The sequence below is a fragment of the Hakea prostrata genome, chromosome 3, assembly GCF_041222555.1.
Source record: "Hakea prostrata isolate BN-2017 chromosome 3, UWA_Hpros_2, whole genome shotgun sequence".
NCBI lineage: Eukaryota > Viridiplantae > Streptophyta > Magnoliopsida > Proteales > Proteaceae > Hakea > Hakea prostrata.
The window spans coordinates 25,870,217-25,942,305 of NC_142602.1; the positions used below are offsets into that span (position 1 = coordinate 25,870,217).

The window sequence follows — 72,089 nt, forward strand, 5'->3', positions numbered from 1 at the left end:
TTATGATGTGGTATCTCCCGAGTGATGCTGAAGTTGGGAAGAAAGGGGCATCAAATATCTCTCAAGGAGACCAATGGTTATGAAAGAACATTTACCCAGAAAAGTCCAACTCAAAAAACCCCAAAACCTCTTGTTTCTCTTTCTTATACAAGCAGCCACAGGAGTATGTTAATACTCCTAGAAGAGGTCATTTTGTATTGTACGCCTTGGTCTTTCCTCTGCACCTTTTTTAAGTCCAGGCCCTACTCTACCATCATAATCCTTGGGAAAAGTCCGATTCAGGTTGCAACAATAATGTCATAATGGGTCAAACTCATCAAACTCCAAATGGGTACAAGAGTTTGAGACACGGATACTCTTCAACTTGACATCAATTTCAAGGAATTTTCTAGAAAGATTTTTTTGAAAATGAAATTTAAATTTTTAACATGGTTTTCAATTCTGATTTCTAACCTATCAGTCTATTCCTTTGTTCACAATCTGATTTTCACATTGATTTCTTGAGTGTCCCATTAGTCTAATATTTGAAATCTATATATCTGGTCTTCCGTTTCAGTTTCAAGTGCCAGATTGGTATTATATTGTTATTACTTAGATCTGTTACTAATCTGTTTGTCTGTTGTGCTGGTTTGGATCCTTAAAAGTCTGATTTCTCTACCATTCTGGATACCTGAAAGCCAAAATCATAGTGGCAACTCTAGATTTGACTATCAGGTCTCAGTCAAAGTCTCAGTAGTTATTTTATCATATTACTGTATGGAATGTCTTATATCTCTTTCAAGAATTTGAGTCTATGTGACTGCTTTAATCCACTGACTGAAATCTCAAAACATTGGCTGATTTGTTTATTGTTAGTTGGAGGATCTATGTCCATACAGATAACTATTGCAACTTCAAGCAGACTGTCCCAGGTAAAGCATATAAAATGGTTGTTATTTCCCCTTAGGCTGAGAATGAAATCGTTGTTATATATGATAATCACCTTGTTAATTTCACCAGAATGTTCTAAGTAAATTTTGATTTTCAAATAATTATGTTTGATGTTCACACATAATGTTCTGAAATTGCTCAATGTTATTGCAATTCTATGTGCTTTATTAACTTGGTACTTTGACCCACTTCCAAATGAAAGAAGAAAAGATTGGTATATACTATAAAGGATGAATGTTATTCTTTTTGTTTCCCTTCCCCTTCCTAACCTTAGTTGATAAGTATCTTGTGAGGGTAAAATTGTATAACCACTCTAAATGAAAGGTTTTCTCTTTTTAATGGTGCTTAAAAATAAGCATAAAATCTTTGATTCTATCCTTTAACGTTGGTTGTAATGCTAGGTGATGGTTGTGAGTTGTGACTGTGCCTAAGAGCAAACACTTATAAAACATTTTTATTGCATTGCATCTTGGTCTATATGTAGATCTACTTCTTTTGTGCCTTAATTGATTACTTTGCTTTCACAGTGCAAGATTTCAGCCTTTTTAGCGTAAGAAGTATGATTATTTGATATATGATGCACGACATTTACATGGTATTGCACAATGAACATAACTGTTGACACCTAGCTGAAGATTGCACGGTTTTGACACCTTGATCGGTACTTCTCTTCACATTGCTTTACGTCATGTTTTTGTTGGATAGGAGGCCTAATTGTTTGATTTATGATACATGGTGGTTATAAATGTGCATAAAAACAAATGCATGTCAAAGGATTGAGGAGTGCATGTATGGAGACTAGTTGAGGTATTGAAGACATCAAACTTATATATGTTCCCCATTTTTAATTGATTTTGGAGTTGAATTACGTTTTCTTAGCAATATTGGGATGTTAAAGTTGGTGTTGAACCATTTACTGTTTTTCCCTTTCAATGGACTGGGTAATGATGATGATGCTTTGATTAAGATTTCCTGGGTGGTTATTGTACACATTTCTGTTCAGGATCTGTTGGGAAATGAATCATGATTTCTTTGCTTGGGTGCATTCTCTGATGCATTGATAAGGAATGATGATCATTAAACTAGTTTTGAGGTGTTTTCTTTCTTTCTTTTTTTCTTTTTGATAAGGTTTTGTGGTCTTTGAATCAGTGGGTATATGGAAGTTGCTTCTTATTCCTCTTCAGGATGGCTTCTGCATTGAATGAGATAATGATATGTACGGTTGTTCTTCTGACCTATCCTATGATTATGTTTTGTTGGTGCTTCTTATTCCTTTTTCTGATATTAGACTTTATGGTTTGGTATGTGATTTTTAGTCTACATTCCAGTGAGTGTAAAAATAAGAGTAAATTTGCCATTGTTGGTAAATTCTTTTTCAACTTTAGTCGGCTTTGGGATGATGGAACACATATACAATGATGCAATGTTTCGAAGTTGTTAAAAGAAATTGAAGAATGGTGGTTTCCTTGAAAGTGGGGTATATTTTGTTTGGACAGTTGTTACAGTTGTCTATTGTAGCATTTCCTTTTTGTTCCATTAGGAATTTGGATGGTTTTGATGCAGTTGTTGTTTGCTAATTCTGTTATAGGTACGTTTTATGGATGATTCCATTATAGATTGTTCTTTGAACTGCTCTTCTTTCATTGTTTGTGGTTTACTGGGTACCAAAATGATGGTACAAAGTTCACACAATTATCTCTTGCTGTGTAGTGGGATCCTTCGAGCAAAGGGTTGGGGTAAGATTCTCTCATTCATGAAGTGTTGAAGGTATTCACTTTTTTTTCTTTCTTTTTTTTTTTTTTTTTGGGGGGGGGGGGGAGTCAATTGTTATTGTTTTTGTTTGTTTGGGATGTGGCTTGTTTTCCTATTACCTCATTTATCTCTTATTTTTACAACAACTTTATTTATTCTCAATTTTTTACTTGGTTTAAAATTGATGTTACAAAGTTCACACAATTTCTCTTCTTGTAGATGAGATAAAGTTGAGAATTCATTTATTTATTCTCAGTTGTTTAGTGGCTAACTCTCTCCATTCTCTCTCTAATTTCTTTATTTTCTAACTTTGAGGGGAGGGAAGGGGAATTCTTTTGAAATATTTAAAATATTTTGAAGGGTTTGGATCCTTTGTGATCTTATGATATAAAGGGTAAAACTATTGGATTTTTTTCCTCTTTAGTTGGTTATTGGATTATTAGATGCTTATTGTTAGGTTTTACTACAAATTTGAGTTCATGATTGGTACCTGGCTGTCGTGCTTTAAACACTGTTCTCAATTTTGGAAAAAAGAGAATGTTCCCTTTTAATTTTTTGTTCGGTGTATTATGTTGAAGGAATTGTTTTGCAGGCTAATGTTTGTGATGTGGAATATTCTGATTTTCTTTTACTTATTATCCATTTTTTATTTTAGCAATTAGGTTTCTTTGGTTATTTCTTTTTCAACTTATAGACTTACACTTTCCTTTACCCATCGCCTCTCCTTGCTCCTCCTCTCCAAACTCAACCATTTTGCAACCACTTCGTAAACCCACCTCCCTGACTATCTCTTCTGAGCCTTTCACTGCTGGCTCCCCTTCCCTTGCCAGGCTTGCCAACACCCCTGTTGCCTCTCCCTCTGGCTCCGGATCCACCATTGACCCTGAAATGTTTGAATCCCCCTCCCCCATTAGCTCATCCCTGTGTGGGACTTGCCCATACTGTAGTTTGGATAGTCGGTTTGCTGCTGTTCGGCTGGACGGTTCCCCTCCCCCTATTACCTCACCTTCTCTTGATGCCTGATTCTGCTCCCCCCCACCCCCATTGTTGTTTAAATGACTGATGTTATCATTTGGATGTTAGAGGCCTGAACTCTATTGCTCGGGCTGAATTAAAGGTCCATTCGTGAGTCTAGGCCTCTTTTGTGGCTTTATTGGAACCCATGTTCCTGTGACAATGCCCGTCGGTTGCCATCTCCATTGCTCCCTCTTGGTCTTTCATTTCCAACTCATCTCACTCCCCTAATGGCCGAATTTGGGTTCTTTGGGATCCAGCAAAATTCCAGCCAACCTTGCTCTTCTCCTCTCCCCAACTCTTACATTTTCACTTATCCTCTACCTGTTTCCCCTCCTTCTATCTATCAATTGTCTATGGTTTCAATCGCCAGCTGGTTAGGACTCCTCTTTGGGATGACCTCCATTCTATCTCCGCTTCCTTACTTGGCCGCCTTGGGGTATTGGGGGCGACTTCTTTGTTCGATATGCTTGAGCGTATTGAGGTACTCCCCGACCCGCGGCTGTTGACAGCTTCTCTTCTTGGATTAATGATGCGGAAGTCTTTGATCTTCGTTGGTCTGGTCAGCACTTTACTTGGGATAATCGCAGGACTGGATCAGCCCGCATTGCCTCCAAAATTGACAGATTCCTTGTCAACATTCCTTGGTTCTCTCTCTTCCCCGTTAGCCATGTTCTTTATGATTCCCCTCTCCTCTCCGATCATTCCCCTTGCCATATCAAACTTCTTGATCTTCCTTCATTTGGCCCCAAACCATTCAAATTCTTCGACATGTGGACTTCTAACTCTTCTTTTCTCCCCACCGTCATGGATGCCTGGTCCCAACCCGTCCACTGTCATTCTCTTCCTCTAGTGGCTTTTGCTCGAAAACTCCGAAACACCAAAATTGCCCTTCGTGCTTGGAACTCTTCTACATTTGGTAACATTACTTCTAGTGTCTCTGAGTGTCGGGTAAACCTCTCCAGTGTCTAGTCCCTTCTTCAATCTAATCCCTTTTGTCGCTCCCTGGCGGAGGAGGAGAAAGCCCTTTCCCTTCGTCTTTCCTCCCTGGTCTCCCAGGAAGAAAGCTTTCTTCACCAAAAATCCCGGATCAAGTGGCTTGAGCTTGGAGATGCCAACACCGCTTTCTTCCACCGCTCTCTCAAAGCCCGCCACAATTTCAATTCCCTGCCTTGCCTCCTATCGAGCAGTGGTGTCTGGATCTCTGACCCTCCCAGTATTAAGGAGGAGATAGTCTCCTACTTCTCTAATCTCCTCTCCCCCCCTCTCTCCCCTCTCGCTTGCCCTTTCTTCCCTCCATCCTTAATAAATTCCTAGACCAATCCCTTCTTCCATCTCTGTGCTCAATCCCTTCCCCTGATGAGATCCGTTCTGCCATTTGTTCCCATAAAGCCAACAAGGCCCCCGGTCCTGACGGCTTCAGCATGGGGTTTTTCCTTGCTACTTGGGATTTTATTGAGACTGACCTTATTCATGCAATTCGTAGCTTCTTCTTTAACCCGTCTCAACTCTCCACCATCAACAACACCTTTCTCTCGCCTTATCCCCAGAAGCCCGTGCCTCTTCTCTCTCGACTTTCGTCCCATTCGCTCTGCAATCTCATCTACAAATTCATCTCCAAAATTCTCCATCGTCTTAAATTGGTTATTCCCTCTCTTGTCAGCCCCAATCGGTGCATTCATCGCCGGTCGACATCTCCGATAATATTCTCCTTTGTGCTGAAATTGTCCAGGTTTTGATAGAGCTAACCATTCCCCGGCTGCTCTTATGAAGGTTGATCTTCATAAAGCCTTTAATACTATTCATTGGGATTTTATCGTTGATGTTCTCTCCATGGGCTTTCCTCCCGCCTTTATCCATTGTCGAGACCCATCTCCTCTTCTCATTTCTCGTCATCACCAATGGTTCCCCGCTGCTTCTTCTCCTCACGTATTGGTATTCGTCAGGATGTCCTCTTTCCCCTTATCTATTCACTTTGCCCGGTGCTATCCCGGCTCATCCAATCCAACGGATCGATGCTCATTTCCCCCATTCCCAAATGTCATTCTCTCAAGCTCACCCACCTTGCCTTCGCGATGACCTAATGATCTTCTCTAGGGCTGACCACTCCTCCATTTCCTCTATCCTTGAAACCCTCTCCCATTTCAGCCCTTTCGCCTTGTCATTTTGGAAATCCACCATTTTCTCTCTCGTGTCTCGATTCCTCCGGCCCCCTCCCGGCTCTCTCGGTTTTCTCGTGGCTCCTTTCCCGTGACCTATCTTGGTCTTCCCCTCATCCCCGGTAGGCTCACTCCCACCATTGCTCCCCCATGCTTGTATTTCGAAAGAGCTCCACTCGGTGCTTCTCTCCTTTCGTGGTGCTTATCCAATCGTCCTTCAATCCTCCTATCTCTCCGTCGTATTTTCCCTTCCTAAATCTATCATCCATTCCTCGTCCCTTTTCTCGCTTTCCTTTGGAAAGGTCGATCCTCCCGCTTCCTTCATCCTATTAGCTGAAAGCCATTTGCCGTCCCATCGTGTCTCGGTTCCCCTATCCGGCTGTTGCTGCCTCATGAACTCTTGGGTTGCCTCCCTGTTCCATTTGGGTTTTCTTGGGTCTATGCCTATCTCCTCAAGTTCGACTCGATTTGGACTGTTCATCCCCTCCAATCCCTCTTGGATCGGAGGAATCTCCCGACTCTCCGTGATCGGGCCCTCCCGCCATCTCTCGTTAGTGTTTCCTCGGTCTTCCCCTCCTTTTGGCTAGATCCTTGGCTCCGTGGGTTCTTGTTCTCTATCCTTGCCCCGCCGTTTATCCCCGTATCCCAAACCGCCCCCTCTCCTCATTCATCTCCTTTGGTTCCTGGTCTCCTCCCCCCCCTAGTCTTCTCGGTTTGGGCTCCCTCCTCCCTTATCCCCCTCCCCGATGCCCTTGTTTGGCGCCCCCCCTCTCCCCGTTTCCTTCTCCTGGCCTTCCGCCCCTTCTCCCCCTCCCCTTGGTCCCCTCTTGTTTGGTTCGGTCCTCCTCCCTGCCCTTCCCTTTGGGAACTCTGCCTTGCCTTGCCTCCCAAACTTTTCTCATTGCCATCCTCCCCCCCCCCTGCTCTGTGTTCATGTTTCCATCTTTTTTGCTGCCCTCTTCCCGCTCCGTTTGGCTCGCCCCTCTCCTTTGGCCTGTCCCGTCTTCTTTGGTTTGCCGTGGCGATCTTGGATCTTGCCGCTCCTTGTCCTTGTGGGTAGCTTGTCTTTGCCGCCCTTCTTTGTGGGGCGTCTGCGCAGTGGTCCTCCAAATCCCGTTCATTGTTTGATTTGGATGCCTCTCCTTGTGTTTCTTCGGCGCCTCTCCCCCCCCCCTGTTGTTCTCCGAATGGCTTTGTTGTTCTTGGGTCTCTCCTCCCCCTCCTTGGGTTCTTTGTATTGCTTTCTCCCCCCCCTTTGTGTTTCTCCGTGGTTTTGTTGTTCTTGGGTCTCTCCCCTCCCTCTCTCTTGCCCCATTTCTTGTTTCTTTCGTCTTTCTTTGGCTTTTGGTAATTTAATTATTTATTCATCCAAAAAAAAAACTTATAGACTTACATTGTGCTTAAAACTAATTGGTTTTTGCACATGTCCCTAAATTAAGTGTAGATGTACCCAAAAATTTATCATGCATTTATCTAATCTCTCAGTAGTTCTACTCCTTGCTTTCCTAATTCTTAGGTGTCTTGTTCAGATAAAGCAGTTTTGAGAGCAGCGGCTATTATTGTACGTATCTGGTCTCTCATTAAATCTGTATTTCTTAGTGTCTTGTGTCTTACTTGATCTATTCAACAAAAAATCCCCATCTTTCTCTTCATCCCAAACTCAAAACCAGATCATTATTCATCAAGAGGTGAGATATGGCCGAAGAAGGCATTTTCAAGCCTCTGTCCAAGGATAAATGGGTTAGGATATAGCAAGGGAATGTGGGGTGCTCATGGGGTTGCATACTGCAAAGGTGATGAGTGCAACTATCAAAAGAGGATTGGACTTGGGGATAGTGAAAAGATTGCAAGAGATGGGGAGCAGCTGATGATGACATTGGTGATTTCTATATCTATCAGGAAGGGGATGCACTGGGTTGGGCAGTAGTACTAGTGGCTGCATTGGCATATGGTATTAGTAGGTATAGTTTGAACTATGAAACTAGGCTTCCAATATATAATTTCACAAATGGTAGGTAGTCAATAGAAAATTGTCAAAACATTGGGTGTCTCAAGTGTTATTTACACTCTTATGTTCTCTTTTTAAGTAGTTGACTTCTACTTTCCTTATAACTGAGGCTGTAATAAAATATTCGGTTTGCATTGTGGGTACGCTTTATAGATGACTGTGCTATTGATTGTTCTTCGCATTGCTCTTCTTTCATGTTTAGTAGTTTAGTAAATATCAAATTAATGGTACAAAGTTCACTCAATTATCTCTTGCTTTCGACGAGGATTCCTCGAACAAAGGTTGAGGTAAGCCTATCTCATGCATCTAGTGTAGTAGGCATTCACTGATTTTCTTTTGGTTTGTCTGAGAAGGCTTATTTTCCTATCTATTTTGTTTATCACTTATTTTGACAACTCAGTTATTCACTCTCAATTGTTCAGTGGTTATAAAATTGATGTTACAAACATCACACAGTATCCCTTTCTATAGAGGCGATAAAATTGACAGTTCATTTATTAATTTTCAGCTGTTTAGTGGGTAACCTCTCTCTCTGATTTTTTGCTTTCTAAGTAGATAATATTTTCATATTCTGTTGAATTGTATGAGTGTTATATTTCTGAATAGAATTTGATTGTGCCTTTTTTGTCAGTTGTTGCTTAGGGTTGGATGTATTCAAATTGTTTTGATTTGATCGGTGCTTATCACTCACTTTCTTGTTTTAGTCTTTTGGCATATTAGAACTTTTGATTCTTTCGAATCTTATAAGAGTTATATTTTTCAGTCTAACCTGATTATTCCTTTGTTTGTCTGTTGTCACCAGGGTCTCAATTTGTTCAAAAAGGTTTTCCGGTTAAAGGTGTTTGACCTATGGATTTTCTCTTTCTCTTTCTTTCTATGTTCTCTAAGAAAACAATATTTTCAGATCTGTTGAGTTATTAGTGTTATATTTCTGAATACAATCTAATGTTGCCCTTATATGTATGTTCTCGCTAAGGTTTCAATTTGTTCAAGATGAGTTTTTTGTTAAGTGACTCGGTCAAAGGATATCAATGTGTATCAGGTTTTGTGTTCTCTTAGTTAATTATATTTTATCTTCATTTGGATTTTATGTGTTATAATTTCTAAATGGAATTTGATGGTTTTCTTGTTTGTCTCCTATCAAAGATGTGTTTCCAAATCAAGTCATTGATGAATGGATCACTCTCTCTCTCTAAATTATTTGCTCTTTAATAGACTACATTTTATGACTCAGTTCAATTTTATCAGTGTTATTTTCTTGACTGAATTTTGATATTATTTTATTAGTGGTCATTATGGTTATGTTTTGTGCAAGAAAATATGGATTTTTTGTGGGATTTGAGACATAATTTTTCATATATGAATTATGGTATGCACATTGTGATTGAATGTAGAGATCCTCCTATGTCACCTGATTCATGGTTATGTATGGCTGCTGAGGTTGGCTTTTAGGGTTTTGGGAAGGGGAAGGGAGGGGAGGGGAATTATTTAGAAATATCTGTCATGAAGGGTTCGGATTCTTTGCGACTTTATGGTATTAAAGTTTTAGTAAAACTGTTGGATGTGTTTCCTATTCAGTTGGTCAGTGGATCCATTCATTCATAAATGATTATTGTTGGATTTTGCAGTAAATGTGAGTTACCGATTAGATACATAGCTGTTGTGCTTTAAAAACTATTCTAGATGTTGGAGAAAAGAGAATGTTTCCTTTTAAATTGTTATTACTCAGGTCTGAATCTTTAATATCCTGTTCACACTTAGAACAAGACGTTTCCAAAATGGACATTAATGGCATCTTTTTACTTGGTGTCACACTGAAGGGGAAATGACATTTCTCTAGCTATGCTTTATTTTTCGTTTTCCTTTCCTTTGGCTCCTTCATGTTTGTGGCTGTGGAATATTCTGATTTTTTTTTTACTTATCATCCATTTTTTATTTGACCAATTTAGTTGCTTTATTTATTGTATTTTCAACTTTTTGACTTACATTGTACTTACAACTATTTGGTTTTTGCATGTGTCCGTCAAAATCAATGTGCATGTACCCAAAAATTAATTATGCATTTATCTGATGTCTCATTATTTCTACTCATTGCTATCCTAGTTCTTAGGTTTCTTGTTCCTTTGCTTGTCAATTCAACTCCTAAATCCCCATCTTTCACTTCAAACTCAAAACCAGGACACGATTCAGAAAGAGGTGGGATGTTGGCAAAGAAGGCATTTCATACCAAAAAGTGTAATGCAGCCTTCAACAAATTAAATAAGAAAAGATCCATTTGCAGATGTTCAGGTAATACAATTTATTGTGATCAAATAGGAGTGGCAGTCTCAAAATTGGCCTGCTTCATTTTTACAGTTGTACCACAGCATCAACCACTAAAATCACCAAGACCTCCTGACTATATGACTTGTATTCCCACAACCCCACTGCCTTCATGATTGGAAACCCCATTGCTGACTATTGCAAGCCCATCCCCATCTCCACGCCATCACCAACTGGCCACCAAAACCAACACTAATGTAACCCAACCCTTGTAGCACACAACCTGACCTATTGTCACAACACACCATAGCTGCCAAATGTAACCCCATCTCATTGCACATCGCGTCTCTCTTCCTATCATTCCCTGGTTTTCGTACTTCCTCAAGCAAAGATTATTTCAATTCTAACACATCAGGAGGAAAATATTATCACATATAATAGTTGTAGATGGTGCATGAATTCTCTTAATTCATATCTAATATGAGAATGCAATTTCTTGTTAGGTAAGCTGGTAAGGCCAAGCCTCAAACCAAGGAAAGAGAAGCTGGCATAGTAAGTTGGGTGCGGTGGTCATGGTTGCAAACTGCACAACAGATGGGATCATGATCAAAAGATGATTGGACTTGGGGAGAGTGAGTATATCACAAGAGATGGTAAGTAGTTGTTGACATGGGTGGGTTCTAGATCTTGTGGGAAGGAGAGGGATTGGGCTAGGAGTAGTATTAGTGGTGGGATGGCTTTGGCAGAGATACCTATGGTACTTATAGACATTGTTGGAACTATGAAACTAGGTTTCTAAAATATAATTTCAAAAGTGGTAGGCATTCAACAGACATACTGTCAAAACATTGGGTATATCAAATATTATATATGCTTTTATTAATTCTTTTAAGTAGTTGATTTTTGTTTACGTTAGAGTTGAGGCTGTAATAAAATATTTCAGTTTGCATCGCAGGTAAATTTTATTGATGACTCCACTATTGATTGTTCTCTGCACTCCTCTTCCTTCATACTTAGTATTGCAGTGAGTTTCAAATTAATGGTACAAAATTCACACAATGGATGAGGATTCCTCAAGAAATTGGTCGAGGTGACCTCTCATGCATGAAGTCTCATAGGCTTTTTTTTTGGGTCTTGTTTTCCTATCAACTTTGAGAGTTCATTTACTTATTCTCAATTGTTTAGTGGGTTTAAAGTTGATGTTACAAAGTTTACATAATTATATCCTGCTATAGATGGGATAAATTGACAGTTCATTTATTTATTCTCAGTTGTTTAGTGGGTTACTCTATCTCTCCCTCATTTTGGCTTTCTAGGTAGACTATTCTCAGATTCTGTTGAATTATATGAGTGTTGTATTTGTGACTACAATTTGACAGTGTCTTTTTTTTTTTCTTTCCCTTTCCCAGTTGTTGCTTGTGTTCAAGATGGGTTTCTAACCAAAGGTCTTGGCTAATGGAAATCACTCGCTCTCTGGTTTTATGTTCTCATAGTATACATCATAATTCTAGATTCTTTTGATCTTATAAGAGATATTTTTTAAAATAATCTGATGGTGCCTTGACTTGTCGGGTTTCACCGGGGTCTCAATTCGTCAAAAGGGTCTTCCGATAAAGGTGTTTGTCTCTCTGGTTCTCTCTCTCTCTCTCTCTCTCTCTCTCTCTCTCTCTCTCTCTCTCTCTCTCTCTCTCTCTCTCTCTTTCTTTATATGGTCTCTAAGAAGACTATATTTCTAACACCATTGACTTATAATTGTTGTATCTATGATTATGATCTAATGGTGCCCTTTTATGTCTATAGTCACTAAGGTTTCAATTTGTTCAAGATGTGTTTCTGGTTAATTGACTTGTTCTAAGGATATCAGTTTCTTTCTAGTTTTTTGTCTCTTAGTGGCTATGTTTTAGATTCCTTTGAATTTAATCAGTGTTATAGATTCTGAATATAATTTGATGGCACCCTTATTTGTCTAATGTCTCCAGGGTTTAAATTTGTTTAAGATGGCTTGTTGGTTAAAGGTGTTGGTAAAAGTATAATGCTCTCTCTGATGTTAAGCTCTCTTAGACTATATTCTATGATTCAATTCAATTTTATCATTTTACTTTTTCTGACTGTGTTTTTATGTGGCCTTATCAGTTGTCATTAAAGTTATGTTTTGTGCAAGAAAATATGAATTCTTTATGGGATATGAAAGTTAATTTTTAATATCAATCATAGTGTGCACATTGTGATGAGCATAGAGATCCTCTTATGACACCTGATTGACAGTCATGTAAGGTTAGCTTTGGGGGGGGGGGGGGGGGAAATTCTTTTAAAATATTGAAATATGTTGAAGTGTTTGGATTCTTTGCGATCTTATGATATTAAAGTTGGGGTAAAATTATTGGATTTGTTTCCTCTTCTATTGGTTATTGGGTCCCTAAAGGCTTATTGTTGGGTTCTACTGCAACGTGTGCTCCTGATTCTTTGCGATCTTATGATATTAAAGTTGGGGTAAAATTATTGGATTTGTTTCCTCTTCTATTGGTTATTGGGTCCCTAAAGGCTTATTGTTGGGTTCTACTGCAACGTGTGCTCCTGATTGGTACATGGTTATCATGCTTTAAAAATTCTTCCAGATTTTGAAAGAAGAAGATGTTCCCTTTTGCTGGGTTTATTCTGTTTTGATCATTTTCATGCAGGTCTGAATCTTGAATTTCTGTTCACACTTAGAACGAGAGGTCTCCACTATGGACATTGACGCTATTTTTTAGCTTGTGTCACACAAAAAGGTGAATTGACCTTTCTCCTGCTATTCATTTTTTGGTTTCCTTGTCTTTGGCTTCATTCCTTTGATGAAGAATTTTTTTTTTTTTTGCAAACTAATGGTTGTGGCTGTTGAATATTTTGATTTTTTGTTACTTATCATCCATTTTTCACTATAGCAATTCAGTTTCTTTGTTTATTTCTTTTTCAACTTCTTGACTAACATATTTATGCATGGAAGTAGTGGGTTTTTGCATATGTCCCTAAATTTCAATGTGCATGTACCCATAAATTTATTATGCATTTATCTGATCTGTCATTAGTTCTACTCCTCGTTTTATGAGTTCTTAGGTGTTGTCTTCGAGTAAAACCATTTTGAGAGTGAGTGCCTATTTATTAATGCATTTGTCTGATCTCTCATTAGTTCTGCTCCTTGCTTTCCTAGTTCTTAGGTGTCTTGTTCCTTTGTTGATCTGTTCAACTCCCAAATCCCATCACTCACTTTACTCCAAACTCAATAATAGATGTTGTCGAAGGAACCCTCATCACATCCCCAAAGTTCCATGCAGCATTAAATTAATTAAATGAGAAAAGACCCAGTTGCACATATTTAGGTAATACAATTATCTGTTCAAATAAGAGGGGCTGCCTCAAAATTGGCATGTTTCACTTCAACCGCAACATCAACCATAAATTCCCCAACACCACCTAACTCTATGACTCGTTATCCGATAACCTGGCAGGCCTCACAGTTGGAGCAACCCCAATGTTGACTGATGCAAGCCCAACCCCATCTCAACGCCGTCACCCATGGGCCACTGCAACAAACACCGACGTATCTCAGCCCTTGTAGACACAACCTTACCGATTGTTGCAACACATCAAAACTGCAACACGTGGCTTCCATCTAATTGCTCATTTCTCGCTCGTCAATCTTAGGCCATTTTCATATATGTTTCCATTTGTTTCACATTTTCCAATCATCCATTTTTGGAACTCTAGTTGCTGGTGGATTATGTTACCCTGCATCCAATGTTCGGGTTGAGCGTGCGCCACAGAAAAACTTATGTGATGGTGGGGCACTAGCTGAGTCATATCCTTATATGAGAAGACAGCAGAATGTCCTACAGTGGACTACCATCAAAAACAAAATTCAGACGCTATGGAACAGGAAAAGCCTTTGCTAGGGATTGAGGTATGGTTATATTATGTTGCCTTCTTTGAGTGTAGATTCGCACATGCTACCAATTTTTAGTTTTCATATTTGGTTATCTAGGGCTTGTTTTGCTGTCTTACTCACTAGCTTGTTTAATGGAACTTCAATGATGTGTTATTTAAATAAATTTTGTGGCTTTTTTTTTTTTTTGGGGGGGGGGGGGGGGGGAATCATTGCAATGCCAGAGTTCACTGGCCAAGGATTGTCCTTAACCACTTCTCAACAAAAGCAATTTGGTTTAGAATGGATTCTGAGCCGTAGTGCTTCATTTTGGCCTTTCTCTACTAACATGGAAACGTCTCAATCGGGCAATGTCCTCTGACTGTAGAGGGAGTGCCGGAGATTTCTTTATGATGCAGTATGGAGTTTACTCTTTGTCAAGATTATTTTCTTCATGGTTCTTAAGTCATCTGTAGTGAGTTGAAACTGTTAAAAGGATCAAGCATGCCAAAATTAACCTATGGCTGCTAGCTCAGACAGCTAAATGCATGATAGTAATAATTTTATAACAGTTTTTTCCTACTATTAAATCCTACTCAAAATTATTCAGAACGGTGAATTTTGAATCCCTATTGGAATCAGTCTTATTATTTTGCCATGTTTTTCAGTTTTATTTTTTAGTTTTAAATTTTAAGAACAGGTCCTGTTACTTCAATTCCAAAAATGAGAGCATGAGAACTTCTTTTTCATCTTCTCTCTCTTCCTCTTTTTCCTTGGAGGGATTGTTGGTAGGGCTCAGCCATTCCTAAGTACTGTGGAACATATTCCTCTTCCCCAGTGTGAACAAGTGGGTACGGATATTCATAGATTCTTGCCAATTAGATTTCCTTGTTACATATTGTAGTTCGTCTAGAATTGAGGATGCTAACCTCTTTCAAGTTGCCCGAGGTAGCAACTATAGTTTGGTGGACGTGCATGGTAATCCTACTAACTTGGTTCTAGGCACTACCCAAAACTAGAAACTGTAGTTTGGTAGAGAGAACAAAGTAAGTTCAGTTGCTTGATAATAATTATATTCAATGGTGTTAGTGGATATGGGATTCTCATTCCATAAATTGTAGAACCTTGACAGATGGCATATTCTCATTGTAAAATCCCCAAAAATCCTAACCTGATAACCCATCGTTGTAGGTCCAAGAACCGAGAGTGCTAGTAGAAGGAAGCTTTGGACCATTTGAGTTAAGACCGGGAGTTTGGAAATTAAACCTATGGATATGGACGAGATAAGAGATGACCCGGCCACCATAGATGATTTGGAAGGAGAGAGAAAGCCAACCCATAAGTGAAGGTAAAGTATACCATTGAGTCAATCATGTTTAGAGGTATTTACCCTTCAAAGCCCGATGGAAACAACATCCGAATGAAGAGGTTATTGGGGCAGTCTCCCTGGGGCGATTGATTCAATTGACTGACCCTATATTGGGATTTGGGTTTTGGAACCTTATTTTATTGTTCTTTTGTCTCTGAAATTAATATTTTATATCCTTGGAGGCTGAGAGCTTGGGAGAGGAGAAAAGCTCTGTATTAGTGAGGTCTTTGCAAGATTGGTGGTCCCAAAGTGCGAATCATAAAAGGATAATCGCGTGTCGAGGTAAGGAAACCTTTAAAACCCTCTTTGCAATTATTCTTTTGAGATAAGATGATTATTTGCATTGATGGTGGTGGTTATGGTAGTTAGTTGGAATCAAATGCTTGTTTATGTTTTCTATTGTGTCTCCCAACCCCATTAAGTGTTGAATAGTGTTATTTCCTCCATTTAAGACCGATTGACCATCTCAGAGATGCCTGTAGACCATACTCTGTTAGCCAATTTGGGAGTTTTTGTGTTAACACTTTGTTTGGTGTTTTGAGGGTGTTTTAGGGCATAATCACTGCTCTATTGAAGCCCCAAAAGTCCCCAAAACTTGGAGTTTTGAATTGAGCAAGAAGTGGCCAACTTGGTTTCATAGCCCAGGGGGCGATCAACCTATCTTGGGGGGTCTAGATCAACTGCCCTTGCTCAATGTATATTTTTTGATCCTGTTGTTGCCTAGTCTTGTTTCCAACTTAAACCAATCCAACCTACATGTTTTATGGGGATTGCATAACTTGTTAGCACTTTGATTTGTGGATCTTCTTGGGTTATTGGAGACCAATATTATTGAAGGTGAGGGATACATCATTATGTCTTTTACGTGTTTGATTCATATTCCATTTCATGCTTTTATATTGGTTGTGTGTGTTCTTCTGATTGGTATAGTAGGACATGCATGCATAAGTGGTAATATGATTTTTAGTTGTTTATGCTATTCATTATTAATTTTATTTCAAATTATGATTGTGAATGTGATGTGTTGGGAAAATCACAAAATTTTCATCATTTTAACTCAAACAAGCATAATCTTGATCACCCACTTATTATGCATCAATCTAATCAAACACATCCAATTGGATCAGAGCCTAGGTTTACTTATGATAAGCCCCTAATATCCAAGGTATACAAGGGAAGCGATAGGAGGGAGTATGCAACATTACCTACTGCTGTTACAGGGGATCTAAATATAGAGAATACAAATGGCAGCCTCCCAATGGACAGCAACAAACACCCTGCTGTGAACAGAGGAGCAGAAGAGACAACCAGGTGGCAAGAGTTGATTGAGTGAATGTGTAGGAGTTTGTTATGCGGCAGAGTTGGTTAGAATGGAAGGGGCTATGTAAGGGAAAGGAGGAGGGGAGGAGAGGGGAGGAAAAAAGGAGAAACAAGCGGGAGAGGGAAGACCTCTCGGGGAAGCTCTGGGTGTGCAGAGGTTCTGGTTATCAGGGGAGTGGAGCTGTTCTTGTCATCTAGTCTTTTCTTTATTTCATAAGTTCTTATCAGTTAGTAGTATCAGTCGGTATTAGTATTAGTCTGGATTCAGCAAGCTATATCTTCACTATTATATTGCTGTTTTGCTGGTCTGAATTCATAGCTCTCTGATGCTGTTTGTTTCGGTCGTTGAACTTTAACAGAGTTATTAGAACTATGCAGTGAAATAAATATTATTCTGTTGCTGTTCTTCATATTTGAAATCTGTAGATATCGATAGAATGCTGTATTGATTGTTGAGTTGGGAAAGTTAAGACTGAGGTTCAGGGGGTCCTATCAACTTACAATTCTCTAATACTATATGGCGGAGCATCTTGAGTCACGGATCCACAAGTGACTCAACTAAATTAGAAGTGAATAATAGGTATAAGCTTTGGAGTAGAAACCAAGAATGTAATAATTGGAGCATAACAAAGCTAACCCGAATAATATACAATAACTATGTGAAACTTAAAATCATACAATGATAGTAACCAAGTAGAGCACAAAGCACAATAACATGAAACAAACATAACCAAATGCAGAAGTCACGCATAAGTCATGCAAACCAAACTAAAAAATGTAGGAGCATGATAAATCATACAAGCATTTGCACAATAACGATGTGAAACTTAAAATCATACAATGATAGTAACCAAGTAGAGCCTAAAGCACAATAACATGAAACAAACATAAGAAAATGCATAAGTTACACATAAGTCATATGTAGGAGCATGATAAATCAAGCACAATAAGTATAAGTATGTCCATAATCAAATAATGTGAAGAGAATTGTGGGGTGGTGCTGGTGTAGGCATATACTGACGAAGAAAGTTCTTAGTGGCCACTTGGCTTTGTACATCTAGCAGACACTGGTACATATCCCCCTGGCGAGCCTCAATGTCCACCATATGGCGCTGCATGTGGTACTGCCTATCCTCAATCCTCCCTAAGGCAGCAAGTAAAATAGGCTATGGGCGCTGCATGTGGTGCTGCCTATCCTCAATCCTCCCGAAGGCAGCAAGTAAAATAGGCTATGGGCGCTGCATGTGGTGCTGCCTATCCTCAATCCTCCCAAAGGCAGCAAGTAAAATAGGCTACTGCAAAGGATCTGCCTACGGTATAACTGGTGTCTCTAGAGCCTCCCAATCTCGAGAAGACTTACCCTCCTCTATGTGACACTCAGGCTGTACCTCCTTATGTGCCTGGCCCCCTCCCTCCTCTGGTAACTTAGGTGAGTGAGCTCCATTCTAAAGCCTCATCTGGTAGATAAGTCCCCTCCCGATGTGATCTTCCATACTGCCAGTAAGCTCCTCAGTGTTACTAAAGTCTCCCCGAAGTACCAGAAAATCCGACAAGTCAGAAGACTTCCATATGCCAGGTTTGCCACACCAGGGGTTCTTTACCTGATAGATCATAGCCTTTTGTATGATGTAAGATAGATCTATGGGATATCCCACATACAAGGCGAAGGTGACAAAGGCCTACTACATAAGTGAGGTTTCACCCTGGTGTCCTCCTTTGGGTATGATGTTATGACTCATTATGCGAGAAATGAACCTCAGAGAAGGAGCATGTGCCTACCTCGATGAATGGTGTAAGAGTATTCAACAGCGTTGCCTAACAATATAATAAAGAGTGTACAACAAAGAAATTAAAGCAACACTATCTCCATAAAATCTCTCCGGAGTCTTAATATGGTTGGACTTCATAGAAGTAGTCCAAGCAGGGACACGACTCTCTGTCCTCTCCCGTGGGGGATCCTCTCCCACTTGGTCCTCGGTCCAATTCCACCGCGATGGGGATCCTCACAACCCAATTCAAAATCTAAGAGAATATCTTTTGAAGAGTGAGTCCACCAACACACTCTCACTCTCTCGCTATGGGGATCCTCAGCAACTCTGATCAACAAAATCTAAGAAGAAATATATTTTGAAGAGTAAGTTCCACGCATTAAGTTACAGCACGAGCCTCCTTTGGGTAGTCTCATCACTCTCCCTCACGGACTGGTTACATCATACTGTGGTTAGGGATTAGGTCACCACTCTCTTACACACCATTTGGTTTAAGTACTGGCGTGTGTCAGGAATACCTAACCTAATGCAAGGTCATCTATATCTCATGCTACATGTGATCCAAATACCTTCCCTCATGCCTAGTGCCCTTTTGGTTTGCATATCCTTGTCGCCTAGGGATGTTCCCCATGAAAATCACACATCGTGCTGGACTAACATCTTGTAACCCATATGGTTGTCCACATATGCATAAGCGGACGCTCTCATGGCTTCCCCACAGAATGCACACATCATACTAAAAGAACCACGAGCCTAACATTCTGCATATGCAAACTTCCTACTTGTATGACGACAGTGGGCCTATGCCTCCCCATGGAAATCACACATTCTGCTGAATGGCAAGAGGACCCACCCAGCCACTGTCAATTACGTGTCACTCGGCTTCAATGCCAATGTTGAATGAGAAATAGCATTCATCAAGGTTTACTAGCCAATGTATTTAGACACGTACTGACCATGCACATCGTAAATCTAAGTGAATGCATAGGCACTAGGGGGTCATGGTGGGAGATCTCGCTCTCGAGCGAGATCTCGCCACTCAAAAAAAGTGAGATCTCGACCGAGATCGCGAGATCTCGGTCGAGATCTACCCAAAAAATGGCGGTAGTCTCGGTGACCCATCTTGGTGGGTTTTAGGGCTCTGGTTGGGCTGAAACTTGGTATTTAGCCTATTTAAGGCCTTTTGAACACATTGGTGGCCTTATATTTGTGTGAAAATAACCCTAACTATGTCTCCTAAGTTGACCCTATGTGTAAAACCGAAATTCTGTGAAATGCAAAGTTAGAGACTTAGAGTCTTAGAGACAACATGTAATATTGTAATGTAAAGATATCAAGTAATTTAAGTTAATGAGTTATCATTTATCAACTATCAAGTATCAAATACAATAACATTACACATCAAGTATTCAAGTCAACAAGTGATCAAATTTCAAACTATCAAAGATTCAAAGTAATAAATTGTTAAATACTTAAATGTCTTCAAAATTTTACAACCATAAGAATTAAGAAGATTACAACTTACAACTTACAAGACTAAGACTAAGAATGCCAAAATTACAACTTACAACTTACAAGACTAAGACTAAGAGTATCACTCAACATTCTCCATCAATTGATTCTGAACGGTGGCCACATATGACTCCCAAGTCAATCCATCACTGTAGTATGTCACATATTGGTTTATATGGAACTGATATGTCTCCATGTCAGAATATTGGAGGAATAGCACTCTGGGATAACCGTCAATTGTGGGTGGGTGAAAGAGCCATTGTTGTTGCTGTTCATATTGTTGTTGAGTATGTGGGTAGGGGTTTCTAAACCACTCAGTTAACAACCCACCTTCACTCCCATATGTGTACTCCCCAGGTGCAGGGTCTTGAGGAATAGTATGACCTCCATAAGAAGAATACCCACTGTAATCTGACCCGGTGCTGTGATCCGCGTATTGGTACCCCGATGACAGGCAAGTGTCCAAACTCTGCCATTGTGAATCACTTTGACCATGATCTAGGCTCATGCTTCCCATGTTGAATTCAAGATCATGCATGCTCGCATCATCATTCGGTTGCCCCTGCCCCTGGTTTGATCTGCTCTTCCTACTCCTAGCATAAGTCCGAGAGATAGGGGAACTGTGGGTCGCATGTGTCGGATGACTCGGACCTGGTGGAGGTGACTCCCTTTGTTGACGCTAACTTGCACCAAAAACACAACCAGCCTGAATGCCTCGAACTCGATGGCTGACTTGGGCCACTTGGCCCTCTGGTATCATCGGCATCATCTGAATCCCCACTACTAGTTATCACCTCAGTTGTTTCAAGTCGACCAGGTGGCTCCTCAAATGGTATAGTTGGTCATCCTTTTGATGCCACTACGAAGAGCCAGCCGCGGGCCGCAAGCAATGGTGGGATCCGGCTGCCCTCCTGGCCCATCCAGCACTGGGCCACCTCGATCCCTAACCCACTGATATATGACATCATCTTCCTCATCTTCTGCGGGGGGGGCTCGTGGGAATACATCAGTCAACTCAATTAGTTCACGATTGTCGTCATCTATATCATCTTGTATGTGCCCTACTCTCAATCTCATGTTGTAATGCACATACACTAAGTCCTTGAGCCTCTTACTCCCTAATCTATTCCATACATTACTATGGATGAGCGAGAAGGTGCTCTAGTTCCTCTCGCAACCAGAGGATGAGCAAGTTTGTGAGAGTACTTTAATTGCTATGTCCCTGAGATTTGGTGCACTAGTTCCATATAGCACCCACCAGTCAGCTGCATAACCAAAAATAAGAATGCATTAGGCAAGTAAATCTTTATATTTATATAACTTATCAGTTATCATTTATAGAGTTATAGACTTACAAACTTAATGACTTATAGAGTAGTGGACTATTTACCAAGATCAGTTTTTTGCCTAGTTGCAACTGCAGAAGGCTTTCCAAAACTCCCAGAGGCATCCCTGAACTCCCTAATCTGTACACCAATTCTTCAATTATTGTATTATGTAAATGCTTAATGCACTAATGCAAGAAGTTGAAGAAACAATTTAATAAGTTCTCACCTCTCCATTAATTGTCCCTTGCATGACGGGATTTGACACAAGCTTCTCCACCAAGTCTTGCACCGCAGTCATCAACTTTACATCAAGCCCCAGATCATTCTTGTAATGGTACTTTGGGTTGAGGTAGTAAGCTTGCATTGTGGAAATAAAAAATTTGGTTAGTGACTTAGTGATTTGGTTGTTTACTTGTTTATAAATTATAAGTTATAACTTATAACAAATAAAGAATGTAAATTAAAGTATACAACAAAAACTTTAAGACTTAAAAGTGACTCACCAGCCAAGTGCAAAGGATGCATCAAGTGCATCTCCCATCTATTATCGATGATCCTCTCGTAGGATTTGAAGGAGCTAGGGGCAGCAGCTCTAACCAACTCTTTCATTTGCTGGAGGGCAGCATATATGTGGGGCATTGTGGGCTTCTTCTCCGAATCCACCATCCTTCAAACAAACACAATAGGCTCTATAATGCCCAGTGTCCTATTCAGCTGCCTCCAAAAGGAATCATCAGCAATGGTTTGTTGGGCTAGTACTGCATCAGGATGGCTAGATCCACGCCAACCAAACCACTCCTCACTTGCAAACATGTGCCGAAGACCCACCACTTTCTTCTGGAAGCTTTTCAGAGCTACATAGTTGGTGGCGAATCTAGTCAATCCAGGTCTGACTAGATCACCCTTACAGTGGTTCCTCATTATCTTCAGCACATAACCATGGTTATAAATAAAATTACTTACCCTTCTAGCCCTCTCAACCACAATATTGATTGACTTTCTTTTCCCCAAGTCCTTCAACATAAGATCAATCGAATGAGCTACACATGGTGTCCAAAAGAGGTGGATCCTGCTACTCTTCTTCCTCATCAACATTTAACCAGCTTTTTTGAAGTTAGCACCATTATCTTTGACAATTTGGACAACATTCTTTGGCCCTACCTCGAGGACCACCTCCCTAAGAAGCTTGTAAAGGTAGTCAGCATCTTTGATCTTATCTGAGGCATCCACTGACTTAAGGAAGGTTGTCTTTCCATTGCAGCTTGCCGTAAAATTAATGATGGACTGTCTAGTATCAGCCATCACAGTAACACCAATGTATTCATCCACCTCCTGCTTTACCTTGGGTAAATATTTATTCATTACTTCCCAAGTTGTTGGGCCTTTAACCCCTACACCTGCCCTAGCAACTGCATTGATCATCCCCTGATAGTATGGTGTTTTGGCTACATTGGCTGCAATGTTTTTGTAGAGCATGAATTTGCCGATTGCCAACCTAGCTTCCTCCTCCCTACTGCCTTCTCTACCTCCAACAAACATATATGGAATGCTTTTTTTATAGATGTCTTGTTGGTTGAAGAGGGAGGGGTCTTGGTCAAATGTGGAATCATAACGTCTAGTCTTCCTCCTTCTTTCGATCCTCTCAGTCTCAGTTCCCTGAAAACTATGTCTAGGTGGCATGGATGCCCCTGACCCCGAACCACCTGCTCCCCTTGTCTGTTCATATTGCCTCACACTCTCAGCATGTAAGGACTGTCTGCTAGCTTCCATTGCAGCCTTCATTTGTCTCCATTCGGCTCGTGACTCAACACCCATAGCCCTCCTCCTCTCTTCATCGTCGCTTGACTTCTCATCAACATCAAGAATAGGTCTAGATAGCACTATATCCTCAAATTCCCTTTGCTTTTGTGCCATCTCGTCCTTTTTTTTGTTTCCCTCCCCTTAAAGTTGCTGCAATTGCTTTTTGCACTTCATAAGGAACCTTGGGACACTTGGAAACATCTTTGTAACCACCAGCCAAATGTTGCTTTAATCTGGTTGAACCACCAGAATTCAAAGTCTTGAGGCAATACTTGCATCAGGATTTCTTCTTGTCAGTAGTCAGTGGATCCCCATGTTGCCAAGCAATGTCCTGAGTCCCACTACCAGTGCCGCCACTCCCAGTAGTTTCCATTTAAGATTCAAATGTACAGCACTAAAAGTCTGAAATACATACATGAATGTTTCCAAATAATCATTAGAATAATTTTTAGATACATAAAAACATGTAAAAACAATTTATAAAACAACAAAACACACACTTTGTTCTAAGATAACATATATACAGTGCTCAAACAAACATGTTTGTATTTTTAAAATAAACTACATAATATGAGCATCATTTAAAAAAAAAAAGATAAATTTTTAATAACATATTATTTTTTATAATTATTTTATGTAAAAATAATTTATAAAACAACAAAACACACACTTTGTTCTAAGATGACATATATACAATGCTCAATAAGACATGTTTGTATTTTTAAAATAAACTACATAATATAAGCATCATTAAAAAAAAAAAAAAAAAAGAAGATAATTTTTAATAAAATATTATTTTTCAAAATTATTTTATTTAATTATTTAAATAAAAAATAAAAATAAATACAGAAAGCATGATAATCAAAATATTAATACATGGATTGTAGCCCTCTAAATTTAGTTTAACATAAATAATAATCACATTCATATCATAAGTATTTATTTATATTCTTTTATTTTAATTTTTTAGATAATATATTTTTTAAATACGAAAATTCAAAAAAAAATTAATAACAGAAAATTAAAAAAAAAATTTCCATGAAAGTGTAGATCAAAGCTTAATCATCAACATATATTTATACCACACTCATACAATCATTGTAGAACCTTGTATTTGAAAAAAATTCAAATTTGGGGGAAAATCACTTGAAATAGGCTTGAATCACTTGAAATATGCTTGAATTTGTTGTTGTAGATGAGTTGATGATGTTGCTATGTTGAATCCCCAACAAAATCCAGCGGAAATTTGAGTTTTCCGGCCAAAAATGGCCTTCCAGCAAGAGAGAGGCTTGAGAGAGGCGAATATGCCTCTCTCGAGCGAGACAGGGGCTTTTTAAAGCCCCTAAAGCTGTCATTTTCTTCCCGTTGGCGAGATCTGCCATCTCTTAGATCTCGCTTGAGATCTTGTCTCGCTATGCAGAAATAACGAGATTTCTCGCGAGATCTCGGCGAGAAGCGAGATATCTCGCGAGATCTCCCACCATGCTAGGGGTAATGGGTGAGCCCACAACCCCAGGTTGGTATATACATATACGTAATTCCTTATCACCCAAATTCCTAACATATCACATTCACAATCATCATTAAATAAATTGAATAATAACATAGGCATAAAATACCATATTACCTTTTATCCGTACAAAGTCTCACATAAAATTCATAAGAATATATACGACATTTGCAATAACAAGAAATAGAATTTAAACCAAAAACACAAATAAATGATAATGTATTTTTCACTTGTCAATGACAAGAATGATCTCTATGAGTCCAAGAAATCTAGAAATTAAGGATGTTAACAAGCTACAACAACCCTAGAAAACATATAGATTAATTTAGGCTTCAGTTGGGACAAGATTAAACACCAATCAGACCAAAATCACACACCCGAGCAAGGGCTGGTTGGTTAGAGCCGGTCGACCGTGGGCAGCTTGCCTCGATTGACTGCCCCGTAAGCTGCGAACCAAAAAGGCGTCTCCTTGCCCGATTTTGAAACCTAAACTTTTGGGACTTCAATAGAACAATAGTATTGTCCCAAAATCACCTTCCAAACATCCCAACAAGTCTCAAATAAAAAAGCTTCAATTTGGTTCTTAGAGTGTCGCCCATCTCTGAGATGATGAATCGGTCTCAAATGGAAAAGATAGCATGATCCATCACTCAAAGAGATTGGGAAACACAATGTGGTACCTAAACAACTAATCAATTCATACCAACTACCATTATTACATTCAGCCATCTTAAATACCATAAAAGACTAGTTGCAAATAGGGTTTTTGGAGTCTTCTTACCTCAACACGCAGTTATCCCTGTGATTAGCGTTTCTGCACCACTAAACATACAGAGATTCTTCCAAACTCCAAGTTCTTCTCCTCTCCCAAGCTCTCAACCTCGAAAAACATAAACAATTCTTTTATGAGGCTAGAGAACAATAAAATAGGGTTCTAAAGCGTAAAATCCGAAATCACCCTTTTTTTTGGGTAGAGGGTAGGTAGTCAAATTGACCCACTGCCCCTATAATCCTCATACAATTGTGGTTTTCAATGAGCTTTGAAGGGTAGAATCCTTTAAACATGCTTGACTTGATGGTATACTTTACCTTGGCATTAGGATCCTCTTGCATTGGTTTTTATGCATGCCAAAATCTCCTTTTTAAATCTTCTATACTGATTTTCTCTCTCCTCTTTAAATCATTTATGGCTGGGTCACCATCTACCTCATCTAAGTCCATATTCATTTCCCAAACTCCCGGGCTCAACTCGAATGGTCCAAAGTTGCCTTTTACTAGAACTCCAGGTTCACGGACTTGAAACAACGGGTTATCAAGTTAGAATTTTAGGGGATATTACTTCCTCCCCCCTAAAAGAAATTTCATCCTCGAAATTGGCATACCTGAGGCTCCAAAAAGATAGGGATACTTTGCTCTCATTTATCTTCTTTCTCCCACGATGCTTCTTCCTAGGTATGATTCGTCCAACAAATCTTCACTAATGGTATGGTTCAGTTCCGAAGTTACTTGTCCTTGCGATCAAAATTTCAGCCGGTTCTTGTTCATAAGAGAGGTCAGAACTCAAACCATCGAGCTCTTGTGGTAGGAGGTGTTCTGGGTTCTCTATGCATTGCGGAAGCATATAAATATGGAACACGTCATGCACACCAAATAAAAATGAAGGAAGTGCTAACCGATATGCCTTCTTTACAATTTCAAATGGCCCAATATATCTTGGAATAAGCTTTCCCTTGATGTTGAACCTCATCACACCTTTCATCGGCGTTACCTTTAAGAAAGCTTGCTCACCTACTTGAAATTCAAGATTGGTCCTTCTATTGTCCATATAAGATTTCTATCTAGACAGAGCACTCTTGATTCTCTCCCTGGTCAAATCAACCATATCCTTAGTGGCTTCTATGAACTAAGGGCCCAAAACTCTATGCTCTCTAGCTTCGTCTCAATACCGAGGAGTCCTACATGTCCTTTTATACAAAGCCTTAAACGGAGCCATACTGATTATGAATTGATAATTATTGTTGTAGGCGAACTCTACCAAAGCTAGGTGCTCATCCAAGTTTCCACCCATACACAAAGCATATCTTCCAAAATCTATATGGTCCTCTCAAATTATCCGTCAGTCTAAGGATGGTGAGCAGTGCTCAAATTCAGCTGAGTACCCAAGGCTTTCTGCTAGCTTTTCCAAAATCTTGAAGTGAATCTCGAATCTTGGTCCAGTACGATGCTAACTAGTATGCTATGTAGTCTCACTACATTTTCCACATATAACCTTGCCAATCTGTCCATGGTAAAGGTAATCTTCATCGATATCAAGTGTGTCAACTTCGTTAGTATATCCACAACTACCCACAAATCATTAGCTTGGTAAGTTCGAGGCAAACTTGTGACAAAATCCATCGTGGTATCTTCCCACTTCCAGCTAGGCAAAGGGAGTGGTTATAAAAGACTTGCGGATGGTTGTCTAATAGCTTTAACCCTTTGGCAAGTTTCACACATGGCCACAAAATCTTCAACATCGTTCTTCAATTCGATCCACAATAACGTTCCTTTAAGTCCTTGTACACCTTGGTGCTAGTGGGATGTACGGTGAATATGGAGTGATGTGCCTCATAAAAAATTTCCTTCTTAAGCTCTTCATTAGTTGGCACATATAACCTTCCCCTATGCATCAAAGCATTATCAAAAGACAAAGAAAAGTATAATACCTCTTGTGGATCTGAAGAAATCTTCTCCTTCAATACTAAAAGCTGGGATGAGCACCTAGTTTTGGTAGAGTTTGCCTATAACAATAGCTATCAGTCCACAATCAGCATGGCACCCTTCATGTATGGATAGACATGTAACACTCTTTTTTATTGGGATGAAGCTAAAGAGTTTTGGGTCCTAAGTTGATAAAAGCCACCAGAGCTATGGTTGATCTGATCAGGGAGAGAATTAAGACAGCTCAGTCTAGACAGAAATCTTATGCAGAAACAAGAAGGATCGATCTTGAATTTTAAGTAGATGAGCGAGCTTTCTTAAAGGTACTGCTAATGAAGGGTGTGATGAGATTCAAAGGGAAAGCTTTTAATCTAAGGTATATTGGGCCGTTTGAGATTTCGGAGAGGTGGGACCAGCTGCATATAGATTGACACTTCCTTCATCTTTATGTTTCACGTTTCTATGCTTTGACAATGCAAAGAGAACCCGGAATGCCTCCTACCACAAGAGCCCAAAATTTTGAGTGCAGACCTCACTTATGAAGAAGAACCTGATTGAATTTTGAATTGCAAAGACAAACAATTTTGGAACCAAACCATACCATTAGTAAAGATTCAATGGAAGAATCATACTTTTGAAGAAACATCGTGGGGGAAGGAGGAAGAAATGCGAGCAAAGTATCTCTATCTTTTTGGAGCCTCAGATACATCAAATTTTGAGGATGAAATTTCTTATAAAGGGAGAAGGATGTAAAATCCCTTAAAATCCTAACCCGACAACCCATCATTGCAACTCTAAGAACCTAGAGTGCTAGTAGAAGGCAGCTCTGGACCATTCAAGTCGAGATTGGGAGTTCAAAAATTGAACCTATGGATATAGATGAGATAAAGTTGACCCGGCCACTTTAGATGATTTTTGAAGGAGAGAGAAAGCAACTCAGATAGGTTAAAAAGGCGATTATGACATGCACACAAATTGAGGCTAGAAGATCCCAATGCCAAGGTAAAATATACCATTAAGTCAAGCATGTTTAGAGGTATCTACCCTCCAAAGCTCGATCTAAACCGCATCCGGATAAGTTATAGGGGTTATCTCCCAGGAGCAGTTGATTCAACTGGTTGATCACCCCTACCCATAAAAGGGTGATTTTGGGGTCAGGTTTTGGAACCCTTTTTTTTTCTTTCTCTCTCTCAAACAAATATTTATATTCTTGGAGGCTGAGAGCTTGGGTGAGGAGAAAAGCTTGGGAATTAGTGGGGTCTTTACAAGATTTGTTGGTGCCTAAGCACGAAAATCACTAGGATTATTGTGTGTCGGGGTAAGGAAACTTCTAAAACCCTCTTTGCAACTATTCTTTTGAGATAATATTTAAGATGATTCTTTGTGTTGATGCTTGTGGTTGTGGTAGTTAGTTAGAATTGAATGCTTGTTTGTGTTTTCCATTGTGTCTCCCAACCCCATTAAGTGGTGAATCGTGTTATTTCCTCTATTTGAGACCGATTGACCATCTTAGAGATGCCTGTGGGCAACACTTTGTTAGCCAATTTGGGGTTTTTGTGTCGACATTTTGTTGGGTGTTTTTAGGGCATAATCATTATTCCATTAAAGCCCCATAAGTCCCCCAAACTTTTTCAAATTGAGCATGAAGTGGAAAACTTGGTTCGCTGCCTGGGGGTGATCAACCAGGGGCGATCGACTGGTCTTGGAGGTTCTGGACTAACCGCCTTGCTTGGGTGTGTGCTTTTTTATCCTATTGATATATGTCTCCAACCCAAACCTAATTGAACCTACATATTTTCTAGGGATACATCATTACGTATTTTAAGTATTTGATTCATATTCCATTTCATGCAATTATAATTGTTGTGTGTGTTCTTTATGATTGGTATAGTAGGACATGCATGCATGGGTGGTAATATAATTTTTAATTGTTTATGTTATTCATTATTCATTTTATTTCAAATTATAATTGTGAATGTGATGTGTTGGGAATTTGATGCATTACATCTATATCAACCCGGGTTTGTGGGTCAGCCTATTATCCCTGGTGCCGTTGCATTCATTTAGTCATTTATATGCATTATATATAGGTGTCTAGATGTATGGCTAGATTACTCTTTTTGCATGCAACTACCCGCTTGGCCTAGGTAATGAAGCCAAGTGAACAGTGATAGCAATAGTTGGGTCCTATGGATGTCCAATAGAGGTAATTAGTCCGTGAGAATACACATACCCATAATTATCATGCACTGGTAAGGTTGCATATGTGGACGGTTTGGACTCGTGGTTGTCCAATAGAGAGGTATCCAATCCATGAGGAGACACAAGAACGTTTACCAAATCATATATTTACCAACATAGGGTTACGGAATGTTAATCCAACAGAGGTAGCCAGTTCGTAAGGAATAACATTCCTAGTTGGAGAAGGATATGGGGACCAAAAGGGCACTAGGCATGAGGGAAGGTATCCAGACCACATGTAGTTGACCTTGCACCGGGCTAGACTTATCCCTGACACGCGCCAATACTCATGCCAATGGTGTCATGAGAGACTGATGACCTAATACTAGCTATGATGTGATGTGACCAGACCCCTATACCATGGGATCCTAACAGAGGCAACTAGTCCGTGAGGGATCATATTGATGAGACTTCCCAGAGGAGGCTGGTGTTACTACTTGATGCATGTCATTGTCCGCCATAGAGACTAGCACTTGTTAGAGTATAGATACAGACTTGTGTATATACATTACTCCATTTCATTTACATTTATACATCATATATGGTACACATGTATTGGATGAGTGATATGTGATTTTGTTAACCTCACTGAGTCCCATGTAACTCATTCCTTAAAGATATATTTTCTTTATATTCAGTTGCAAGTTATGAGGACGCCATTTTCTTAGAGAGTTTGCCGCCTACGAGTCCCACGAGGGACCAGCTGGAGAGGACACCGAGGCACACAAAGAGTCGTGCCCCTACCTAGACTGCTCCTATGGAGTCAGCCATTCTGAGGCCATTTGGAAATGTAGTTGCCTTGATTGTCATCTGTTATATTCTTTATCTATTTGTTAGGCAAGGGGCATAACATACCTTTTAAACATTTCCTAATAAAACTTTGAGACTTCTGTTGTTTTAACTATAAGTCTGATTTAACTTTGATTATAACTTTGGAATCATTTTGGATAGCTGTAATAACTTATATTTGATACCTTTCATTGCTTTGCTCTTTTGTTGTGCTATTGTGTATTGTGTGGTTATGGATTGGCCGTGAACCTAGATCTTGGCGATGGATCACAAACACGGGTATTCGGGTAGGTCAAATACCGGCTGGTATAATGGTGACCCTCTACAGATGGCATGATATCCACTTTCCATTATTTCAGAAGATTTAAGCCACCTCACTTCACAATTGTGACAATCGATATTTCCATTGGTGGCACCTTCATTATGTATAGAAATCTATCTTTCCTTTCATACACAATGTATATTGTCTTTCCATGTAATATCTGATCATATCTCATAAAATTTATTATGAATTAGGGATGCACCTCTATGGTGCTGCAAGGGTCTTGAATTCCAAGCTAATATGGTATCAGATCCCATATCCACTCATAAATGACAGTGGCATTAACACCATAGGATGGAGGTCATCGTTTCATGCTGATTTGGTAGGAGTTAAGTTAGATTTGTATTCATATAGAATTCTATTCCTTGTAATATTCTACTTTCCACTTAATTATAAATAAAGGGCTTAGATCATGGATCAATAAGCCATTCTACTACAATCGTTTCTTTCAACATGGCATCGAGCCTAAGTTCGATTAGTATGTTCTTCTATTTTTTCTCGTGTCTTCAAACCTATAAACCCACCGATTTTTTTCCAAACCCTTCCAGTTTTTCTTGTTCTTCAACAACCTAATTCCAACCATCTTTCAATTTTTCCTTTTCAAACCCATCGCACCCACCCTGCACTATTTTTCGTTCCACCTAGAGACCGAAAAAGGGAAAAAAAACCACACCTCCTCTTCTTGCATTGATCCCCACACTCCCCTTCTTCTTAGTCATCCGCTACCAGGAAACCACCATCGCCATCCCTTCACCTTATCGCTGCTGCTCTCTCTTCCCAATCGTGCCAACATAAATCTTTGATTTTTCAGTGTGTGGAAGAAGATATCGATTGTTATTTGGTTGGTTTTTTGGGTTCAACTTCTGATTTGGTTCTTTAGTTCATTGTTTGGTTCAATTCTTGGTTCATTGTCCAAAATAGACTAGACCGGAACCATATTTTTCTTTTTTTTGTCTCTCGTTCTATTAGACCGACCGAATTTTTCTTTGGTTCAAGGGGGGGGGGGGGTTTGATCATATCATTGTTTGGCTATTGCATTGTGCGTCGTTTTAGTTTTTTTTCACAAGGTGATCAAGAACTCGGACAATTTTTTCAACATGGCAACTATCGATGGTACTATCTGCTCCCACCGCCCCAACATTACCCAAATTTTCATCCTCTTTCGGTAAGATTTGATGGGACAAATTATTTGATTTGGTCACGATCTCGCTTACTTAACTATTCTGGAAGAGGACTTGTTGGATACATTACGGCACCCCTATCAAACCTTCTACCCGGCGTTCCCAGGAAAATGGATCTCGAATGACTCTCTTATTATGTCATTTCTCTTGAATTCCATGATTCCAAATATTGCCCGTGGATATCTATTACTTGATACCGCTGCCCAAACGGAGGCTACTCCAAACATATGGCGTTGGGGAATGATGCCTTTATGAGCTACAAAAGCTTCATGAGACTACCCAAAGGACCGACGTGGCCCACTATTATCTGATTCGATCTCTTTGGCAAGAGTTGGATCATTATGGGGATTATCACCCCACTAATCCGATGATGTGGCACTTATAAGAAGCACATTGATAAGATTCGAGTATATGACTTCTTGGCAGTGTTTGAACGTGAGTACGATCGATCGTAGTACAAGTCTTAAGTCGTTCTCCCTTTCCTACACTAGAACAGTCTTATGCTCTTGTTCAGTGAGGAAAGTCGTCGATTAGCCATGCTTCATACTCCTATTTTGGAGAAATCAGCTTTACAATTGTCGCACCTAAATCTGATCCGGCTAAGGAGATTGTCAAGTGTGAGCACCTCACAAACCCTATCATACTAAGGAAAATTGTTGGAAACTCCATGGGAAGCCCGCTGATTTTGAGAAAAAAAGCACAAAAGGAAAATCAAAGCTCATATCTCCGAGACGCTTTCCACGACCCTCTCGCAGATTTGGTCTCTCACGGAGGAGTTAACTTCTTTGCGACGTATTCCCAATCTTCTCCGCCAGCCTCTACCACCGCTTCCTCTACTAATCAAACCAACTCCTACCTTGCTACTTCGTAAAACTTTTACAAGCTTCCAAGTTTCTTCAGTTTCTACTCCTTGGATTATTGATACCGGGCCACGGATCATATGCGTTTATCCTCTTTTTTCTACAATATTCTCCAACTTCGGAAGGATAAGTTCAATTGCCGATGGCTCCTATTCTTCCATTGCTGGAAAAGGGACCATTCAACATTCTCCATCCCTGTCTTTGTCTAAAGTTTTACATGTTCCCTCTTTCTCTACTAACTTGCTCTCTATCGCCAGCCTTACACATGACTTAAATTGTAAAGTGACATTTTTCCCATCTTATTGTGTTTTTCGGATCCGGTACGGGAAGGAATTGGACGTGGTAAACTAGACAATGGACTTTATTTGCTCGAGCCGATTGAAGGATCTACTTCTCCGACTACATCTTCTAATCAGGTCCATTCGGTAATATCGACCTTCATCGTCGGCACCGTAGGCTAGGTCACCCCCTCTAGGAACTCTTAAGAAAATATTTCCCGATTTAGTTTCTTCTTGTAATGAGGATGATTTTTTTGTGAGCCTCGCATTTTTGCGCTGCCTCTTCTACTTATTTACCTTCTCTTCATAATAGAAAAAATATTCCTTTTATGTTAATTCATACCGATGTGTGGGGTCCCCGCCGACGTGTGTCTATCATCGGCCATAGGTACTTTGTTACTTTTATTGATTGTCACTCTCGTTCTACATGGATTTATCTTTTAAAACAAAAAATGAAGTTTTCCGATGTTTTCGTGATTTTCATAATATGATTAAAACTCGCTCAATGCCACCGTGAAGATCCTTCGCAGTTGACAATGGCACAGTATATTGATGGTGAATTTCAAAGATATCTCTCTCGACTCGCATAATACATCGACTAGTTGCTTGATACGGCTGCCCAAAATGGGGTGGCCGAGGAAGAATCGGCATCTCTTGAGATAGCCCGTTCTATTATGATTGCTATGAATGTACCCACCGCTGAGTGATGCTATTCTCATCGCTTCTTACCTTATGAATAGGATGCCCGAGGATACTTGGTTTTAAATGTCCTAATGAGATTCTTCAGGAGCCTCTTCTTTTGTTATTTCCCCAAAGGTTTTTGGATGCGTGTGTTATGCCGAATCACACCCACCGAGTAGTTGCTCCCGCAGCCTACGCTGCATATTTTTGGGGTATTCCGCTACTCGAAAGGGTACAAATGTTATCATCCTCCCTCCAAGAAAACCATTGTATCCATGGATGTACTTTTCATGAGTTTTGCCCTTACTATACACCTCTCCGGGGGGAGAGTCCTAGAGGAGAGGTGTTCTTTCCGACTCTAGATCTTCCTTTCACACACCAACACAACTTAAGAGTCCCGAAGAGTTTCCCGACCGGGGGAGACTTCGCCAGATACCCGAGGACTCTAATCCTCCCCCTTCAATTTCCGAACCATGTGAAGAACCTAGCCAAGGGGAGACCACTCCTTGAGACACACCGTTGGGGTCTTTCAAAACCAGATTGACCAAAATAAAGAGGTGCAGACTTATCGAGGAAGAAATACAACCGGCTAAAGTAGGTGGAGAAAGGGGATCGTTACCACTTCGCTCCCCGCTCCGAATCGATTCTCCGAGGTATCTTCTTCGATCTTCCTATTGTCGTTAGAAAAGGGGTCGATCTTGTACTCAACATCCCATAGCTAAATATGTTTCTTATAACTCTTTGTCCGACTCCTACCGTGCTTTTATATCCTCTCTCATCATCAGACTCTGTTCCTAAAAGTTGGCAGGAAGCCTATGCCGATAAGAGATGGAAGGAAGCTATGGTAGAGGAAATGCGCAATGAAGAAAATGACACTTGGGAGCGGTTACACTTCCTCCGAAAAAAACCGGCTGCAAATGGGTATTTGTGGTTAAACAAATATGGATGGATCAGTCAACAAGTTGAAAGCTAGACTAGTTGCAAAGGGGTTTACCCGACCTATAGGATTGATTATCGGGAGACCTTTGCCCCGTTGCGAAACTAAATCCGTCGAGTTCCGTTGTCCGTAGTCGTGAACAAACACCGGAACTTGCACCAACTAGACGTAAAGATGCCTTCTTACATGGGGAGTTAGCAGAAGAGGTCTATATGGAAATCCCACATGGTTTTTCCGATGACAATCTGCAGGGAAAGTCCGTCGGTTGAAGAGGTCAATATATGGGTTAAAGCAGTCTCCTAGATGCTGGTTTGGCGCCTTCAAGGCAATGACTTCTATTGGGTACAAGCAAAGCAATGCGATCATACACTATTTGTCAAGAGTCAAGTACTAACATCACACTTCTCATTGTCTATGTAGCGATATTGTCATCACAGGGAATGATGGTGAAGAAATTCAAAGTTGAAGGACTATCTTGGCAAAGAGTTTGAAATTAAAGATCTAGGAAGTTCGATTTCTTAGGGATTGAGGTGGCTCGATCAAATAAAGGTATATTCCTATCCCAAAGAAAGTATGTCCTAGATCTATTATCGGTGGGAATGTTGGGGTGTAAAGTGTTGATACCCCTATTGAGCCGGAGCTAAACTTAAAGAAAAAGAGGGAGAACCGTGGACAAAGGAAGATACCAAAGGCTGGTAGGGAAGCTTATCTACTTGTCTCACACCGGGCCGACATTGCTTATGCTGTAGGTATAGTGAGTCAATTCATGCATGATCCATATTTAGCTCATATGAAGGTCGTTATCGAATACTACGGTTTTTGAGGGAACTCCGGAAAAGGAATACTTTTGTCCCCCCGATAATCTAGTAGAAGCATCCCGTGCGCGGCTGGATCTCCGGCGAAGTCAATTTCAGGTTCTGACCTTTATTGGAGGTAATCTAGTTACTTGGAGAAGTAAGAAACGAATGTGGTAGCTTTATCTAGTCCGGCTGAATATAGGGCTATGGTTCGTGGAGTTTGTGAGCTACTTGGTTGAAAGGCTTGCGCAAGATATTGGAGTCCAAGTTCCAAACCCCATGTGTTATATTGTGACAACAAGGCTGCTATTAGTATTGCTAATAATCCAGCACATGATCGAACTAAGCACATTGAAATTGCGTGTTTTTGTCAAAGGAAAGTTGGAACAAGGGCTTATCTCGCATGCCTTTGTAAGATCCAAGACCAATTAGCGATGTTTTCACTAAGGGATTGAAAGAAAGAGTTTCCTTCCTATTGTAGGCAGTTAGGCTGGTATTCTTGCCTCCTGAGGGGAGTGTTGGATTCTATTAGGAGTCTAATAAGAGTTTGTATAGGAGTTAAGTTAGAGTTTGTATTCATATAGAATTCTATTCCTTGTAATATTCTACTTTCCACTTAATTTAAATAAAGGGCTTGGTCTGGTCAATAAGCCATTCTACTTTTTTTTTTTTTTTTTTTTTTTTTTTTTTTTTTTTTTTGGGTGGGGTTTTTTTTTGTAATAGGGTTGTGTTGGTTTTTTTTGGTTGGTGGGAGGGGAGGGGGAGGGGGGAGAAGGGGGTTTTTTTTTTTTTTTTTTTTTTTTTTTTTTTGTGTGGGCGTGGGTTTTTTGGGGGGGGGGGGGGGGAATTTTATGGTTAAAAAAAAAAACCGCCCTTCTTCTCCTAGTGTTCTCACTAATCCAACACCATATGTAACCATTGCCACCAAAGATGAGCTTGATTACTTGGTGGAATGTTAATTGACATAGAAAGAATGGCACTTGTATGTTGATAATCAAAAAGCTTATGACGTATTGGTTAAAAGATTTATTTTGAAATTGATTTTAGAGGTACTACCATTTGAACTTCTAAATCTTTTCCCATATGCTGGTAATAACTTGTTGAACCCTACTTTGTGTCTACTGTACAAAGAATCACCTCAGTGGTCAGCTGTTCACCAAAATTGACTCGAAATTATAGTTAAAGAATCCTCTGAAATATGCTTCTGAACCTTAAGTGACCTGGAACATACTAGTTGGAGCTTGGTTCATTGAATAATCGGGTGATTAAACCTATGTACACCATTGTCTGCACTTCTTTCCCTGTGAATAAAACTTTTTTTTTTTGCTTTGCCTGTTTCTTCCATAATAATCATGAATCAGAGTTATTTATTTTTCTTGTTGCCTTCTAGTCCTCTCCATTTCGCATTACGTAGAAAAAAATTCCATAGAAAGAATGTATTGATTTCCTTGGGGCTCTGTTTTGTTTGATACTTTGATGTACTAATGCTGAAGTCAAAAAAGGATATGTTGTCCTTTCTAGAGATCTTTCGACTCAGATGTTCTCACCAGATATGAACTTCCATTGAAAGCAGAGGGTGACTGTGTGTATTTTCTTTTTTCTCTTGTCTTTGTGCTCCTTTGTTTGGTGAGTCTCTATGCCTTTTGTGCTCCTTGAATTTATAGGCTGTGAAGTTTGCCATTATGGAGTTTTGTTTCATAGGAAGCAAGGAAAAAGGATGTCAGGTTCCATCAGAATGCCTACTATTTTATTTTTAAAGATGTTAATGTAAAACATTACACCTACCACTTTTTGTGGGTATTTTTTGTCAATAAGATGGAGACTGATTGGAGATTTTACGTTGGTTTTAGGAAATAGGCTGGCTGCTAGAATTTCATCGCTGGTGGTTGATAATCCCTTTAAAATCAATCCACTCCCCACCAGAAAGAAAATGAAAGAAAGAGAGAGAAAAAATAAAAAGAATCAGTTGATGATTTTTCAAAGGTACTAGCATATGTTGAAAAGGAAATTGGGTCCAAACATCAGACCAGTTCAAAGACCCAAAGTGGGTGTCAGCTGATTGTGTGCCCATATATATTCAGAAGGGATTGAGTCAAAGTGGTGGACCAGTTGCAGAGGCTACATGGTTGATGTGTTATAGTGGTTTGACTACCCATTTTAATGTTCATGAATTCTCTTCATTTAGTTGAATTGTGTTTCTTTGTGACCCCCACCCCCAAGTCTGCTGTTAAATTAGTCAGTTAATGGTCCTTAGGATGTTGAAGAATAATTACTATGGGTCTGAGGCTGGCTATTTACAACAGTTAATGAATCACACTCTTAACATATCTTTCATCTTTCTTGCAGCCTTGCAGGTAACCATTCCTTTGTGGTATAGAAGCTCAATATGTGTGCGTCTAAAGTCCGAATGCTGTTTCTGAGATTGCAGATTCAATCAGACTGTGTGGACCTCTACAGAGTTTTGGTTTATGAGAAAGATTCATGTGTGACTACACGATGTAAAGTCATATCTTTGATTTCTTCAGTTTTAACAACTTTAGGAAGGTCACCTGATATTCAGCGTGGGATTACAAGAATTTTTCACGAGACTGCCACTCCATCTGAGGTACCAAAATGTCTTTCCCAGGACATATTGTAATATTAAATGCAAGGGAAAAGTATCAACTATCGCATATCATATCTGCCAGTGATTTTAAGAGGCATATGATATTGGAGATACATATCAAACACTGCAGATACATATGAAAATAGTCAACGTACGCGTGGAAATACACTTTTAAGGGGGGGGGGGGGGAAGGAACCACATGCATAAGCAATATATAATTATCTAACCATGAAGAGTAATGGATGCTGGAAACATGGAAAGGATGGTATTGTAGCACTTCATGATTCATTTTTTAACCCAAAAGTGTGAAAAGACCATGATTAAGTGCAAGATATGAGACTATTTTTGTGAATTTTCCTCTTATATCGAGTTTCTGAATCAAAAGGTTTTTTTTTTTTTTTTTTAATATATGGAATGTGTCAAATGTATCAATGGTATTGGTACGTGATGTATCAAGCAGTGGTGGTTGATATAACTTGATATGTAGAAATGCATACTGATAGGTATTAACGCATCCACGATTTATAGATTGAATCATTGGTGTCATTATCTATCAATTGTATTGTATTTTATTGGCCAATATAATTTGATGGTGCCTTTTGTAGAAGAAGATGAAGACGAAGACTAAGAGGCATTTCCTATCATACTGGCCTATACAAACTGCTGCTTATTTTCCTTATGTGTTATGTAGGAATCTAAATAGCTTACCTATTAAGATGCTTAATTTCAAATTTAATGAGTATTTTTTTTGTAAACTTGATACCATTGCATACTTCATCTTAGAAGAAAGAACTAAAACTTTGCCTTTTTATGGTTTTTCTTCACTCAGAAACAATAAGCCTGCTTATGTTTATTTTGTCCCCAAAAGATCTGTTTTATGATCAATACTAGGCAATTCAAATGCATTGATCTATTTTCTGGTCAATTGAGTACTGTCAAACACTGCTTTGGATGTACACCAAATGTACTACTTTGCCAGTTCATCTTGTTTTTCTGTGTTTAAAATTTTATATCATTTTTCTCTTCCTCTCTCTTCTTTAGGTCAATCATTTCATGAAGTCCTACACGTGTTTCCTAGATTTCTGAACCTTGCTTTTGTCTAATCTGCTGCTATAGTTCAATACTAGCAGTTTGTCATCTTGTCTCTGTGCACTACGTTTACTATGCAAAAATGCTACAGTTTGTTTCAGTGATGCATGCTACTTTAGATGCTGGGAAACAATTTCAGCAACTCAATATTGAAGTAGAGGACTGCAGTGGGAGGGTGGAGGAGCAGGTTGTGTATTCAGCTCTGCTGAGAAGGTTGATTTTGATAGTCTCATCATCCAACGTTATTGGTCATGCTCCTAAACTTCTTCTTGTTCTTAACAAAGGTGTAGCTGAACAAGGGGATTAGGAGAACTTAATATTTCTAATAGACAAAACCCAGAGGTGACTGCAAAATTGTCGAACTGTTTCTGCCCTTGATCTGCTTTACTCCTTAACTTTGTGACTTCTTAACTTGTTTTCTGACCTTACGCTATCCGAGATACCCAAAATTGCACAAAGTTCTTTGGAGCTCGGTGCACGCTAAAATCGTCAAAGGAAAATTGAATTTATTAGTTGGTCTAACCAAAACCGGCTTGGGTTGTACAATTTGGAATACATGTATGCATCACGATCCACGCATCTAATATTGGTACTTGGGTTGCACAATTTGGAATACATGTATGCATCATGATCCACACATCTAATATTGGTAATTTCTTTTTCTTTTTGGAAGAATTAATACAGGTAATTTCATTAACATTGAACTGGTGAAAAGAAAAATTATGGAGTCAGTTGTTATCGATCAGCACATAGACTTTATTTAATTTTACTGTCCTCCATAACTTTATTTTAACCACTCAATTCTAGTCTGCTTGCATTTGCTTTAGTTCAGTACATATTTTGTTGTTCCCTATATTTCAATCTAATATCTTTTATTGGATTTAAACGTGTTTGCTTATTTATGAATAATATCTTTAGTAAATGGAATAACATTTAATTGATATTTCCATATGTAAGATGTGTCGATTCTGGTTTGGTACCATTTCCAAGAATAATATATAGTATCAAACTTGTGTAAAATATGCAAGTACTATTCTGAGTCTTTGTTTGTAAACCAATGCATGGTTTGGGTTCAAAATGCCAAAAAATGGGAGCACAGAAAATTTTTGATTGACATATGGTTGAAAACTGGCCTATCTCGTTCTTGGGGCTGGGGTGAACCCGATGTTAGAACCTTACACTAACAGATAATTACAAGAAAATAAGGAAAGATACAAACCAAATTAACTCTATGACTCAACTCACTTCACAATGGGGAAACTGTGAATGGTCCTTGACAATATCTATAAGAACCTGAGATTGTTTTTTTTTCTTCTCTTATCTTTTGCAAAGTCTTACTTGTAAATTGTAATTGGGCATTTTCTTAGTATTATGGTAATCAGACTAATATGCTGGGGAGATCAGGCTCAAGTTTCAGATTGGACACAGGTTTTGGTTGGTCTTTGTTCTTTTTATGCCTGGTTTACATGAAACAGTTTGATGGGGTGAGGATTTGGACTCCTATTAAGGTAGTAATCTTGGACTAATTTTTTATTTATTAATTTTCCTTCCTAATGTTTTCATCAAAGTTAGTAGGTAATTTTGTTCAACAAAAGTTCTGTCTTTTCGTTTGTTAATTATATACACTCTACCTTTTTCATTTTTAACGTGTTTAGGATAATATTATCTTTTTATAGCCAAAATTACTACTAGTTGATGGCATTGTTGCAACCCTAGTCATTTCAAGCCATTCAACTGGTCATGCAGTAATTTCTGGATAATTTATTCATCATTTTGGGGTTTAGTTGGAGGTAAACTTGATTCAGCTTTGGCTCCAGTTGCCTTCGAATGTAAAGGTTCCATTAAAATGGATTGAGGTCAGTAGTACCAAAATGACAGTTCGTTGTCACCCTCCTGAAGTCTTGACAACTTTAGATCAGTTATGACTTTCCAAAGAGGAAGTTGTTGTTGCTTGGGGCTGCATTGGATATTTTCTTAACGAGCTTCTCTCAAATATTATACTGAATTTCTAGCTGTTCTACAAACTCTAGCTGCTTTGGATTGTCTGCATGCAGTTGCCATCCTTTCAAGAAATAAGGTTAATTCTGTCATAACTAATCTCTTCTTTAGTGGAATGCACTTATTTTTCACGTCAATTTGTTACTTGTTGGATGGTTCAGTTATATTTTAATTCTTTAAGCATATGTTGCAGAATTATGTTTGGCCAACTTTTGTGGATGATGATGAACCTGTCCAGATACATATTCGATCTGGGCGCCATACAGTATGTATTTCTAGTAGAATTTAACTGCATTTCAGATATATAAGCCATCCTCAATCAGTATTGCTTGTACTTCTTTCTTCTTCAACCTCAAGTTAAAATTGCAGGTTTACTTTTGTGGATACATTTAAGAAACGTTGCTTCTTTTACTTGATGATGCATTTGAAGGTAGCATTGACCTCAATGGTGGCTATATAGTGGTAGTTGTTGTTGTCATTTAAAGTGTGGTCTTAATTTAGTCTGTGTTAGAGTTCGAGTTCGGTAAACTTTCAGTTCCAGTAATGAATTATGATTTAAGTTTTTATATTTCAATGCATGTAACCGTCTAACTTCAGTGTCGAAACAGAATAAAAGGTTTTTCTGTGAATCTAGGGATATGCAAATGTCCTTCATTGGTAGGGGTGATGTTTTGAAGCATTTAAGGGAACCACTTCAGAGGATCCTTCAACCAGTTGGTCTCCCTGTTCGGAGTTTTCATTCTGGAGTTACATTAAAAATCTCCTGTTTTCGGGCTACAATCACAGATCTAAGTTTTCCATATTATCTCAATTATATCTCTAGGTTTGATTTATAAGTTGGGAATTGATTAGACCTCCTAAGAGCTCAAGAACTTGACTTTAATTTGAGTTCTTGATTTTGATTGATTACGTTCAATCTGACAGTTAACTCATTACAATCTTCTAATGGGTTTCCCCACAATTTGTGATTGATGAATAATCTGACATTCATATGAGGATGTTGATTCTCTGTTGACTTTTAAGATAATTTATTGGTTTGTTTTTACTTGGGGATGTTGTCCAGGAGGTGACAAGCCCAAACCTAGAGTTCAACCTACCCTACTGCCCACCACATCTCCGTATTCCTGGTTCTTATTCTACATTGGTTTTAGGCGGGTTTAGATTAGTATTTTGGAATATCATGGTTATTTGCATTCGATGTACTTCTGATTGAGTCTTCCATTCTGAAACTACAGCTTTAAGTTCTTTTTATAATCTTCGGGTTTGTTTTCAAATCACTATCTGGAATTGTGAACATAAACACCAAGGAAACACAAAGGAAAAATGAAACAGAGCAAAGATCACATGCCAATTTAATGTGGTTTATACACAATTAAAATATGCTGCCTCCTAAGGGATGCTGAAGTTTGGAAGAGAGGGACATCATAGATCTCTCAAGAAGACCAATAGTCATGGAAGAACATTTACCTAGAAAAGTCCCTACTCAAAAACTCCCCAAACGTCTTGTTTCACTTTCTTATACAACAAGCCACATAAGTATGTTAATACTCCTACACGATAGGTCATTTTCTATTGTATGCCTTGGTTTTGCCTTTGCACCTCCGAAATAGGCTTAATAGGTGCAAGCCCTACTCTAACAACACAGTCCTTGGGAAAAGTCCCATTCCGATTGCAACAAAAATGTCATAATTGATCAATCTCTGAATGGGTACAAGAATTTGAGACACAAATACCAGAAACTCTTCAACTTTACATCAATCTCAAGGAATCTTTTCTAGTAAGATTTTTTGAAATTTTAAAAATTTTAAAATGGTTTCCTATTCTGATTCCATACCTATCAACCTATTCCTTTGTTCACGATCTGCTTTTGACATTGATTCCTTGAGAGTCCCATTAGTCCAATATCTGAGATCTTCATTTCTGATCTTTTGTTTTAGTTCAGGTACCAAATTTGTATTATATTGCTATTACTTAGATCTGTTACTTATCTGTTCATCTATTGATTGCTGGTTTGGATACTTAAAATTCTGATTTTGTCTACCGTTCTGGAAACCTGAAAGCCAGAATCATAGTGGCAACTCTAGATCTGACTATCAGGTCTAAGTCAAACTCTCAGTAGTTATTTTATCATATTACTGTATGGAATGTCTTAAATCTCTTTCAAGAATTTGACTCTATGTGACTGCTTTAATATGCCTGTTGACTTCTCAAGATATTGGCTGTTTGTTTATTGTTAGTTGGAGGATTATATAGATACAGATAACTATTGCAACTTCAAGCTGAATGTCCCAGGTAAGCATGTAAAATGGTCGTCATTTCCCCTTCTGTTGAGAATGAACTGGTTGGTATAGATGATAATCACTTTGTTAATTTCACCAAAATGTCTAAACCTTTTCTAGCATACTAGACAAGTAGGTGTATTGGCTTTGCTAGGCCTTGAGTTAATAAAAGTTCGGACCTATCACACTTTTGTGAAGTTTCTTTCACTGATTAAGACACTTCAGGATTGGAAATATGGATCACTGCTCAAAATTTACTCTAATTTTTTTTATCAAATAAATATGTTTTGATGTCCGCACATAATGTTCTTAAATTGCTTATGTTGTATATCATTCTGTGTGTTTTAGTGATTTACTACCTCGGCCCCCTTCTAAATGAAAGAAGAAAAATGGGTATATACTAGAAAGAATGGGTGCAAATCTTTTTGTTTCTTCTGTTCCCCTCCCCCATCCTGACCTAGTTGATAGGTATCTTGTAAGGGTAAAATTATATTACCACTCTAAATGAAAGGTTATCTCGTATTCTCGTTTTAGTGGTGCTTATACAAGCATACAATCTTTGAATATATGTTTCTGTCCTTTAGGGTCGGTTCTAAGGCTAGGTGATGCTTGTGAGTTGTGACTGTACTTCAAAGCAAACATTGATAAAACATTTTTATTGCATTGCATCTTGATCTATATTTAGATCCCTCGGTTGGTTACTTTGCTTTCACAATGCAAGATGTCAGACTTTTTAGCTTAAGAAGCATGATTCTTATCTTGATCTATATTTAGATCTACTTCATTTGTGCCTCGGTTGGTTACTTTGCTTTCACAATGCAAGATGTCAGCCTTTTTAGCTTAAGAAGCATGATTCTTTGATATATGATGCACATATTTTACATGATATTGCACAAATGAACATAACTTTTGATACCAAGCTGAAGATTGCACAGTTTGATACCTTGATCTATATTTAGATCTACTTCTTTTGTGCCTTGGTCGGATAGTTTGCTTTCACAATGCAAGATGTCAGCCTTTTTATCTTAAGAAGCGCCATTCATTGATATATGATGCACATCGTTTACATGGTATTGCACAAAATGAACACAACTTTTGACACCAAGCTGAAGATTGCACGGTTTTGACACCTTGGTCGGTACTTCTTTTTCACATTGCATGGTGTCATTTCTTTGTTGGATTGGAGGCCTAATTTTTTGATTCATCATACATGGAAGTTATACAATGATGTGCATAGAAACACATGAATATCAAAGGATTGTGGATTGCATGGTATGGATACTAGTTGAGGTATTGAACGCATCAAACTTATATTTTCTCCCCATTTTTTAATTGGTTTTGGAGCTGAATTACATTTTCTTAGCGATATAGGGATGTTAAGGTTGGTGCTGAACCCCATTTACTATCTTTCCCTTTCCATTGACGGGGAAAGATGGTGATGCTTTGATTAAGATTTCGTGGGTGGTTATTGTACACCTTTCTGTTCAGGATCTGTTGAGAAATGAAGCACGATTTCTGTGCTTGGGTTGCATTCTGTGATGCACTGATACAGAATGACAATCATTAAACTAGTTTTGAGCTGTTTTTCTTATCTTTTTTTTCTTTTATTTTGATCGGGTTTGGTGCTCTTTGAATCAGTGCATATATTGATGTTGCATCTTATTCCTCTTTATGATGGCTTTCTATCCTAGGACATGGTTTTGAATGGATATATGTTGCATTGAATGAGATAATGTGATGCAACCACAGATTTAGGGTTAAGGGTAAAGCTGTAAATTTTCCTAGATTTTTGGCTGCCCAGGAAATTCTGGCAAAGAGGGATGAAATTCCTAGGGTTTCAGAGGGTATTTTCTCACTCTCAAGTTCAGACACAGTGTGAAAGGGTTCAGGATTATTGCAGGTTCAGGTTTTAGGGTTTAGAGGCTTCAGCTAGGGATAGAATAAGGATACACCTTGCTGTTCCTGCCGTTAGAACTGTCACCATTGTTACTCCAGCTAGAATGGAATCTAATTGACAAACTTGGTAGAAGTCAGATTTCTAGAAGTCTTTAAAATTCCACAGAATTCCAAGGTTGAAAAAGACTTGCAAAATTCTCAAGTTAGGGAAAGTAGGCTGGATGGGGCAAACGACTAGAAGATTGCATTTTAGGGTATGGTGCGATCCAAGAGAGGAGGAAAGGGGTCAAGAGGGCTGGGGAGGTGGGTTTAACCAAGGGAGGATGCTATTGCAATCGCAGAAACAGGGGAGAAGTGGGGGAGACTTACGGCTGCAAGGGGAAGGGGTAGGAGTTGTTGAACGAGAACATGAAGTGGAGAGGGGTAATTGCAATGGGGTTGTTGGTGTTTCTAGGGCTAGACAAGAGGGGAGGGGCAATAAAGGAAATGGTGGAAGGGGAAGGTCTTCTAGGGTTGCACAGGAAAGGGGAAAGGATGGGGGAGGGGCTGTGACTTAACGTGGCTTGCTAAGAACTCAAAGAAGGTTGTTGGACTTGATGATTGAAGCTTCAAAACTTGAATGCAGGCTTGCATAAATGCTAGGATTAACTTAAGAGCTCTCTCAAAGACAACAGTAGGGTCTCCCTCAAAGGAACCCTGTCACTAGGTCAATTAACAATGCATGAAGAGGCTATTTATAGCCTAAAATAATAGACTCTGACTTCAACTGGGATCTTCTTACCGATCATTTGATTATGTTTTGTTAGTGCTCTTATTCATTAATGTATTCCTTTTTCTGATATTAGACCTAATGGTTTGGTATGTGATTTTCAATCTACATTCTGGTGAGTATAAAAATAAGATGTGTTATTGGCAGGGTAAAACAAGTTATTGTTGCAAGATATAAGAGTAGGTTTACCACGGCTAGTAAAGTCTTTTTCAGCTTTAAGGTTGGGTATGGGTTCATGGAATATTCAATGATGCCATGCTTCGAAGTTGTTATAAAAATTGAAGAATGATGGTTTCCTTGAAATTTTGGGCATGTATTTTACTTGGATCATTGTTGCACTTTCCTATTGTAGCATTTGCCTTTTGTTCCATTCGGAATTTGGATGGTATGATGTAATAATTGTTTGCTAATTCCCTTATAGGTATTTTAGTGGATGATTCCATTATAGATTGTTCTTTGCACTGCTCTTCTTTCATTCTTAGTAGTTTAGTAGGGTAACAAATCGGTGGTACAAAGTTCATTCTTATCTCTTTTTCTTTTTTTTTGGTTCAATTACTGTTTTTTTGTTTTTGTTTGGGAAGGCTTGTTTTCCTATTTACTTTATTTATATCTTATTGTTACAACTCATTTATTTATTCCCAATTGTTTAGTGGTATAAACTTGATGTTACAATGTTCACACAACTATCTCTTCCTATAGACGAGACAAAATCAACAATTCATTTATTTATTCTCAGTTGTTTAGTGGTGACTCTCTCTTTCTCTCTCTGATTCTATTTTCTTTCTAACTCTAAGCAGACTATGTTTTCAGATTCTTTTTAAATTGTATGAGTACCAGATTTTTTAATATAATTTGATGCTGCCTTTTTTGTCAATTCCTGCTAAGGTTTGGATGTTTTCAAAATAGATTTTTTAATAGAAGTCTTAGTCATAGGATTTCACTCGTTCTTCGTTTTTATGCTTTCATAGTAGATTATAATTTATAATAGATTCTTGTGAATTTATAAGAGTTACATTTTTAAATATAATCTGATGGTGCCTTAATCTGTCCATTGTCATCAGGGTCTCAATTTGTTCGGAGGTGTTTTCCAGTTGCAGGTATTGATATGAGGATTTCACCCAATCTCTCTCTCTCTATGCTCTCTGAGAAGAATGTTTTAGATTCCATTGAATTAAAAGTATTATATTTTTTAATACAATCTATTGTTCCTTTATATATATATATATATATATATATATATATATATATATATATATATATATATATATATATCTAAGGTTTCAATTTGTTCATGTTAGTTCATGGTTAAAGTACTTAATCGAAGGATATCAGTCTCTTTCAGTTAGTGTGCTCTCTTAGTGGGCTCTATTTTGGATTCCTCTAAATTCCATGAGAGTTATATTTTCTGAATATATTTTGATGGTACCCTTATTTGTTTGCTGTCAATTGGGTTTTGTTGGTGCAACCTAGAGGGGGGGTGATTAGGTTGTACCTCGTGGATTACACCAAATTCTCGGTTTGATTGCAATTTCAAGGTAAATTGATAACTTAAATGAAATTCAATAAGAATTTATAGTGGTTCGACTTTACAAGTCTACATCCACTCCTCTCTTAGCTCAAGAGAGTATTCCAATAATGAATCTCTTTCAATACGATGGGTAGAGAGTCAAACCCTTACAATCTTTGTTACGAGGCAAGAGTACCATTTACAATCTTTGTTCATGGGCAAGAGTACCCAAGTAATCTTTGTTCACGGGCAAGAGCACCCAAGCAACAAATTCTAATCAACCTAGACTAGGATTCAACAATCAACTCAAATACAAGAAGTGTTAAATATTGCCTAACAAGGAGAGTGACACTTTACCCCTTGTGTGTGTGTGATCCAATGAATGAATGCTTCAAGAACAGCAATGTATCAATAAAAACTCCAATGACCTTCAATAACTCCAAGCTTGGCTTCAATGAACTTGCTTATCAACTTTGGAATATCCCTCAAAGTTGAATGAAGTTGGGGAGATAGTAATGGTGCTGAAACACCCAATATTGGCTTTTTCACTTGTGAGAGAGTATATGCTTGATGGGGGAGAGGAATGATTCTCAAATGGGGGTGGTTGGGATTTTATAGACCTCAACTCAATGCCCTCCCCATTTCCCCCAACGAATATAAAATTTCAGTGAAATTTTACTCCAGACAGTCGTCCGTCTGCCCAGACGGTCAGCCGTCTCAAAAACTAGCCGTTAAAAAATAGCCGTTTAAAAATAGCCGTTACACTTAAGTTAGGGCCAGACGGTCAGCCGTCTACCCAAGCGGTCATCCGTCTAGCTTGACTAGCCTAGACGGTCGATCGTCTGAGCTATGTTCTGCTGAACAAGTTTGGGGCTAGGACATGGCTTGGGTTTTTGGACTTTTTGGTCAACCCTAAGCATTGTACACCTCACTAACATGTCCTAGGTCACTCTAGTAGCATGAATTACATATGATGGATGCATTTACATATATGTGTATAAGAGAGAGTCCTAAGCCCTAATTCACCCTAAGTCTTGATCTTCAACTTGATCTTTGACTTGATCTTCGGCTTGATACTCATCTTGACTTTGGTTCTTTGTCTAAGATGGTTTGAGTTGGTCTTGAGCTTGGCTTTCCAGTAATTCTTTGATCCGGCCATTTTGCATTGAGATTCACTATAGTTGTGAGCTGGACAAAACACATCTACATTGAATCATTAGTAGAGTGTTTGTCATCATCAAAACTGATTGGAGGCTGATGTGGCAAATGCTGACATGGCATTTCCCAACAGGTTTCAATCTATTTAATAGGGTTTTTGGGTAGAGGTTTTGGTCCAAGGATCACTCTCTCTTTGATTTATGCTCTCTAACTATTTCTTTGTTTCAGTTCAGTTTTATTGGTTTTATTTTCTGACTGAATTTTTTATATGACCTTATCAGTTCTATGCTTTGTGCAAGAAAACATTCTTTGCTGGATATGAGACATTTTGAGACCTAATTTTTCATATATATATATCGTGGTGTGCACATTGTTGAGTGTAGAGATCCTCCTATGACACCTGAAAATTTTTTTTTTTTTTGAAGGGGGGGGGGGGAGGGAAGGGGCATTCTTTTGAAATATTTAAATATGTTGAAGGATTTGGATTCTTGGCGATCTTAGATATTAAAGTTGGGGTAAAACTATTGGATTTGTTTCCTCTTCAGTTTCTTATTGGATCCCTAGATGCTAATTGTTGGGTTTTACTAAAATTTGATTTCATGATTGGATACATGGCAGTCGTGCTTTAGACACTGTTCTAGATTTGGGAAAAAAGAGATTGTTCCCTTTTTGCAAGTTGATTCTACATTCTGTTCAAACATAGATGAGAGATTTCTATTATGGACATTAATAGCATCTTTTTTAGCTGGTGTCACATAGAAGAGTAGTAACCATTCTCCTGCTATCCTTTTTTAGGTTTTCCTTACCTTTGGCTCCTTTCCTTTAACATTGAAGAAATTGTTTCGTAGACTAATGTTTGTTGGTCATGAATTATTCTGATTCCCTTTTACTTATCATCCATTTTTTATTTAGCTGTTAAGTTTCTTTTTATTTCTTTCTCAACCTCTAGACTTACATTGTGCTTGCAAATTGTTGGTGTTTGCACATGTCCCTAAAAAATTAAGTGTGCATGTAGCCAAAAATTTATTATGCATTTATTTAATCTCTAATTAGTTATACTCCTTGCTTACCTAATTCTTAGATGTCTTTTTTAGATAAAGAAGTTGTGAGAGTGAGTGCCTATGTATTATACTTATCTGATTCTCATTAAATCTACTCCATGCTTTCCTATTTCTTAGGTGTCTTGTTTCTTACCTGATCTGTTCAACAAACAAACAACCCCTCTTTCACTTCATTCCAAACTCAAAGCCAGATCACGATTCACCAAGGGGTGAGATATGGTTGGAGGAGGAATTTCTAGCCTCAGACCAAGGATACAGAGGTCAGGGTATAGCAAGGGTAGGTGGGGTGGTCATGGGGTTGCATCCTGCGAGAGTGATGGGTGCAATTATCAGAAAAGTATTGGACTTGGGGAGAGTGAAAAGATTGCTAGAGATGCGGAGCAGTTAAAGATGACATGGGTGGTTTCTAGATCTGGCACTAGGTTTCCAATATATAATTTCACCAATTGGTGGGTAGTCAATAGCAGATTGTCAAAACATTGGGTGTCTCAAGTGTTATTTACTCTCTTGTTTTCCCTTTTAATGTAGTTGACTTCTGTTCTCATTAGGACTGAGGCTGCAATAAAATATTTCAGTTTGCACTGTTGGTCCATTTTTATGGATGACTCCGCTATTGATTGTTCTTTGCTTTGCTCTTCTTTCATATTTAGTAGTTTTGTAAATTATTGATACAGAGTTCACACAATTGTCTTTCTGTTGTGGATAAGGATTCCTTGAGCAAAGGATTGGGGTAAGCTTATCACATGCATGTAGTCTCATAACACGGAATTATTTTTTCTTTGATTGTTTGAGAAGGCTTATTTTCCTATCTACTTTGCCTATCTCTTATTTTGACAGCTCATTTATTCATTCTCAATTGTTTAGTGGGTAAAATGTTGATGTTACGAAGTTCACACAATTAGATAAAATTGATAGTTCATTTAATTAAAAATTTTGTTGTTTAGTGGGGTAACCTTCTCTCTCTGATTTTTTGCTTTCTAATCCTAAGTAGACACTTATGTGCATATTCTGTTAAACTTAATGAGTATTATATATCTGAATATAATTTGATTATGCCTTTTTTCTTAATTGGTGCTCAGGTTTGAATGTATTCAAGGTGGGTTTTAATTAACGGTCTTGGTCAATGGTTATCACTCGCTCTCTAGTTTTATGATCTCTTGGTAATATTACAATTTTAATTCTTTTGAATCCTATATGAGTTATATTTTTGAATCTAACCTGATGATTCCTTTATTTGGCCGTTGTCACCTGGGTCTCAATTTGTTCAGAAGGTTTTCGAAAGGTGTTGGTCTATCCCCCCTTCTCTCTCTCTATGTTCTTTAAAAAATATTTATTTTCAGATATTCTGAATTGTAAGTGTTAATACAATCTAACGGTGCCCTTATATGTATGTTGTCACTGAGGTTTCAATTTGTTAAACATGGGTTTTTGGTAAAATGACTTGGTTGAAGGATATCAGTCTGTATCAGGTTTTGTGCTCTCTTAGTTAGCTCTATCTTAGATTCATTTGAATTTTAGGTGTGTTATAATTTCTAAATAGAATTTTGTGGGTCCTTGTTTGTCTCCTGTGAAAGATGTGTTTGCAGTTAAAGGTGTTGGTGAAATGATCACTCTCTCTCTCTCTCTAATTTTATGCTATTAAGTAGACTGCATTTTATGATTTAGTTCAATTTATCAGTGTTATTTTTCCGACTAAATTTTGAAACTGTTTCATCAGTTGTCATTAAGGTTATGTTTTGTGCAAGAAAATATGGGTTTTTTTGGGATATGACACCTGATTGATGGTTATGTATGGCCTTTCAACTTCTTGACTCCTTAATTTTGCATCTATTCTATCTGATCTCTCATTAGTTCTAGTACTTGCTTTCCTAGTTCTAGGGTGTCTTGTTCAGCTAAAGCAATTTTGAGAGTGAGTGCCTATTTTTCATGTGTTTATCTGATCTCTCATTGTATTTTGATGTCTGGTTCTTTTGCTGATCAGTTCAACTTCCAAATGCCCATCTTTCACTTCACTCCAAACTCAAAACATGGTCATGATTCAACAAGAGGTGGGATGTTGGCAAAGAAAACATCTTCATATCCACATAGTGTCATGCAGCCTTCAACAAATTAAAGGACCCATTTGCAGATATTCAGATAATAAAATTTACTCTGATCAAATTGGAGGGGCAGTCCCAAAGTTGGCATGCTTCACTTATATAGTTAATACCACCACATCAACCACCAAAATCACCAATACTGACTCTGTGACTCGTATTCCCACAACCTCTCTGCATTCATTGTTGGAGAACCCCATTGCTTACTATTGCAAGCCCATCCCCATCACAACGCCATCACCCTCCGGCCACCACAACTAACACCAATGTAACCCAACCGTTTTAGGCACAACATAACCTATTGTTGCAACACATCATAGTTCCAAAACATAACCCCATGTCATTGCACATCACATCTCTCTTCCTACTATTCCCAAGTTGTGTTACTTTGTCAAGTAGAGATTATTTCAAAATCTAACACATCAAGAGGAAAATAATATCACATATAATACTTGTAGTATCTCAGTATATGGTGCTTGAATTCTCTTAAGTCCATCCATTTTGATGTTTCGGGTAGGCTCTCCTCTCTCCCCCTTCCTTGACTCCTCAAAGAACGGATTCATTCTTGTATCCTGGGGTTCTTAGTTCTTCTTTTCTTCCTTCGCCCTAAAGGTTGTTTTCCTTTGTTCTTTCCTTCGTTTTAATATAATTATTTATTCATCCAAAAAAAATTTCTCTTAAGTCATCTCTAATATGAGAATGCAATTTCTTGTTAGGTAAATTGGCAAGGCCAAGCCTCACACCAAGGAAAAAGAGATCAGGGCATAATGAAGATGGGCGGGGTGGTAATCGGTTGCAAACTGCACGAGCGATAGGGGTACGATCGAAAGATGATTTAGAGAGAGTATATCGCAATAGATGGGGAGCATTTGTTGACATGGGTGGGATTCTAGCTCTTGTGGGAAGGAGGCGCATTTGGCTAGGAGTAGCATTAGTGGCAGCATTCGTGTTGGCAGAGATAGCTATGATATAGTACTTGTAGGTATAGTCGGAACTATGAAACTAGGTTTCTAAAAAATAATTCACTAGTGCTTGGTATTCAATAGATGTATTGTTGAAATATTGGGTATTTCAAGTGTTATTTATGCTTCTATTTTCTCTTTTTAAGTAGTTGATTTCTATTTATGTTAGAATTGAGGCTGTAACAAAATATTTCAGTTTGCATTGTAGGTACATTTTATAAAAATATAATTTCACTAGTGATTGGTATTCAATAAATGTATTGTTGAAATATTGGGTATTTCAACTGTTATTTACGCTTCTAATTTCTCTTTTTAAGTAATTGATTTCTGTTTACTTTAGAATTGAGGCTGTAACAAAATATTTCAGTTTGCATCGTAGGTACATTTTATTGATGACTTCGCAATTTGATTGTTCTCTGCTCTGCTCTTGCTTCATACTTAGTATTTTAGTGGTTTCAAATTAATGGTCCAAAGTTCACACAATTATCTCTTACTTTGGACAAGAATTCCTCTGAAAAATTGGTTCAGGTAAGCTCCTCTCATGCATGAAGTCTCATCAAAATTCTTCTTCCTCCTTTTTTTTTTTTTTTTTTTTTTCCCCTCTTTTTGTTTGTTTGGGAAGGCTTGTTTTCCTATCTACTTTGTTTGTCTCTTATTTTGACATCTCATCTGTTTATTCTCAATTGTTTAGTTGGTATAAACTTGATGTTACAAAGTGTGCCTGTTGTTAGTAAATAGAATTATGCAGGTGATTGATTGAACGTAAGATTACTTCATTTTGATTTTTTAGATAATATCATATCATATTATTGGCACTTGGTGCCTTAACTCTTTAGTGAAATATTTCTCTGTTCTTGGACTGTAATCATGAAGCTAGTTATTTAGTTATTCACTTGTAGTTACTTTTTGTTATAGACACATCAACAGATGCTAGAGACTTTTGGTTGCTCCTCGTAGTGAGTCAAATGCCTTCTCTGAATTGTTTATGATATGTGGGAAATGTATTGAGCTTGCATGAACGATGTTGAAGAAAGATATTTTGCACTATGTTTATGGGTTTGGTAGTCTCTTCCTGTAGTGATGTGATAGACCCCTTATCTCGCAAGTCTATACTCGCAGACAGGGTAAGCAAGATTCAAGATCTGCTGCACAGCAGCCAAGGATGGAAGGAAATAATTGAGAAATATACTGCTTTATAAGAATATATTTGGGGTGATTCTGTTGAGATACAGACTGCCTTTTAGGAATGGATTTGGAGTGATTTGGTTAAGAGATATGATAGGAAAGTAATTACTATTAGTATGAGAAAGGAGATTAGGAGAGTCTTACGTTTTGAGTTGTTAGGGAAATAAGGGAGAGGGCAATTGCTCTCCGGTAGAGTAGGATTACCTACTGCTGTAGTGTTCTCTGTTCTAGAGATTATTTGATTAAAGTTAAGCATTGTTATTACCTCTGTGGGTCAATTCCACCATTGTTTGTCTGCTGAGTTCGGGGTCTTATCAATCTGGCATCAGAGCCATCGACTCCAGGGAATGGTAAAGAGCCGAATGGAGCAGAGGGTAGAGGAATTGGAGAGTATCGTGAAAGAGATTCAAGGACAAGTAGGGGTCCTAGCACAACAAATAGAAAAAGGAGAAAAGGCGAATGAAGACTTCAGAGAGGAACTGAGGTTTATGTTTTTGAAAGGAAAATCAGCCGATGTGCATTACCCTAATGCCGGAGGTGACTGAGATCGATGGGACTCCAGAATACGGCGAGAGAATGGGCAAACAGAGAAAAGCCGAGAGACTTCCTTCCTAGGCAACTTGAAATGCCGATTTTTATGGGGGAAGATCCGATGGGGTGGATCACAAGGGCTGAGAGGTATTTTGATCTGTATAAACTGAGCGATGGAGAGAAACTCCGAACTGCAACTCTTTGTTTTGAAGGGGCAGCATTGGGGTGGATACGCTTCCGAGAATTACAGCAGCGATTGCTATCGTGGAGAGGTTTGAAAGAGGCAATGATCCAGCGATGTAGTTCAGCACAGATGAAGACTCCCCAAGAGGCGATGATTACTCATAAGCAGATTGGGACGTTTGCAGCATATAGAGAGGGGTTTGAGATACTTGCAGCGGCTGCCAGAGCTGTAGAAGAGAAATGGTTGAAAGGGGTCTATTTGGACCCACTAATTTGGGCCAAATAATGGATCTGGCCCAAGCAATGGAGGCCAAGAATGAGGTTGGGAAATTTAAGAAATCCTCTTGGGCCTAGCCCACTCAAACAGCCCAAACTTCAAACCCATGCTACATAAACTTCAGCCCTTCCAACACCCATTATAAAGGAACCAGTACAACTCAGGGAACCGGAATGAACCAGGGACTCAACACTCCGGCTTGACCAAAGCAGAAAGTCGAATCATCTTCTTCCTCACAGCCTTGATCTACAACTCCAGCGGCGACAGGAAACTCAGGACAATCGCGGTGGCTATCCTAGGAAGAAATTAAAGAAAAAATGGACGAAGGAGTATGCTTCCGGTGCGACGCTCCATACACCAATGGCCATTCCCCCTGAAGCAACTAAGGTTGCTGCTACTACACAATGACGATAATCCAGAAGTTGCAGCGTCAGTAGGAGTGCTCGATGTCGACAGTGGTGCAGTCAAAGATGAACATGTGCTTGAGACGGAACTCTCGCATACTTCTCTGATGGGAATCGATTCCCCACTTACCTTGAAACTGATAGGGCAAATCCATGGCTGCGATGTCATTGTTTTGATTGATTGTGGCACAACGCACAATTTTGTATCTCAAGAGTTGGAGCCATTGGGATTGGAGGTACAAAACACAAAATTTCAAGTAGCTTTGGGGGATGGCACAATTAGCAAAGGTATTGAAGTTTGTCTACAGGTTCTGATTCACTTGGGCGGTGAGATCTTTGTACAGAATTTCTACCCTTTCAATTTGGGTAGTATTGACACAATCTTGGGCGTAGAATGGTTACAGACACTCGAGGAGGTCAAAAGTAATTGGCGTTTGAGAACCATGAATTTTGAGGGGCATGGAACACCCGTGAAACTGAATGGGGATCCGACTTTGCTGCGATTGGAAATGAAATTGAAAAGCATGCTACAGTCCGTTCAAACAGGCGATGATGGATACTGGCTACAGCCTCAACGTCCCGAATGTGAAGCTATAGAGGGACTTGAGAGTGTAGTTGTATCCAATTTATTAACCGATTTTGCTCAACTATTTGCGAAACCCACTGAATTGCCGCCAAGGAGGAAACAGGACCACAGGATATGGCTAGCCGAGGGAAGTACACCACCTAATATTTGGCCCTATCGCTACCCACACTCTCAAAAGAATGTGGTCGAAAGGTTAGTACATGAAATGTAAACTGCAGGTTTCAAACGACCTAGTGTGAGTCCTTACTCCAGTGCGGAATTGTTGGTCTGGAAGAAGGATGGCGGGTGGCGCTTCTGCGTGGATTATTGTGCCCTAAATAAACTTACGGTTCCTAACAAGTTCCCTATTGCCGCAATTGACGAACTTTTTGATGAGTAAGGAGGAGCCACAATGTTCACCAAACTTGATTTGAAAGCAAGCTACCGCCAGATCAGAATGGCGGAAGGTGATGAGGAAAAGATGGCTTTTCGTACCCATAATGGACATTATGAGTTCCTCGTGATGCCATTTGGGCTCTCGAATGCTCTGGTCACATTTCAATCACTCATGAATGAGGTCTTTCGAGCACATTTACGAAAATTTATTTTGGTGTTCTTTGATGATATTTTGGTGTATAGCAGGACCATGGAGGAACATGTGGGTCATTTAGGAACCACCTTTACATTCACATAGCACAACCTCGTCGTCAACGAAAAAAATGCATATTTGGGGTTGCTACACTGGAGTATTTAGGGCACGTCATATCTAAAAGACGGAGTAGCAGCAGATCCATTGAAGATCAAGTGCATGGTGGAGTGGCCACAACCCCAAAATCTTAAAACCCTACGAGGGTTTTTAGGGTTAACCGGGTATTTCCGCAGATTTGTCAAAGATTATGGTAAGATTGTCGCTCTGCTCACTAACTTATTGAAGAAAGACGCATTTCAGTGGGATAACGAGGCAACAACGGTGTTTAACGCCCTAAAGATAGCCATAACAACCGTCCCTATGTTGGTTATGCCCGATTTCACAAAGGAGTTTTGGGTGGAGACTAATGCTTCAGGTTTTAGGCTAGGTGCGGTTTTGATGCAAGATGGCCATCCAATTGCTTACTAGAGCCAGGTGTTGTCACCTCGCGCACAAACCAAGTCTGTATATGAGAAAGAACTAATGGCAATTGTGCTTGCTATCCAAAAATGGCGTCACTACTTGATGGGGAGACATTTCAAAGTACGAACTAATCAAAAAGTCTTGAAACATTTGCTGGAACAGCGTATTGTGGCTATTGATCAACAAAAGTGGGTCTTGAAGCTATTGGGGTTTGGTTTTGAGATATTGTATCGTCCGGGCAGCGAGGACGACGCCACCGACGCTCTCTCGCGACGGTTAGAGGGTGATATGCAGCTTCTCTCTATGACAGCAGCAAACCTGGCAGGAAAGTGAGGGTTTAGACGCGGAAGTTCACGCCTTAGAACGTTACCAGAAGATTATTCAAGCCTTGATGAAGGGATCCCAAGACTACCCTAGCTACCAGCTAAAACAGGGAACGTTACTCTATAAAAACAGGTTAGTCATCCCTGAGGGGTCCACACTCATTCCCAAATTATTGCCAAAGTATCATTCCACCCCATTTGGTGGGCATTCAGAGTTTCTGCGGACCTACAAGCGATTGGCGGCTGTGGTCTAGTGGGTAGGAATGAAGACGGTTGTTCGTGACTTTGTGGCTAGTTGTGATGCTTGTCAGTGCAGTAAATATCTCGCTATGAAGCCAGCTGGTCTCCTTCAACCACTACCAATTCCAGAACACATTTGGGAGGATATTAGTATGGATTTTATTGGAGGGTTACCCAAGACTAAAGGCGGGGATACAGTGCTGGTGGTAGTTGATCATCTCTCAAAATACACCCATTTCCTTGCTCTTTTGCACCCATATTCCGCAAAGGATGTGGCTGTCTCATTCACTAAGGAAGTTATCCACTTGCATGGATTTTCGCACTCCATTGTTTCTGATTGAGATCTTGTCTTCCTTAGTCACTTTTGGATGGAGTTATTCAAATTAGCTGGCACCCACCTGAAGTATAGTAGCGCCTACCATCCACAAACAGACGGCCAAACAGAAGTGGTAAATCGCAGCCTTGAGGTTTACTTACGCTGTTTCTGCACTCACCAACCGAAGGATTGGATTAATTGATTACCTTGGGCGGAGTACTGGTATAACACGACATTTCATTCGGCCACTAAAATGACTCCATTCCAGATTGTGTATGGCCGTGATCCGCCTTCTCTCTTGCGTTGGGAGGATGGCCGCTCCAAGGTAGATGATGTTGATGTATTCCTTCGTGAGCGAAATCGAAGTACTAAATGATCTCAAATCTAACCTCTGGGTGGCCCAAGATCGGAAGTGCGCTACCAAGTTGGGGATGAGGTCTTCCTTAAGCTTCAGCCTTATCATTTCCAGAAACTTGCCAAATGCCCAAATGAAAAGCTCAGCCATCGTTTCTATGGGCCGTACCAAATTCTAGAGCAAGTGGGACCAGCTGCCTATTGGTTGCAGTGACCGGCTGGGACCCGCATCCACCTAGTGTTTCTTGTTTCACAGTTGAAGCCCGCAGTTGGACAGCACATGGTTCCCCAGCCTCTTCCCTCATGCTTGCGAGTTGCACCGCACACCAGAACATTTGGTCAACATTCACTTCTCTGCTCTAGGGGTGTTGGAAGTTCTGATTCAATGGAAAGGGCTTCCCTCTTGTGAGAATAAATGAGAAGATTTTATTGCCTTGCAGTCCGACTTTATAGACTTTCACCTTGAGGGCAAGGTGAAACTGTTGGAGGGGAGTATTGATAGACCCCTTATCTCGCAAGTCTATACTCGTAGACAGGGTAAGCAAAATTCAAGATCTGCTGCACAGCAGCCAAGGATGGAAGGAAATAATTGAGAAATATAGACTGCTTTATAAGAATAAATTTGGGGTGATTCTGTTGAGATACAGACTGCCTTTTAGGAATGGATTTGGAGTGATTTGGTTAAGAGATATGATAGGAAAGTAATTACTATTAGTATGAGAAAGGAGATTAGGAGAGTCTTACGTTTTGACTTGTTAGGGAAATAAGGGAGAGGGCAATTGCTCTCCGGTAGAGTAGGATTACCTACTGCTGTATTGTTATTTGATTAAAGTTCAGCATTGTTATTACCTCTGTGTGTCAATTCCACCATTGTTTGTCTGCTGAGTTCCGGATCTTATCATGATGTATTCTAGACTGAGAAGGTTAAGCCTGATATAACTTCAGCGCTTCATAGTGATAGCAAATGATTAACAAGGAAACTATCATTTCAGAGTGTGAAAAATAATTTCTGATGTTTGTGTCTATTAGGATTGATGGTGGAGGAAAGAATCGTTGTCGACAAACCTGACAGGCAGCCTTTCAATAGAGCCCCGAGACTGAGGTGGGCTCAGGGAGGATCTACATGCCCTCTTGCTGATCCAACCAGGAAATCTGTGTAAGTAGGCAAATGCAACTCACTTAACCCAAGGTGCATATTGTTGTGTTAGCACGTTAGGCTTCAGGATAAATAAAAGGTTGAAATTGTATTTCTGAGATTCTAGTTCACCTTCTTTCACTTTTCTCCATCCTTTTTTACTTTCTTTTCTATTTCAATATGAATATGAATTAGCCATACAAAAGATGACATAACTCACAAATCATAATATGAATATGCAAAATAGATGCACAAAAGACAGCATAGCTCATTCATAGCTCATTAAACTATGTACATTGCATCCCACTTTAGTGGAAGTGTGGAACTTGAGATGAAATGCATTATAATTACTTATGCAATTGTTAGTCTCCATATGTTGCACAAATCTTTAGAGATGTCAAACAACAAATTGGGAAGAGTTGTTATTATTGACCTTCTCAATTACTGCATGAAGTTTCTATTTCCTATTATGATATTAGGTTTTTCATTCTCAAAATACTTTGCTTACCCCATGTTATGTGAAATAGAAAACCCTCATGGATTCATATATTTAACATCCTAACATTTTAACCAAACTTTTCCAATTTTAGTTTGATAACTTATCAAATGAACTAGGATTCTAATTTTCAATTCTTTTGAATCTTATAAGAGTAATATTTCTGAATATAATGTGATGGTTCCTTGATTTGTTAGTTTTCATCAGGATCTCAATTTTTCAAATTTTCCTGGTTAAAGGTGTTGGTATAATGTGATGGTTCCTTCATTTGTTAGTTTTCATCAGGATCTCAATTTGTTCACATTTTCCTGGTTAAAGGTGTTGGTATAATGTGATGGTTCCTTGATTTGTTAGTTTTCATCAGGATCTCAATTTGTTCAAATTTTCCTGGTTAAGGGTTGTTGGTACAATGTGATGATTCCTTGATTTGTTAGTTAAAGGTGTTGGTCTAGGGATTTCTCTCTCTCTCACTCTCACTCTCTCTCTCTCTCTCTCTCTCTCTCTCTCTCTCTCTCTCTCTCTCTCTGCTCTCTTAGAGTAAAAGGACTCTATTCTCAGTGAATAGAATTATAAGTGTCATATTTTTTTAATACAATCTATTGGTGCTCATATATTTCTATTGTTGCTAAGGTCTCGATTTGTTCCAATGGGTATCTGGTTAAATGACTTGGTCAAAGGATATTACTCTCTTTCTGGTTTTGTGCTCTTTAGTCAGCTATGTTTTATATTCATTTGAAATTTGTAAGTGTTATATCTTCTGAATAATTTGATGGTACCCTTATTTGTTTGCTGTTGCCACAGCTTCAATTTGTTGAAGATGATTTTCCAGTTATAGGTGTCAATCAAAGGATTGCTCCCTCTCTCTCTGATTTTATGCTCTCTAAGTAGACTATATTTTATGATTCATTTCAGTTTATTATGTATGGTTGAGAGGTTGGCCTTGAGGGGGGGGGGGGATCGTTTTGAAATGTTTGAATATGTTGAAGATTCTTTGTGATCTTATGGTATTAAAGTCTGGGTAAAACTATTCAATTTGTTTACTCTTCATTCGGTTATTGGATCCCTAAATGCTTATTGTTGGTTTTTGCTGCAAACTTGAGTTCTTGACTGGATACATGGCTTCTTTAAACTCCAGTTTTCTTTTACAGGTTTAGATTCTTGTCATGATTTAAAATACAGTGGCAACAGAAACTAAGCTTGTTTACATATCTCGCTCCTCAATCTTAGGCCATTCTCATATATATTTCCAATTGTTTCCCATTTTCTAATCATCCATTTGTGGAACTCTAGTTGCTGGTGCATTATGCTGAGTCAGCATCCAATGTTCGAGTTGAGCCTGCATCACGCAAATGCCTATGTGATGGTGCGGCACTAACTGAGTTCATATCCTTATAGGAGAAGACAAGGGAATGTCCTACAGTGGACTACCATCAAAAGAAAAATTCAGACGCTACGGAATGGGAAAAGCCTTGGCTAGGGATTGAGGTATGGTTAATTATGTTGCCTTCTTTGAGTGCAGATTTGCACAAGCTACTAATATTAAGTTTTCATATTTGGTTATCTAGTTCTTGTTTTGCTGGCTTACTCATTAGCTTGTATTTTTGGAACTTCAATGATATGTTTTAAATAAACTCTTTGGCTTTTTTTGGGAATCATTGCAATGCCAGAGTTGGCTGTCTGAGCACTGGCCTTAACCAGTCATCATCTAAAGCAACTTGGTTTAGAATGGAGATTTCTCTACATGTGGTATGGGAGTTAAAATTTTTGTCAAGATTATTTTTTTTATGGCCCTCTAGTCATCTGTAGCAAGTTGAAAGTGTTAAAAGGCTCAAACCTGCCAAAGTCAACGTATGTCTGCTAGGTCAGACAGCTAAATGCATGATAATGAATAGAATAATTTTATAGCAGCTTTTTCCTACTATTAATTCCTACTCAAAATTATTCAGAATGGCGAATTTTGAATCCCTACTAGAATCACTTTATTTTCTGCCATTTATTTCATTCTTTTGTAAATTTTAAGAACAGCTCCTGTTACTATGTTTCCATAATTCAGAGTACGAGAACTTTTTTTCCCATCTCCTCTCTCTTCCTCTTTTTCCTTGGAGGATTTGTTGGTAGGGCTCAGCCATGCTTAAATACTGCAAAACATATTCATCTTCTCTGTTGTGTGGACAAGTGGGTATGAATATTCATGGATCCTCGCGATTTTAATTCCCTGTTGCACATCCTGGTGGGTCTAGAATCAAGGATGCTAAGCTCATTCAAGTTGCACGAGGAGCAACTATAGTTTGGTGGACTTGCATGATGATCCTACTAACCTGGTTCTTGGCACTGCCCAAAGCAAGAAACTGTGATGTAACCATGGAATAAATTTCATGCCTGCAATTTTTTAAGAACGAAACAAAATTTCAAAAATTTTGTCCCAATACTTTTTTTCGACCAAAACATGGGGAAATTTTGGTTGAACCTGGCCAAAATTTTGGGTTCAACCATTTTCAGCCAAAACAACACATTCCCACCTTATAATGCTTATTTTCAATCAGAAACTATGCTATTTCGCAGGTTCCAAGATTTTCCTTGTTTAGCCAATGGGGATTTCGACCCCTTTGTGATTTTTGTTCACTTTTTGTTACTTTCTTCCCTCATTTCACCTAATTTCTAGAACTACAATGCATTCAAACGCCAAATTTGGCCCTCCTTTGGTGGATTTCTAAGATTCTTGCAAGGTGAGTCAACAAAACTTTCTCATTTTTTTTTGTGTTTTGTTCACGCCTCAAATCATGTTGGATTGCTTTCGGATTTGTTCAAGTATATGCAAGTTTGGACTATTTTACCGTTCATGTTACTGTTCACGTGAACAGTAAAAACTGCATAGTTTCTATTTCTAATGTAGGAGTCTTGCTACATAAGTTTTGGAGAGTTTTTAGAAAGCATAGGTTCTATTTTGGTGGTAGTTTCTATTTTCAAAATTTTCTATTTTAGGAGCTAGGAAGTTACTAAAGTTGTAATTTTTTGTTTCCTTTTTCTAGAGGACAATTACTTGTCTCTCAAGTTGTATTAGATTCATTAGAAGCTCTAAATAAAAGGGCTCTATGATTCTAGATTCTTAAGCAAGAATCACAAGCCTCTTCTACTAGTTCTTCATCTCTCTTCTCTTCTTCTTATTCTCTCTTTTCTTTGTTCAAGTTCAGCTGCTGTTTTGATTATTTAATGCTTGTTTCCTAACATGGTATTAGAGCAAGTTTAATCAACTTAGGGACCATTTTCTCTCTCTTGGCTGCCCAGTTTTTTTCTTCTTCTTTTTTTTTTTCCTTTTTCTTATCTAGAGCAGCCCCAACCTTCACTGCAGTAATTGTGCATGGCTGTCCTTCTTCTTTAACTTTTGAAGCACCAAGTATCTATGTATTAATACTACAAAAAGGCCCTAAGCTTTCTAGGGATATGTCTACCTATTTGATTCAACTGAGGCTGCTACTACCCTTTTTTTGTGTGCAAATCTGAAGTTCAATCTACACTATACTGATGTCTTGGGATTGCTCTTGATTCTTGCAAAGATATGCCCATAATTCGGATTGCAAGACCTAAGTATTGTCTTCCATTGTTTGTGCTATAAGTTTAGTTGCAAGTCGTATACTAGTACCCCTGTTTCATTGAATTTCTCTCTTCTGAAAAATTTTGCTGCTACCTTCTTGCTTTACTACTTCTTCCGTTGTTTATTTCAGAATCAAGTTTAGCCTTCTTTTTATCTAATACTTCTACAAAGACCTAAAGGACTATTTTTCCTTCATATCGAGATCTATTAGAGTTTCAAATCTAGCAGAAGTTTGCTGCTATGGTCCGAGATCTGATATTATCTGCTATTGCAGCAACTGTTATTGCACTTCTTCCGAGTGGATTGCTACAATGACTACTGCAATTTTGAGATTCCAAGCTAGTTTAATATATTTTTTTTTCCTGATCTAATTTGCTCCTGCCTAAGGGTTAGCGGTGGTCCAGAATTTTTTTCCCCTTGGTGCACAAGACGTTGTCCTGTGAGACAATTTTCTGCTGCTTGATCAACTTTATTGGTGAATAATACACTGCTCTATGGCTGCTATTTTTCCTTCTTGGGTTTCTTTTGTGTTCATACTTTAAGATGCTTGTCACTGATCATCATTAATTGTCCATATGTAATGCTACACGTGAGGGGGAGAATGGTACCTTATTCTATATCTACTCAAGATGTGCTGATGGATATTATTTGTGAAGATCTTTGTCCTCAACTTATGGCATTCTACAACGATAACATTACATGTCTTTACCTATATTGTCCTTTACCTAACTACTTGGTCTGTAGTAACCCATACTACCTTACCTACTTGGTCCAAGGTCCCAGCCTTTACCTTACCTACTTGGTCCACAATAACCCATCCTGTCTTTTACCTTACCTATTTGGTCCAAAAAAAATTTTTATTGTTTTTTACCTTACCTACTTGGTCCACATAACCCATACTATCTTTTACCTTACCTACTTGGTCCGCATGACCCATACCGTCTTTTACCTTCCTACTTGGTCCGCACCCATTGCTTTTACCTTACCTACTTGGTCCACAGTAACCCATACTATCCCATACTACCTTACCTACTTGGTCCACAGTAACCTATACTATTTTTTTACCTACCTACTTGGTCCACAGTAATCAATATTGCCTTTTACCTACCTATACTTTGCCTATTACTTGCCTTCTTGTGAAGCATTTATATGGACATTGGAGTTGTAATTTTGAAGATTTAGTATGGATATTTCTCCCTACTACCGGCATTATGTGGATGGTGTCTTTGATCCTGCTATACTTATGGACATTGGAGTTGCAATTTTGAAGATTTAGTGTGGATATTTCTCCTACTACCAGCATTATATGGATAGTATCTTTGATCCTGTTATACTTATGGAATTTGTTCGTCTTCAACATCATCGATTGTTCTTATTATTGGATGGTTCTATTGACATGAAGAACTAAATTTTTTTTCAAGTTGGTGTTGACTATCTCCTGGATGAAGTTTTCTCAGTGTTAAAGTATGTTTAGTCTAGAGTGTTGATCTATGATAGTGTGGTGTTAAAATTAAATTTTGTTCACACCTAATTTTTCTATTATTTTTTAAATTTAGTAATATTGCTAAGATATATATATATATATATATATATATATATATATATATATATATATATATATATATATATATATATATATATATATGTATGTATGTATACATGATGTATTAGCTTCAACTCAATCTATGTTGTGATGGTGATGAATCAAATTTTTTGTTGTTAATTATTTGTTTTAATTATTTGAAAAATATTAAAATATTAAAATACTAGTTCATTTATGTTTTGTATTTAAAAATATGAAAATATTAGTAGAAGAATATTTGTAATTTTTGGAGCATGTTGTACTGCTTTTGATGCGGGAGCTTGGTGGGGTCTATAGGATCCATGAGCTTAGATGATTCCAGAGTCTCCACCTCTAGAGGATTAGGAGGGTATTAACTTGCCAATTCTCAGTCACATAATAGTGCTATTGAGAGTGTTGGTTCTGCTTCTAATCCCAGTTATGGACCATATGTTGTCCCTCCTAACTATCAAAGTCAGACATCAGTAGGACCTTATGGTTATGCTCATTATGGTATCCCTTTTGACTACCAAGGTTCTTCTTTGGGGTCCACATAACCACAACCACCAGTCTGTCAATCAAGATTTATTTACTTGGACTTCCCACCATCAAGACTTCTTAGCCATGTGGATGAGGTGACGTATAGAGCTGCAATTGTCGACCACCTCGACAACCATATGGTCCATATGTAATGGGAATGTATTGTGCTTGGTATGGGCAGCAGAGATTGTGGGGATAGTGGGACACATGTATTAGACCTAGCACTAGTCGACTAGCATAGTAGCAAGGTATCACTTTTGTTCATTTGTTGTCTACTTGCCTATGTATTGTTTGAAACTTTCTTAAGTTGTAAGTTTTTAGTTCTAACTTTTAACCATTACCGTGCTATGCAAATGTAATGTAGTTGGTACTTCTCAGTTCTTGTCATACAGTAGTATATACATGAATGTTAGTTTTTCTATGATTTCTTGGTAAAATAGTAGTTCCATTGTGTTTATTATGCTTTAAATAGGTAGGAGGCAAGAATTCAGACAATTAGAGTCATATAAGGTCAAAACTTTTAGAATAAAGTATTAGGTTTCGACCGAAATTTCGTTCAAAACTCGAAAATTTTGGTCTTGGTGGTTTCGACTGATATTTTCTCCATGTAGCTAGGGTCAGCAGACCCAATAAGGCCTGAAGTTTGGGCCCAAAACAACCCCTTAGCTTGCGGCAACCAAGCTTGGTTGAATGCCTTAAGGGGCATTTTGGTCATTTTTCATACCCCTTGGGGTGTCCTGGGTCCAGTCAAACGCCCTACCTCTTAAGGAATGCAAAACTATTTTGATTTCTTAATTGGTTTTGTTTTATTCAATTTTACTTATGAGTCCTAGTTGGAATCCACTTACAAGATTCCTTCTAAATAATTGGTATTTCATTTTGGTAAATTTTGTGGTGTTTTACAAGCATTTTTTTTTTTGGTTGAGTCCAATTAGGTTTTCAAGATTTAGTCCCAAGTCCAAGTTCTATCATATTAAGCTATATATAACCCCCACATCTCCTTGTAAAATTCAGTTGAAGTTGAATGAAATTAAAGCTGGGACTCATGGAAGACATTTCATGGTCTGGGCTGTAGTTTTTCAAGTTAGTATTTGAAACAAAAAGATCTTCAACTCAAGAGCAAGCAGCCAGCCATTGCCTAAACCTGTAACTGCACCTTGCCCCTTCCCCTTCCCCCTCCCATTGAAAGACTTCCCCAGTCCCCCTCCTCCCATTGCAAGCCCCACAGCCCCCTTCCCCTACCTGTGGCAATCAACTATCCTTCCCCCTTAGCCGCAAGACCTTAGGACCCATCTTTATCCCAATACCCAATCATTGGCTTCCCTTATCATCCTTGGGTGTGTTTAGGTATCTTAAACCATATCCATATTAACCCATTCCTTTTCCTTCCAACCATTGAGAAAATTTCAGTCAAAACCAAGGTCTTGTGGCTAGATGTTGGGCCTCATATGACCTCCAAATGGTCTAAATTCTTGTCTCCTACCTATTCAAAGCATAATAAACAAAATGGAACTCCTATTTTATCAAAAAAAAAAAAAACCACTGAAAAGCCAACATTCAAGTATATACTACCATATGACAAAAACCAAGAAGTACCAACTGCATTACATTTATATAAGATGGTAATGGTTAGAAGTTACTCAAGTTAGAACTTAAAATTTAAAACTTACAAAGTTTTCAAGAAATACAAGTACATAGACAAGTCGATAACAAATTAACAAAAGTGATAGACTACCGTCTAATACATGTGTCCCCATAATGTCTACCCAATACCAAGCACATTACATATCCCATGACATATGGACCATATGGTTGTTGAGGTAATCAACAATTGAGCTCTATACGTCACCTCATCCACATGGCTAAGAAGTCCAAATAAATAAAGGTTGTTGGAGGGGTTGGTGGTGGTTGAATATTGAAGATTTGATCCACAAATGTACGTGACCCCCAAAGAACCCTGGTAGTCAAAAGGGACACTATAATGAGCATAAGATCCCACTAGTGTTTGACTCTGATAGCTAGGAGGGACACCATAAGGTCCATAACTGGAACCAGAAGTAGATACAACACTCTCAATAGCACTATTATGTGACTGGGAATCGGCAGGTTTATACCATCCTGATCCTCTAAAGGTGGAGGCTCTGGAATCATCTAAGCTCATGGATCCCATAGAGCCCACATCAACCAGATGGTAAGATCCATATGATGATGTGTCCTTTGTGGTTGTTTCCCCTTCCCTTTCATGATATATATCGAAGTAGAACAAACCTTGAGCTGTAGCTCCACCATGGTTTGATCCTGTGTTGCTTGGCTGAATTAACTCTCATTTGAGAATCTCAGTGATTGTCCTCCCCATCCTTGACTCTCAACTGGTGGTGGAGGTCTCTCCCTAGATTCGGCCAAATTCAAATCACAAGGTCCAACATCATCATCATCATTATCATCATGCTCATCATCATCTGAGTGAGGGATGCTTGAGTTGCATCATCCTTAGTGTCTGACCACACAATTAAATCCTCACTCTAGGTAGACGCACTAGGGTGTGGCACTAAGGGATGAGTGGGGACTGCATGTGCACTTGGGGGTGAGTCACAACCATATTGTAACCACCATTCAGCTGCAATAAACATAGACTCGAAGTCAATACTTAAGTAACTAACTAAAAGATAAAATATAACTAATTTTATATATATATATATATATATATATATATATATCTATCTATCCCCTGGTATCAGAGCCATGAAGGCGTGGTGTATGATTAGAACAACTCCGGTGTAACCCAAGCTTTCTCCGTGTAAGTCCGGTTACCCTCACCAATGCTCCGGTTACCCTTCTCCTTGTAACCTTATCTCTTCATCAATGATTCTCATTATCTTTATGTGAGGGTGGTACTTTCTTTTATTTTTCTTGATCATTTGATATGGTGATATGCTAATCTCTTTCTGTTATGCTTTAATTTCCTTAATGCTTTAATTCTTTATTTTTTTGTATTATTTTTTTGGTGGTTTACCACCTAAGATTTTCTTTATTTCTGTTATGCTTTTCCTTTTCATCACTTCTTTCAATTCTTTACCTTTTGTCCTATAATTTTCTTTATGATATTTTCCTTTAATTATTGTTCATACTTGTTTTTTCTTTTGTTTGGGTTTTGATGGTGGATTTTCGTTGTTGACTTCTGTTTTGTTTATATGCTTTTGAAATCCATACTTTTATTTTCTTTCTTTTAATTTTCTTCCTAATAGTTTGGTAGGGTATCCGGAAGTAAAAGACCGTCATGGTTTGATTCCTAGAGGTGAGGCGGGGTGTGTAAGTCCTCTTTTGTGCTAGGTCTTAGTGACGGGTGAAGACTTCTCTAGTGGACCCCTTTCTCTTAGGACGGAAAGAGAGAGCTTGAAAAAATGAGTGTGTTTTCCCGAAGCATGTCTTCAACAACTGTGAACCAGCAGGAGACCAATTTGGCTACCAATATCCTTAACCAAAAAGAATTGAACAATGATTTTGACCAATCTTTGGCAGAATTGAGTATGCCTAGAGTTCTCAAAAATGAAATTTACCAACAACCAATCTTCGTTTTTGAGGAAACCATTAAGACAGTTGAACAAACAATTCTTAACATTAAACAACAATGTAATTACACCCATTTTGGGTTACCAACTCTTCCGGCTATGGAGGTTCCCCCCAGGAATTCTTCTTTAATGATGATTATGTCCGATCGACCTTTCTCGATCGATAAGGAATTGCTCCGGAAAGACTTTAGCAGCCCTGACAATGCCCTTAGGAAAGATTGGTTTAACGATAACGATAAATTTAATCTCCCTGAAAAAATTCAGATTCGTGATGCTTGGTATCATGATATGGAACAATACAAAATTAACATGAGATTCTTTGTCTGGTTTGCCTCCTATGCTGAGGAACATCAGATAGATTATCCATGGACTAATGGAACAATAAATCAAACTCTTAATCCTTTCAAAAAATGGTTCCTCAACGGAACCAAAGAAACTCTAAACTCTGTCCATCCTCCAATGGACCAAATCAAGTTAAACATTGAAGGTGAAGATGTTTTAGCTGCCCCTTTTAAAAACAAAGAAGGTCTTAAAGGTGGGAGTCTTAAAACTGTTGAACAATTAAACTTTGCCAACTCTAATCTTCAAACAATAGGTGAACAATTAACTAGAGTCGAAAACCTTGTCAAGCAAATACCAAAAGAAACCCCAAAATCCGTTTCTGAACCAAAACAATCCTTCAATACTCCTATGTTTAAGCCTTTTCAAATCCCTAAAATCAATGCAAACGCTAAGAATCTGAAATGCTTAGAATAGAATCTGATTAGCAACCTCATCATTCCCGATACCCCGAGATCTGAGAGGCATCTCGCTTCAATACAACCCACCGAATCGAAACGATTCAAGATGGGTTTGATTTTGGATCGACTCGGCAGTCCATCAGAGCTAGTTGGAAATCAACATCAACAACAACAACAACACCCACCAACTAGCCCATTACTACCACCGACCCACTTTCCCTGACCTCCTCATTGAACAACAAGGAAGGACCCAAGCCCAATACCAATCTGGAATCATTTATGAATGGAACATTGATGGTTTGACTGATTATCAAATCAACAATAAACTCCAGGAATGACCATGGTTGCCAATGCTTATCGGTCGTGAAACCAATGCCATCAGGGCCATGCTTCTCGTAGCGGGTTTCTTGGACAATTGAAAGGTTGGTGGGACCACATCCTCACCCCAGCCCGGCACTTAGGAATCCTAAATGCTACCCAGACTAATGCACACACTGGTGAACCAATACTTGAACATAATCAACCTATACTTGATGCTGTAAATACTTTGATTTACACTATCACCATTCATTTTATTGGCGATCCGTCTCGTTTAAAAGCGGATCCTCTGAACAATTATCTAATCTGAATGCAAGGGTCTTCACCAATTCAAATGGTACAAAGACACTTTCATCTCCAAAGTCTTAACTAGAGATGATGCAAATTCATCTTTCTGGAAAGAAAAATTCATCACAGGATTACCAACAATGTTTTATGAGAAATTGAAACAACATCTGAGGAAAGACCATAACAATGAAATCCCTTATAATAATCTTACTTACGGGAATATCATCAGTCTTATACATGAGGAAGCCCTGGCCTTGTGTCGGCATGAGTTACGTAAGCAAATACATAAGGAATCTAAGGCTTATAGTAAGAGTTAGGTGGATTTTGTGAACAATTTGGGTTTGCCCAATAAAATCCACTAAAAGCCCGATTTGGTAGGCATAGAGACAATAATAATGAAAAATACAAGTCTTCTGAACCCTACTATAAATCCCATAAATACAACTCGAACAACAAATACCGTAAAAATACTCCACCAACAAAAAATAAAGAGCATTCCAAACAAAATGAACAAAGAAGAACTTTCACTGGAAAATGTTTCAAATGCAACAAAGTCGGACACTTAGCCAAATACTGTCGTATGGCACAAAAGGTCAATTTAATAATTGATGATGAGAAAATTCGGAGTTGAATACTCCATTTGTTCGCCGAACCAGAAAGCTCGTCTGATTCCGAACATGAAATCAATAACATCAATACTGATCTAAGTAGTCTTTCAGATGACTCTGAAGCCATACTCTTCACTTGTCCCTGCGACGGTTCCGGAATATGTGAATGTTCCACAAATACCATCAATATGATTAGGAATGAAACTATTCCAAGTTTCTTTCTTGATTTTGTTGATCAAATTCATGATCCTGATCTAAAGAAACAATATCTGGAACAGGTTAAAGCTTCCTTGATTCCTCAACCTATTCCTACACAACATTCCAATTACGATCTTAACAACATTTACAATCGGTTTAAACCGTCCCCTTCAACACCTTCTCCCCCAAATAATGACTCCAGAATTCAAACTCTTGAGACATTAACAAAAGGTCTCAAACGAGATGTTACCCAGATTAAACAGGAATTAAACCTTCTCCAAGGGCAACTCTCTAACATTTCCACACAAGCAAATATTAACAATACTGTTCAAACCCCTGAACAATATGTTCCTATCAATACTGAACAATCACATGACCACTTTGTCCCTAGCCAAGACTTCAACCAATTAATCAATAGCATCCATTTCCAGTAATGGCATGTTTGAGTTCATCTCGTCATATGTGATTCCTTCACACTGTCCACCATTGCTTTGGTCGATACTGGTGCAGCTTCTAACTGCATCAAGGAGGGACTTGTCCCTACTCGATTTTACGAAAAAACTACCCATAGGCTTTCTGGTGCCAATGGCCAGAGTCTCGGGGTCAATTATAAATTATCTAATGTTTGTATTCACAACAATCAGATACGTCTTAGACAAGTTTTCATCCTTGTTAAAGATATCATTACCAATGTTATTTTAGGGCAACCATTTCTTGA

At 38.6% G+C, this 72,089-nt stretch overlaps 1 pseudogene; it reads left to right on the forward strand.

Annotated features, from left to right (window-relative positions):
• The first annotated feature begins 7,627 nt into the window (after positions 1 to 7,627).
• LOC149021891 (DNA mismatch repair protein MSH3-like) lies at positions 7,628 to 52,848 on the forward strand (annotated as a pseudogene).
• Positions 52,849 to 72,089: the final 19,241 nt, after the last annotated feature.